This window comes from Myotis nattereri (genome assembly GCF_964212035.1).
Source record: "Myotis nattereri genome assembly, chromosome: 3".
In the NCBI taxonomy this organism is placed as follows: Eukaryota; Metazoa; Chordata; class Mammalia; order Chiroptera; family Vespertilionidae; genus Myotis; species Myotis nattereri.
The window spans coordinates 52808646-52879587 of NC_138077.1; the positions used below are offsets into that span (position 1 = coordinate 52808646).

Genomic DNA, 70942 nt, shown 5'->3' on the forward strand with positions numbered 1-70942 from the left:
CCACCATGGCTTTGTCTGAAGGGATGTCTGGCCTAATTAGCATATTACTGTTTCATTAGTATAGATCAGTGGTTCTCAACCTTCTGGCCCTTTAAATACAGTTCCTCATGTTGTGACAAAACCATAAAATTATTTTCGTTGCTACTTCATAACTGTAATGTTGCTACTGTTATGAATCGTAATGTAAATATCTGATATGCAGGATGGTCTTAGGCGACCCCTGTGAAAAGGTTGTTGGACCGCCAAAGGGGTCGTGACCCACAGGTTGAGAACCACTGGTATAGATGGTTACTGAGCAGTGCATTCTGGGGAACATGGGAAGCGGCCCTATGACTCAGAGACCAGGGACTCGACAGGAAGCTGGGAGGTCTGGTTTCACTCAGCAGAGGATGGGCCTTGGATCATGGGTGAGGCCTGGACTGTGTTTAGATCTGAGGAGCCTCCCTCCTCCAGGCACCACTTGCTCAGTGGCCTCCCACACACACTCCCACCCAGGTTCAAACCCGCAACCTTTCAATGTACAGGATGAAGCTCCAACTAATGAGCCACCCGGCCAGGGCAGTTATTCTTGGCTTTTCTTTTCTTTTTTCTTTTGCTTTTTTATTTTCTTTTATTTTTTACTCTTTTAATTAAATCTTCATTGCTGAATGGTTTACATAGGTCCCCTTTCCCCCCATTAACCTTTTCCAGCCTACTACCCCCTCCCCCCAGGCCCTCACCACCCCATTGTCTATGTCCAGGGGTGATGCATATATGCACATAAGGCCATTGGTTGATCTCTTCCCACCCACCCTCCCTCCCCCGCCTTCCCTCTGAGGTTCCACAGACTGTTCATGTGTCTGTGTCTCTGGGTCTATTTTTGTTCATCAGTGTATTTGGCTCATTAGGTGTTAAAAGTGCTCTGCTTGTGATCACTTGGGTTTTCTAAAGATGAAGTTATAACACGTACAAATCTTTTTTCTTTTTCCAAGTGTACTTGTGGACACATTGGGAATATAGATACCAGAAGTAGAAGTCTGCGAATAAGTTGGGAATAGGATGCTTTTTCTTTCGTGACGTTGTGTACCTGATCCTGTGCTCCTGCTGTGTTAAGAACACCAGGTACTGTGGCTGCAGGGAGGCTCTCATTGGCAACTCATCCACACAGAGCCATGGCCTCCCTCTCCATCAGCCGCAGCTCCCAGGACAGATGCATGCACCCCTCAGCAGAGGTGGGGGCACTTGGCCACTCCCGCAGGCTTGCCCCCTGTCATCACCTGGTGAGGCCCACCTTCCGCATATCACCCTCTTGTTCCTCCTCCCAAGACTTTCCATGCACTTCCTCTCACTCAGCCCCTTCCCTCCTCCCGTCATGTCCGGAGTCCCAGGTGCTGTCCCTGTGAGGTGTGTGACACTCCCTACTGGATCGTTTTATCTTATTCTTCCATGGCGTCCAGGGTTTCTCCTGCCTCGTTTAACTTGGTTTGAATCTGAGTGGAAATGGCTCCATCTTCTATTCCTTTTGTGTCCTTTCCACCCCTAAGTTAATGCCGTGTCCTTGGTATGTGGCTATGAGATGTCTCTGTGACTGAGCTGGGAAACCTTTCGCATTTCTCTTTCCTTTCCGTTCATCTCAGCATAACTGAGCTCCGCGGTTTGTGTGGGGCCAAGTGCCCTGAGAATACAATGCTGAGCCCTCTGAACTCATTTTATTCTTTATTGTATTATTTGATTCCTGGGGTTGAATTAAACATGAAAACAGAAGAAAATATACCCTTAGATATAGAATCTGAGTTATTACCCGGAGATTTCCGTGGGAGTTGACACTGAGGCATGAGACACATGTGTTTATTGGTCAGTTTCCTCAACTATGGAACGAAGGTTGAACCTGCCCCTCGGATCCTTTGGAGGTTGGATAGGATGCATCCAGAGGGATTAACTGGCGGCTCAGAGAGTAAGATTGGAAGTCAACAGACACTTGTTTCCTTTACCCCGACACAGTTAGAAAAAGACAACTCCTTTTATCTTAACACCATGAAAGGCTATGCCTGTGGGCGGAGGTGCAGGGACCAGGGCTGGCCCCTTGCTCCTGCCCCGCCCGCCCTCCCTCCATCCCTGCATCCCTCCATCCCTGCATCCCTGCATCCCTGCATCCCTGCATCCCTGCACTGGCTCAGCTGCCTGGCTCGGCCCCTCCCCCATCGAGGAACCACTCAACTCAGGCTCTGGCCCCGCTCATCCTGCAGGGAGGAGCATGCGCAGTTTCTTGCAGACGTGGAAGCTGTGGAGTAGGGAGGTGGCGGGTTTTCCCAAGGAGGGTGTTTGTGCTTTAAAGCTGATGCGCTCTGTCCACCTCCAAGCAGTGACGGCTGAGGGCCGCTGCAGGCGCTGAAGTCCTTGTTGAAGTCTCTGTTCCGGAGCCTCTCACAGCGGAGAGTCCGTGTCCCGGGAGGCTGCGCAGTGGAGGCGCCATGTTCCCTTCAGAAGAAACTGAGGATCGATTGGAGCCTGCTGGCTGGGGGAGCAACCAGGAGGTCTGCCTTGTGCCCGCTCACCAGTCCCCAGTCCCACTCCGCTGCCACCCAGCCCAGTTCCCCTTGGTTTCCCGTTGATCATCCAGCAATGGGAGCCTGGGGGCAGGGCGGGGGTGGGGGGGTGGGGGGGGGGAGGGAACTAGAGGTGCTTCATGCACTTCCTGTGTTCGGTCGTCCGTTTGGTCATTTTGGACATTACGGACCCTAGCTTTTTATAGAGTAGACTAGAGGCCCGGTGCATGAAATTCATGTGTGTGTGGGGGGGTGTCCCTCAGCCCAGCCTGCACCCGCTCCAATCTGGGACCCTGTGGGATTGGGCCTAAACGGGCAGTCGGACATCCCTCTCACAATCCAGGGCTGCTGGCTCCCAACCGCTTGTCTACCTGCCGGAATGCCCCTAACCACTTCTGCCTGCCAGCTTGATCACCCCCTAACCACTCCCCTGCCAGCCTGATCGATGCCTAACTGCTCCCCTGCCAGCCCAATCGCCCCCTAACTGCCATCCCCTGCTGGCCTGGTTGCCCCCAACTGCCCTCCCCTGTAGGCCTGGGTCCCCCCCAACTGCCATCCCCTGCAGGCTTGGGTCCCCCCAACTGCCCTCCCCTGCCAGCCATCTTGTGGTGACCATCCTGTGTCCACATGGGGCAGTCATCTTGTGTGTTGGAGTGATGGACAATTTGTATATTACCTCTTTATTATATAGTATATTAAATGTAAATAGTTTACACACTCTGACTAAAATGCAAAGGTTGTCAGACTGTATTTTAGAAGTAAGAACTATTTTCTATTAAAAAAAATAAACCAAAAAAACAGCTTCAAATATAGATGGACATAGATGGATTAAAACTAAAAGGATAAGAAAAGATATCACACTAACAATAATCAGAACATTCAACATCATTTAGATATCAGTTCTCTCCAAATTACTCTATACATTCAACATAATCTCAATAAAAATCTCAACAGATTTGCCCTGGCTTGGTGGCCCAGTTAAAGGAATGGGAAATATTTAAATTGGAAGAGAGAGGACTCCACGGGCATATGACCACAACTTGCAAATATCTCAAGTCTGGCAGGAAACAGACATGATCCATGTGAACCCCAATAAGAAAGTAGGATAGAAGCTGAGAGGAACTCACCCTTAAACAGAATAAGACATCTTTTAATTTTTTTTGGGGGGGGAGGGCACATAAAGCATGAACTGTAAAAGAGAAATTACCAATTGGGTTTCTTCATGTTTAAAAATATTTGCTCTTCAAAAGACATTGTTAAAAAAATGAAAAGACAAGCGACAGACTGGGAGGAAAATGTTTGCAAATATATCTGATGAAAGTCTTATAGTCTAAATACATAAAAGACTCTTACAATTTAGTAATAGGAAGACAAGTCAATTAAAGAAATGCATAAAAGGTTTGAATAGACACTTCACCAATGATATATGAATGGCGAATAAGCACATAAAAAAGTGCTCAACATCATCAGTCATCATTAAAACAACAATGAGATATCATTCCATACCCACTAGAATGGTTATAATGTAAAGGACTGACCACACCAAGTGTTAGTAAGGATGTGTGACAACAGCATTTCTCAGGCATTGCTGCTGGGAATACTAACTAGTACAGCCACTTTAGGAAGCAGTTTGACAACTTCTTATGGAGTTAAACACACACATACCCTATGACCCAGCAATTCCGCTCCCAGGTGTTTACCCAAGAGAAGAACATACGTCCATATCAAGGTACTTAATTTTTGTGTATATTACCATTTCTCAACTAAACATGTAACCATTATATATAATAAGACATCTTTTAAAAAATCTCTAGTTCCTTAAAATTGCAAACAATGTGTACATTTTATATCATTCATATTAAAATAAAAAAAATTAACAAGTAATAGAATGGTGGCAAATTTAAATTAGGATTTCTCCGCCCCCAAACCTATAAAGTCTAGGTAATCCAAGTCTTGATTTAAAGGTATACTGAATGGCATATGTGAAAATTATATTTTTGTTTTAACACATTAAATAAAATGAATTTTAAAAACCATATGTCCACATAAAGACCAGCTATGTATGGACATATGGTTTTTCCCGACAATATTGCAAGGAACACTGTTGAACATAACTCCTGGAGCCAGTGTGGCAGTTTCTCTAGGGCCATCGCTGTGGCTGTGAAGGCTGAGTCACTGAGTGTGTGCTTCTCCTTTACTAGACACCCCACATTTACTTTTATGCCTCCTGATCACGCTAAGCCTGTGGTCAACTGACTTTATCATATAAATGCCTATCAAGCAAGGTCTCCCTCAACATGTTCTACTTTTAAAAAGCCAAAATTATACTCCTTGAATGTCTCCTATAAGCAAGACACTGTGCTAGGCACTATGGACATACAGAAAAATAGTAGGTCCTTCACCTTCAAGGAACTTAAGATAAACTAAGGTAAATCGAGAGCCGGGCTGGGTCTGTAGATGGAGCCTCCTCATTGATGCGCCTAATAACTTATGCAAACCCATTGAGGAGGTGCAGGCCCTGCTACTTGGGAAGGGAGCAGAGAGCCTCTGTTCCTCCTGTTGGTCAGATAGCCACTCTTCCTGAGCAGTGCCAGCCACAACCCTTAGACACGGTGGTGAAGGTCGGAGTGAACACATTTGGCCTCACTGGGCGCCTGGTCACCAGGGCTGCTTTAACTCTGGCAAAGTGGATATTGCCGCCATCAGTGACTCCTTTATTGACTTCAACTACATGATCTACATGTTTCAGTAGGACTCCACTCATGGCAAGTTCAAAAGTACAGTCAAGGCTGAGAACGGGAAGCTTGTCATCAATGGAAAGTCCATCTCCATCTTCCAGGAGCGAGATCCTGCCAACATCAAATGGGGTAATGCTGGTGCTGAGTATGTTGTGGAGTCCACCGGTGTCTTCACTACCATGGAGAAGGCTGGGGCTCATTTGAAGGGCAGAGCCAAGAGGGTCATCATCTCTGCCCCTTCTACAGATGCCCCAATGTTTGCGATGGGTGTGCACCATGACAAGTATGACAAGTCCCTCAGGATTGTCAGCAATGCCTCCCGCACCACCAACTGCTTGGCCCCCCTGGCCAAGGCCATCCATGACAACTTTGGCATCGTGGAGGGACTCATGACCACAGTCCATGCCATCCCTGCCACCCAGAAGACTGTGGATATCCCCTCTGGGTAGCTGTGACGTGATGGTCAAGGGGCTGCCTGAACATCATTCCTGCTTCTACTGGCGCTGCCAAGGCTGTGGGCAAGGGCATCCTGAGTTAACTGGAAAGCTCACTGGCATGGTCTTCCGTGTCCCCACCCACAGTGTGTTGGTTGCAGATCTGACCTGCTGCCTGGAAAAAGCTGCCAAATATGATGATGTGAAGAATGTAGTGAAACAGGCATCAGAGGGCCCCCTCAAGGGCATCCTGGGCTATACTGAGGACCACGCTGTCTCCTGCAACTTTAACAGTGACACCCACTCCACCTTTCATGCTGGGACTGGCATTGCCCTCAATGGCCACTTTGTCAAGCTCATTTCCTGGTATGACAATGACTTTGGCTATAGCAACAGGATGTTGGACCTTATGGTCCACAAGGCCTCCAAGGAGTAAGAGCCCCCTGGACCACCAGCCCCAGCGAGAGGAAAAGAGGCCCTCAGCTGCTGCAGAGTCCTTGCCCCAAGTCAATCCCCAATGCACTGAGAATCTCCTGACCACCGTTTCCATCCCAGACCCCCTGGAGAAGGGGAGGGGCTTAGGGAGTCCTACCTTGTTGTGCATCATCAATAAAGGTCACTGTACCCAGCCAAAACAGAAACAAAACTTCCCTGGGAGGCCAAGAGGGCACCTGCCATCGTCCCATCAGAGAGAAGAAGGAGCTGAGGCACAAAGGGGGAAGTGAATTGTATCACATTATAAGGCCAGAAATGGCAGAGCCCAAGCTAGAACTTAGGTCGCCTGACTCCAAATCAGTGTCTTTCCCCAAATATCACTGACTCCCCACAGCTAGAAAAATGGGGAGGCTTCTCAATCTGTCCTCATGTCAGACTGAAAGATAGACACATTATCAACAAAAGTTCACAATATTAAGTCTGGGCTCCTAACTTCCATGGCTGGCAAAATGCCCCTGATAACCAGGCCACAAACTCTCTTAGGCTCGGGTACTCACAATACCCATCTGTGGTTTGGAAGTATCTATTTTCTAGAAAGCACAGCCATAACTACGTTTATAAAACTAGGGTACAGACAGCTGAAACTACTCACGGATCCTCAAAATGTGTCTCCCCTTTCCCACTCTCAAACCTTCGCTCAGTTTCCTCTCTTGAGCTCTCACCTCCATTCCTGCCTATCAAATCTTACCCAGACCTGAGCAGCCAGCACAATAATGAAGAAGAACAAAGTCAGAGGATGGACACTGTCCAACTTCAGGACTTACCACATAGCTGCAATAATCAAGACAGTGTGGTATTGGTGAAAGAACAGACACATAGATAAATGGAACAGAGTGTGGAACCCAGAAGTATTCTCACACTTAAGTCTGTAGTCCATTTCAAGTTGAATTTTGTGTACGGTTTAAGATTAGGGTGCCGATTTCATTGTTTTGCATGTGCTTATCCAGTTTTTCCAACACCATTTATTGAAAAGACTGCTCTTACTCCATTGTGTATTCTTGGTGTCCTTGTCAAAGATTAGTGGAATACATGCGCATGGGCTTATTGCTGGGCTTCCTGTTCTGTTTCCTTTGTCTATGTGCCTATTTTTATGCCAATACCATATTGTTTTGTTTACTAAACCTTTGTCATATAGTTTGAGTTCACTACCAACAAAGAAAATACATTAAAAATTCAGGAATATTTTGTCTTATTCCCTTTCCCTGACACTTTAAAGATGATCTTCGAGATCAATATGAGCTGAGTAATAGCCTATTCTCATGGCACAATCTAGCTTTTCAATGGTGGTGAAACATACCAATGAAGTCATTCTCTTGGGAGGAAAATGTTGGTTTTTGAGAGAAAAACAAAGGAGAAATGTGGCAACAACTTGTACTCATGGAAGATCCTTTTTTCAGAGGTTCATTGAAACACACAAAAAAACCCAGATGCCTTTAAATGGTTATTGTGCTTCAAAATGTTGGCTTGTTACATCCAAGGACCCTCCCTGTGTTCCCGTAAAACAATTTCTCCCAAGAGAGGTAGCCGAGTCTTAATGAGGTGAGCAAGAAGACTGTTTGATTAGACCAGTACTTCCTAAAACACCCATCATATGCCTTATGTTCAGTTCACGGGGGCACATGCACTTAGGGTGGGTCGCCATGTTGTTTTGTCCTCGAGATGCTCATACTCAAGCCGTAGAGAGAGCTAGTGCTTAGCTGGGTTATTAAAAGCAACATTTTCATTAAACACTTCAGTCTGCCATTACACAGATCTTCACACTGTGTGACAGCATCAGCATGTATCCCCCAAGAATGCCCAGCTAGGACAGTATGTCCAGGGAGGACCTCTAGGTCATTTTACAGTCAAGCAATGGATTGTGCGGAATATTCCTCCCAGTGGGGAGAGGGAGGGCTGCGACGTGCCGTATTTGTGGACCCGTGGGCCACCTTGGGCTTTATGTGGAACCATTCATCTCCGTTCTCCAGCTGAAGACACTGAGGGCTGCACGTTACTGGGGACACATGCAGCACCGGTACTGCATACCCAGCCCCGGCTGAGGGCTGCCATCTGGTCTGGGTGAAGAAAAACCTGAGGTGCTTAGAGACAAGCAGTTGACCTGTCTGCCCATCCCAAAGGCCCAGTCAGAGAGCTCATGGATGTTGGTTTGGCACTGTATCAGTGGCAGAGGAACTGCTTCCCCGGCTCACAGGTAATGCTCACTTCTGGGTCTTTTTGTGTTGCTTTGAGGCCCTGGCCTCGTTGAAACATTTCAGCCCAGGCACAGCTTTCTTTCTTTTTCTTTTTTTAAAAAATCTTTATTGTTCAGATTATTACAGTTGTTCTCTTTTCCCCCATAACTCCCCTCCACCTGGTTCCCACTCCACCCTCTGCCCTTACCCGCCCCCCACTGTCCTCATCCATAGGTGTACGATTTTTGTCCAGTCTCTTCCCGCTCCCCCCACACCCTTTTCCCCCTGAGAATTGTCAGTCCACTCCCTTTTTATGCCTCTGATTCTATTATATTCACCAGTTTATTCTGTTCATCAGATTTTTTATTCACTTGATTTTTAGATTCACTTGTTGATAGATGTGTATTTGTTGTTCATAATTTGTATCTTTACCTTTCTTCTTCTTCCTCTTCTTAAAGGATACCTTTCAGCATTTCCTATAATACTGGTTTGGTGGTGATGAACTCCTTTAGCTTTTTCTTATCTGTGAAGCTCTTTATCTGACCTTCAATTCTGAATGATAGCTTTGCTGGGTAAAGTAATCTTGGTTGTAGGTTCTTGCTATTCATCACTTTGAATATTTCTTGCCACTCCCTTCTGGCCTGCAAAGTCTCTGTTGAGAAATCAGCTGACAGTCGTATGGGCATTCCCTTGTAGGTAACTGACTGTTTTTCTCTTGCTACTTGTAAGATTCTCTCTTTGTCTTTTCAGGCACAGCTTTCTTTTTAACTCCATGTCTTTTGCTGAGGAAGACGCTCTCCATTGAGAAGAGGCAGCCAGATGCAGTGTGGGAGCAGAAACTTGGGGGTGAGAAGGCTCAGGGTTCTAGTCGCATCTCAGCAAGGTAGTGAACCTCCTTAAACCTCAGTGTCCTCACCTGCATGCAGAACAAACCTTTCTCTCTTCCAGCTGAAAACAGGTTGTGACTAGAAAACTAAAGATTATAGAATTGTCTTTTGGAAGCCACTCTAAAAATCAGGCCTCCACCCCCTAGCTGGTTTGGCTCAGTGGATAGAGCATTGGCCCGCGAACTAAAGAGTCCTAGGTTCAATTCTGGCCAAGGGCATGTACCTCAGTTGCAGGTTCCCCGGCCTTAGTCTGGGGGTGTGCAGGAGGCAACCAATTTATGTGTCTCTCTCACATCGATGTTTCTCTGTCTCTCCCTCTCCCTTCCACTCTCTCTAAAAATCATCCTCAGCTGAGGATTAATAAAAAATTTTAAAAATAAATCAGACCTTTATGAGAAAACATGAAGAAGAACACCAGGGAGAGAGAACCAGGCAAGCCAGACTGGGGGCTTTCCTGTGAGCCCCGGCCCAAGATGGCTCTTATGGGACACCTGGGCCTTCCTTACAGAATGTCCATATCTGCAGAGATTAATACGCTGAATAACAATGGTTGTGGGTGGCACTTTACAATTCACACACCCTCCTGTGCTCCCCAGACTGCACAGGCTTTAGTTGCTCCCGGAAGCGTCATCTCTTGTGGAAAGAATTTATACCCAGCCTTGCCACCCAGCAGCTCCTCAGATCCCAAGGTACTTGACTCCCCTTAAGAGCACAGCGCTGGAAGGTCCTCCCCTCACCCACTCACACCTCACCGCCCTGCTGCCTCTGCTCAGGGGCCTGGTGGGCCCAGCTTCCTTGCCTGTCGGGAGCAGCACCTTCAAGAGGGCCAGCCCGGGGCTGCCACTTCTGCTCAGAGCCGGTTGGCCCGCCGGTCACAATGCCTTTTAAGCAGAAGTTAAAGCCTTTCCTTCCGTGGCACCTTGCCTGACGTTGGAGAAGAGCGCCCTCTAGTGTGGGTTTTTGGTAGAGACGAAACAGCTTCCTCCAGCCTGAGTGAGGCTCTGGGAGGATCTGAACCGCTGGGAGGGGAGGAGGAGCCAGGAGCAGAGTAACTGGGTGTAGCAGAGAAGTGGGGAGGACGGACTGGGGACTCTTGAGCTCCAGGAAGTCCCTCCATACACACTTAGCCTCTCAGGCCTGCTCATGGCGGAACACATTTGTCCCAGACCCTCCTCTCTTGTAACACCCAAACTTCAGCCTACCCCTGACACCTGGCCACAACAAGCTCACCTGCCTCTGTGACTGAAGAAGGGAAAGGTGGAAAAGGCATCGAGCAGTGTGTCTGAGTAGGAACACGGCCGCCCAGTTGTCCGTTAATAGCACCAATCCTTGGGTGGCCTCCTTCTGTGCCTTCGTGGTCCTGCAATGACCATCAGATCAGTCCTGTTTTCTGCAGGCTGGGGGCGGGGAGAGTTTAGCAGTGTGTGAGTAGATAGATGTTGGGTGACATGCCCTACGAGGGTGTCAGGCAGCAGGACTGCCTGGTAACTATGCTTTGTAGAGCCACACAATCTTCATCTATACCACCCCATTTTTTGAGCGGGACAATCCACATTTTAAAAAATCTTCAGTAAGGTGTTACACAATTCAGATTAAAGCCCCCCTCCTTCTTTCCCTTTTAAACAGATGGCCTTGCTAAGCCCCTCCCATAAGGGATTTTATAGCTGCCGCCAGCCACAGAACAGGATGTCCTGGCACTTAGGGAAATGAAGTCGTAGAGGCTGTACCATCAGTACTGTACCCGTTAATTCCCAGACTTGCAAATACATTCAGAATCTCTTTTGTTGCTGTTGTTTCCTATGAATTATATCCTATCTTCAGCTCTATGTGACTTTATTGAGTTTAATCAGACCCTAAGCTGCTGCACCTACATGGTCAAATTGAATGTTATCCTATATAAAAAAAGGCTAATATGCAAATTATCCCTTCAAGAGTTCAACCAACCGGGAGTTCAACCGCCCACTATGATGTGCACTGACCACCAGTTGGGCGGCGCAGAATGAAGAAAGACCCCAGTCAGCAGCTGGCAGCCAACAGCTGGGGGAAGGAAGGCCCTGGTCATCCCTGATCACCAGCCAGGCCTAGGACCCTACCCATGCATGAATTTCGTACACCAGGCCTCTAGATTGTATGTAATTTTCACCAAGTCTATTTCCAGTTACAGGCAGGGTGACCACCCATCCGGGTTCACCGGGTTCAAGCATGCACCCAGTTTACATCTGTCACGCTGGCATAATTATTAATGGTGGTCCTTTTACTCTGAAAAGGGTCCCATTTAGACAATCAATTACACTGTCACCCTAATCACAGATGATTTATGTAAGAAAAGATTTAGGTGTAAGGATTTGTAGGAAGTGAGAGATAACATTACAGGAATTTGAAATTTAAATGGTTATTATATTCTTGGCCTAAATAGCTCTAAGCTTCCTGGCCACTGGAACAGAAGGAAAACATGAAGGTTAAGAAGTTCATTTTATCTTGTAAAATGATGTATATGCTATCATCTGGAGGAACATATTTGTCAGAAACTAAATCGGAGGAGGAATTTTTCACATAAACTGTTGTATAAGGGACTGTATGTGATGTCCTCCGTGATAGTTTTAGCAGAATTTCCTATGTGGTCATTTAAAATAAAAATTGGTTCTCAAAAATGATAGTGCTTTTCCAATTCTCTTTCAGTCTCTGTGGAAAAAAAAAATGGGTAGGGAATAAAAATTAACTCACAAGGATAAACTCAGATATGTGTGCAAAGTGCCAAGTAAACTATAAATATCAAAACATTGTCATTTTTACTCTTATTATCTTATTATCCCAAACTGTCCTTTTATTGATGGGGAAACCTAGGCGGGGGGAGAGAGAGAGAGAGAGAGCGAGCGAGCACGCACTAGTTTTTGGCAAAACTGGGGTTAAGACTCCTGTTTAACCTTAAATGCCAATAAAATCTCACATGGCTATTCATCAAGACACTTTGAGAGTCTGTCAGGCCACTTGTGGGGTTGGGGCTGAGGCGGGCAGGGAGATGATGCAGAAAGGAATTCAGGGACCTTGGACAGTAATGAGTGTGGCAGCCCAGATGCAGAGGCTAGAAATGCTGTTTTAAGTCATTATCCTAAAAAATATTATGAACATAACTTTCTTTTAGCAAAATAAAAGTTCCATGGTGTTTGCATGAGTCACTCCCAGGTGAAAACAATAAGGCATCTGTTTTTTGTAAGTTAAGAAGAAGGCTTTCTCAGTCTGGTTTCAGGGACATAGCCCTTTGGGTTCGTCCTAGCAGGGGGTTTTCCAGCCTTATAGCACAACCTTCTTCAGGACAGTGGGTCTCAAAGTGTGGTCCCAGACCAGCAGCAGCAGCAGCAGCACCCAGAAACTTGTTAGACATGCAAATTCCCAGGCCCCACTCCAGACCCACTGAGTCAGGAACTGGGGGTGATTCTGTTGCACACTGTGGCTTGAGAACCACGGCTCCAGGCTGACTTCAAGGAGAAGAGAGAAGCAAAGTCATGGCAGTTCTCCCCTGGCTGCTCTCCCCCACCCACCAGGCAGGTTGTCCTTCCCGACTCCTCATAACCATTCCTTTCTCAGGCGTGGCCGATGCGACTTGCTCAAAGCTGAAGAAGTGCTTAGTCTTTGTTTGAGGGTTTGCCTCACCCGTACCACCTTTGGGGGTAATAAAACGACCTTTACCGAGCACTTCATATGTGCCAGGTTCAAGAGCACTACAATCTGATGATGGCCCAGGTCAGTTTAGTTTTAAGGAAAAAACATGTATTTCTTCAGCCTCTGATATATTTGGCTGATTTCCAGCTGGAATAAACTAAGAAGGATCCCATTTAATTTTTGAAGGGTAATCAGGAAAGGGAACACCATGACAGTCCAGAATGCAGAATTCTGTAGAAACCGCTGTTCCCTTCTACAACGAGCTTTTCACATTCACAAATGGGTCTCGGCAGAAATAGTTCATCTGAGCCTGAAAGAATATTGATTCGCTTTCAAGGCAGAGTGAGTCTAACGGTTTTGCCTGCTATTTTTACCCTGTCATTTCAACAGACCAGTGTTGTGGGTTCAGACTTATCAAAGGGGAAAGAACTCTTAACCCTCTCCTCTTTGGAGGGCTGTTCTTGACGGGTTGTAAACTAAAAAGGAAATGAGAAGGATTTTCTGGCTGTGTGGACCTGGGATTGCCCTGCTCTGCATCTTTCTTCCCAGTGGAGCTTTCTGGATACTCAAGGCACTGCTCCCCAAGCTTTATTCTGTATGCAACATGCTGCCAAAGGACCGGAATTCACTCAGCGAGGTGGAGGGGAGGCTGAAACCTGGGAGGGTGGATCTGAGTTCCTGTGATGCTGGGCAGGAGGGTATGCCCTGGAGAGCTGACTTCTACCCCACGACCAGACCAGTCAGCACAACCCATCTGAGCTCTGGGTGCAAGCTGCCTTGGCCAATAGTGAGCGGGGAAAGACTCTTAAGAACAGGGGGCCCGGCCGGCATGGCTCAGTGGTTGAGTGTGGACCTATGAACCAGGTCTCCACTCGATTCCTGGTCAGGGCACATGCCTGGGGTTTCAGGCTAGATCCCCAGTGTGGGGAGTGCAGGAGGCAGCCAATGGGTTATTTTCTCTTATCATCTCTCTCGCTCTCTCCCTTCCTCTCTGAAGTCAATTTAAAAAATATATTTAAAAAAAGAATAGGGGGGAGAGTAGCAGATGGAGACAAGTGAAGAGAGTCAAGAACAGAAGTGTCCTTTCCTCTAGAACACTGGCTCTCAGCCTTGCCCTGCACATTACAATCCTGTGGGGAGCTTAAAATTTTCTGACCACCAGGCCATACCCCGGACCAACTGAATCAGAACCTTTGGGTGTGGTACCCAGGCATCAGCACTTTTAAAATCTCCCTGGGTGGTTCCCATGTGCAGCCAGGGTTGAGAACCACCTTTTCAGCATTTACTTCCTCCAGCAACTGTTGCTTTCTTGCCTCCTATCCGGAGGACCATGTGTCAGAACCCCTTCACGTTTGTCTCAGCTTGTATTTTCTTCATTTGTCTGGCCTTTGAGGACTGTGTGTAGAATCAGGGGCATCTTATCTAAGTGAAAATTAGCTGGACTTCTTTTGTTCAGGACTCCTTATTTCTCTTTGAATCTTACATCTTTATCAAACACTGAGATGGAGTCCCAGAAGAAATAATTGGTTTTATTATCCTATATAATAAAACCCTAATATGCAAATTGACCAAACAGCAGAATGACCTGTCGCTATGACTTGCACTGGCCACCACGGGGCAGATGCTCAATGCAGGAGCTGCCCCCTGGTGGTCAGTGCGCTCCCACAGGGGGAGCGCTGCTCAGCCAGAAGCTGGGCTTATGGCTGGCGAGTGCAATGGCGATGACGGGAGCCTCTCCCGCCTCTGCTGCAGGCAGGCGGTAAGGAGCGAGGGATCCTGGACTGTGAGATCCCTGGACTATGAGAGGGCACAGGCTGGGCTGAGGGACCCCCCCTCCCAGTGCACTAATTTTGTGCACAGGACCTCTAGTATAATTTTAATATATAGAGTCAGGTCCGTCATGTCTGAAATGTTCAGACGGACAACTGAACACCAGGCTAGGGTCACAGCCAGCACGGCGGAAGTCAGTCCTGGGTCCCAGCGGTGCAGTGGGAGGGAGCTGTGGGGACAGAGCCAAGCCGCCATTGGACTGGCCTCTGGGTCCCTCCCCCCTGGCCCGCAGGCCCAGGGCTGGACCCTACCCGAGGGGTCCAGGATTGGAGATGGTACAGACTGGGCTGAGAGATGCCCCCCCCCACCCCCCGAGTGCATGAATTTTTGTGAACTGGGCCTCTGGTAATAAAATATAAAGACAGATCTATCATTTGATTTTGCACTTCCTGGTCACTTCTGGTTGAGTCTGATGAACATTTGAGCCTCTCTACAGTAGGACAGTGCTTCCTGGCAGTAATTAAAGAAAAGAGGAGTCTCAAGAATAGGACATACTCCCAATGTTTCACTGGACAAACATGATGCCCCCTATCAAATGTGCATCACTATGACCCCTCTAAACAGCCATAGAGTCTGTTAACTTATGACCACAGGGATCTACCTTCCTCTACCTACTGGGCAGTATGACGTCTTTTCTTATTTACAAGCTCCCTCCTTTCCTGACTACAAACCCATTCTTGGGAGGGGTCTTGGGTTGAACTTGTACATAAAAGAAAGCCTATGATTTTGGAGTCTTAAGGAACTTTGGTGTGATGTTCACCAACTTTTGCCACACTCTCCTCCCTCTTTCTTGCAATGCAGCTCTTCTAAACATTAAAAGCCTTTTAAAAATTCTGAAACAGTTTATCCTGCTCCCTCCCTCAAGCCCCATCCCCCTCACATACTTTAGTTCGTCATACTTTTGGCAGGATATGGAGCATCATGCACCTTGAGAAAAGCAGAAATATATTACAGGCCGAGTACCAAATAAGCATATGGTACACTCTCATCCTCCTTTACTCCTCTCTGCTGCTTGGGCCACCTCAGCTAAGCACCCTCCCCAAGCTGTTTTCAATGAAAATGTGCTGTTTCATTTCAGTGAGGGACTCGACACTGGACCCTGGGTACCCAATGGGGATTGGTACCAGAACCCCCAGTGGGTACCATTATCCAAGGATGCTAAAGTTCCTTATATACAATGGCGAAGTATTTGCACATAGTCTCCACTGGCATGCAGACTACAGCGGGATATGCCTACACATCACTTCATTCACATGAGTTCAATGTGGTGCGCAGTGTGGGGCAAATTCATGTTTTGCTTTTGGGAACTTTCTAGGATTTGAAAAATATATCTTCCATCTGTAGTTAGTTGAACCCATGGATGTAAAACCTGAGAACACGGAGGGAAAACTGTATTTTGAACCTGTTAAATGTCTATTTATTTAACCTTGGTGTTACTCTTCTAAAACTTTAATATCTTTCCATAAAAGTTGGGTTTTCCTATTCCTATTTCCTATTTCCTACAGTAGAGGGACTTACGCCTCAGTCCCAGGGCAGGAAGAAAGCCTCTCCTTCTCTCACAACAGGTTACACAGTTTAGATCCCTGCCTCAGCCCCATTCCCCAGAAAACAGAGCCTGAGGCAAAGCTCCTGTACTAGATCTTTACTGCCAGGAGGGGTTGAGTTCCAGGAAAATGTGAATGAGGGGGAAGAGGGAAGTGAGGAAGCAAAGCAAATAAATCCAAGTTACCTCATTACCAAACAGGCCATTGCTTCTTAAGAAAACACAGCTGGTTACTCAGGGAATGGGAGTTGATCCAGGGGACTGGGGTCTGAGACTGGCTAAGTCAGATCTAACTCCCTGCCTGGATGCCAGGAGATGAGGCAAACTCTAGGGTAGCTCCTGGAAGCCTGGAAAAGTGATACAGCCAGTGCTGAGAGCTGGGGTGGAAATGCCTGAGTTGCTCTGGCAGATGGAAGTGAAGGAATATGTAGAATATAAGGCCAGAAGATCCACCAGGGGAGTAAGTTCCACTGGGGGAGGAGGGGGAGGGGTATGGCGTTAGAGCAAGAGGGTGAGAGGATATGAAGTGTTTATCTTATTTGAGTAGTAATCTTTATTTTCTAAAATGTCTAGATTAGAATAAGCTGCCAGTATTACAGTGAGCAAGTCATCAAGAGTTTCCTGGGTGCAGAGTGCAGATTCTACAAGAAGATGGACCACCTTCAGAGTGTCCCAAGCCCTAAGGAATGAAGAGCAGGAACAGTCAGCTCTTTGCAGGAGTGTGAGGTGGTAGGGGGAGAGGACATGCCCTAGTGTCAATTCAGGGAACATTTGCGCAGCATCGCCTATGCACTATGCCAGGCACGGGGGGTACAGAAATCAATCCATTCTGGTCCCTGAGGTCCAGGAGCTCCCAGGCCAGTGATCAGGAACTAGCCCTGGAGGACTCTGTGCCTGGGTGGAGAGCATCTCTTTGGGCCTCTCTCAGAATTGGGGATGTTGGTATTTACTCACTGCTGGAGCAGGGCTGGCTTTGAGTTGTTTTCCTAGTAGCAGAAAAATCCTCTGATCCACTGCCCACATGGGTGAGGCTAGGCAAGGTCAGGGTCCAAGCTCTCCCAGAGCCTGCAGGGCTTGCACCGCCAACTGTGTGTGAGCCAGCAGTTAGAGGGGCTCCCACTGCCCAGGCTGGCAGTCTTCTAGGGAAGTCCCTGCAGAAAACACACAACAGTGTGTGATATATTTTCTCCTGGGTTTCTGTAGGGTCCCTCTAACCTTGGGAATGAAGGAGAAAACCCAGCAGCAACTGGCTGAGCACTATTCCAGCAAGGAATAGTGCTGGAAAGGAAACTCTAGGGTGCATGGCTGTGTTGGCCATGGCCTCGTACACTGCCTGCACCTGACAGCTTCCTGTTGCTGTCATTGATTGAAGCTGGGTTGTTATTGGCTGCCTCTAAGAACTTTTACTCAGTGCCTTTTTGTTATTGTTTTAATTATGAAAGTACTACATGCTCTGACAACAAATTCTAACTGACAGAGGTGTAAAGTAAAAGCTGCCTCCAGCAACCCCTGCTCTTACTAACCAGAGGTTAATAGCTTCTTATACTTCCTCATGAAAGATTTCTTAGCAAACATAAGCATAACACACAGTAAGTCATACTATACATAAGATCCTTAACTTGTTTTTTCACTATATCTATATCTATATCTATCTATCTATCTATCTATCTATCTATCTATCTATCTATCTATAGTGCAGAAGTCTGAGGATGTGAGAATTCTAAATTTGAAACTGGACTTTCAGGGTGCGATATATTTAAGGTAAAAGAAAAGAACATATTTTATTTAACAGTTTGCTTGATTTATGACCTTTAAATATTTAATTATTTAACATTTTCTGCTTTCAAATTTATCCATTATTTTCCTTCTTTTCTCTACTTTCTTCTCTTTCTCTCTTTTAATGGATGTTGTTTACATGCTATTTATATGTTTTTCTAAAACCTATTATATTCACTATATAATATATATATCTGTCACACCAGCCTATCCTGTTTAATGGCAGCAATAAATATTTCATTCAATTAGTGTACCATAGTTTAGTTTCCCATTCACTGTTTGATATTTAGATTGTTTGCAGCTTTTTAAAAAATGTTTTTATTAATGTTTTTAGAGAGAGAGGGAGAGGGATAGAGAGATAGAAACATGTATGAGAAGTATCATTGACTAGAGTCCCGGTGCACGGGATTTGTGCACTGGTGGGGGGTGTGGCCTGCAGGGATTGGCCTCTGTGGGAGTGCCGTTCATTCTAGTCAGCTGAGCGGCTGAGAACCCGCCCTCTGAGCGGCTGCTCCCGCTGCGGGAGCGCACTGACCACCAGAGAGCAGCTCCTGCATTGAACATCTGCCCTCTGGTAGTCAGTGTGTGTCATAGTGACTGGTCAACCAGTCATTCTGGTCATTCTGCCATTCGGTCACTGGGCTTTTATTATATAGGATTGGTTGCCTCCAGTATACCCCCTACTGGGAATTGAGCCTGCAACTAGGGCATGTGCCCTGATTTGTAGTGTTATAGTAAACATACCATCAGGCACTTCTACAGTAAATCTAGATGATATATTACTAGAAGTTGAACTTCCAGGTTGAATTTTGAAAAATATTGCCAAATTGCTTCCCCTCAAAATTTATTTGAAACAACTAGTGTATGAACCTGCCTATTTCCCCATGTCTAGTACTTCCCTGGGACCAGGGCCAGAGGGGCCCCTGCCATGGGTCCCAAGCTGTAGGAAGCTCCATTCTGGCTCACCTCTGGGTATGTCCTTCCCACAGAGCATGGGCTCTATGAGGTCAAGGGGATATGTCCACCTAGAGCCTGCATCCTTCCCCTTCTTGACCATGCCCTGGGGTTCTGGAATCCCAGAATTTCCTTCCCAGAGAACCCTAGAACTACTTCTAGGGTCTGCATAGGCCTCTTCCCAGATGTATCTTCCAGAATATGTATGGCTGGTACTCTCATCCCTATGCCCTAAGGTGGCCAAGAGGTGACTATGCATGGAAAGTAGATAGGGCTTGGATGTGTGGGCTGGGGTGTATACACACACACATACACACACACACACACACAGGCATAAGGCTCCTCACAGTGGGGTATGGACCTGGGTGGGAAAAGAAGGGGTAGGCTATGGACTAGGGCCTGGGAGCCTTTAGCCAGTTGGTACCACAGTTGGGGAGGGGGAAGGGTGTCGGGCTCTTTTCTGGCTCTCCACCATGGCTTCTGGGTGTATGTCCTGATCACAGCTCTGCGGAACTTGAAAGGGCAGTTCCGAAAGTGGAGGAGTCAGGAGGGCATCGTGCTGGATAAAAATGATGGGACATCAGAACTGCAGGCAACCTTCAGTGTCACCCCAACCTGCCTGTCCTGGGCACGCAGAGTTGGAGGCTCCAGGAGGAGAGGTGTCAAGATCACACAGCGGGACAGGGGCAGAACTAGGGGCCAGTTTTTTGACTCAGAAGTATTCAGATCTGCAGAACTGCTAATTTCTAATTAGACTAGGAGTACTTCACAGCTTCGTCATTTTGACGCAGGCTGCAATTGAAGAGCTGGCCCTTCAGAGAACCGTGAGCTGAGAATTTCTCCAGTTTCAAAGTCAGCAGCCAGACCGTGGGAAGGAGGAGAAGGGTTTAAGGCGGGGCTGAGATGGCTTTGTCAGACTCTGAACTAGTCCAGTCCTTCAGCTGGCCCTCTCTCCTGGGAGTCTCTGATGCATCCTTCCTCTGAGAGCTTATTAGTAATGCCCTGGAGGGCAGGGCAGCTGGGAAAGAAAAGGAGCAAAATCTCAAACCAAACAAATGAATTCCTCCTCAGCAGCTTGGGAAAGATCTGGTGAGAACAAGGCCTGGCAGATGGACTGAGATGCTTCTTTGGAATTCAGGAGATATGCTTCCTAGCCCCTACCCCCACCCATTCTTCAGCCTCATCTTTTCAGACTCTCTTCGTTTCTACAAGCTCCTCCTTCTAGTTTGGGCACTGGCTTGGGCCACAGCTTGCCTCCTGTCCACAGCCTGCACCCCCATTCTGAGTCACGGCCTATTGAAGTGATCTGCCTCTGGGCATGTCCCAAGGTCCCCAACTGAAGCTGCCCTAGAGGGCAGTCCTGGCAGCTAGTACCTGGTGGCCTGGTTCTTGCCTGCCTCCTCCCGCTCCTCTGCAGCACCCACCAGAGAGGGCTGGCCAGGCAGGTATGTGAGGGGTGAAGGGAAGGGCATCTGGGGGAATCTCAGGTTTTTGGCTTGGGAGTCTGGGAAGGAGAGGAAAGTGGGGGGGGAGGGGGAAGGAAACATCTCTGAGGAAAATGGATAATGACAGAGCTGGTAGACAGTAGTGAAAGAAGAGAAATGACTCTAAAAGTGATTATGCTCCCATTTACTTAATTGAGATTTTCTCTTTTTCCAATAATATATTGTGTTCTGGGAGATGCTTGGGAAGGAAAGCCCTGTTGTTCAAAATATCTCTTCAAGAGGCCTGCAACTATACCATTTGAGACTCCTTTCTTTGGGTCTTGAAGGCTTTTTGGTCTTTGAGGCTCTTTTATGATTTTGTAAAAAGCTAATATGCCTCCAGAGACTGATTTCCCAGGGACCTCTGAACAAAGGCCAATGAACATGGACCGAATTTCCTGGCCACTCTCCTCTCCTGCCACTTACCCTTCTCCCTCTACTTACCTTCTCCCGCCCCCCTGTCCCCTGCCCACAGACTCCAGGCCACAGTGCAGCTCCCTGGAACCACAGCTATTTCCAGTCATGCTGGGCTTTTTCACATCCAAGGGATATAATATTTGCTGTTCCCTATGTCTGGTGTACCCTTCCTCATCTCAGCCTGTCCTAATTGTACTTAAACATCACCTATGTAGTATTCCTACCAAAAATGTTTAATCTGGATCCAATCATGAGGAAACAATCAGACAAATCCAGACTATATCTCCTATATCTCTATCTATCTATCTATCTATCTATCTATCTATCTATCTATCAGAGAGGAAGGGAGAACTAGAGAGGGATAAAAACATCAATGATGAGAGAATCATTGATTGGCTGCCTCCTTCACACCCCCACTGGGGATCGAGCCTGCAACCCAAGCATGTGCCCTTGACGGGAATGGAACCCAGGACCCTTCAGTCTGCAGGCCAATGCTCTATCCACTGAGCCAAACCAGCTAGGGCCAAATCCAGATCTTTAAACATTGTACAAAACAAGTAGCCTGAACTCATCAAATTGTCAATACCATGAGAGATAGTACCAAGGGCAGGGTACTGTTCTAGATTAAAAGAATGTGAAGAGACATGATAACTAAATGCCAGTCATGATCCTTGATTGGAATCTTAATACAGAGGAAAAACTATAAAGGATGCTGTTGGGACAATTGAAGGAACTTGAATATAGATTAATTAGATCATATTATTGTTATCAATATTAAATTTCTTGAATGTGACAATCATATTATGGGTATGTAGGAGAATTGCCTTGTTCTTTTGAGTATCTGTTGAAATATTTGGGCGTGATGTGTCATGATGTCTGCAACATACTTTCAAATGACTCAGCAAAGTGTATGTACTATATGTGTATGTGTATAAATATAGAGAAAAAACAAATGTGACAAACTGTTAGCAATTCACGAATCTGGATTATGACTGTATGGGTGTCATTATACTCTTCCTTCATCTTTTCTGTAAGTTTAAACTTTTTCAAAGTAAAAATTTGGAGGAAAAATATTCTCTCTATTGTTGACTTTGAGATGCAAAGTAGTCACCTCCTCCTTGTAGCCTGCTCCTTGGCCCCAACCTGAAGGGATATCTCCTTCTTCCAACCTCCCAGAACCTCATGGTTTTGCCTGTTACATCATCTGGCCCCAGATGCCCTGGAGTTGAATAAGCTGCAGTGGTGTCTGTCCGCCTCCCAGGGCTGTGAGCACCTGGAGGGCAGTGGGCACAGAGATCTCTGGAGATGGAGACGTTGAGAAGCAAGGCTTGCCATATCCCAGCTTGGCCTGCGACCAACCCTCCTGCCTCTGAACTGTGCTCTAGGCCCCTGAGTAAGGGCCCTTTCTGCTGCTATTGGGTCCTGCAGCAGGAGGATCAATTTCAGAGCAGAAGGATCTATTTCAGTGTTGTTTCGGAATCTAATCAGGGTTGCAGACCACACTGGGTGGGTATTTTTGTCAGGGTTCTCCTAAGGAACAGAACCAACAGGATGTGTATGGATAAAGAGGGGGAGAGGGAGAGGAGGGAAGAGAGGGGGGGAGGGGAGAGAGAAAGAGAGAGAGAGAGAGAAGAGAAAGAGAAAGAGAAAGAGAGAAAGAGGAAGAGAAAGAGAAAGAGAAAGAGAAAGGGGGGGGTGGGGGTGGGGGAGATTTTAAGGAATTGGCTGACATGATTGTAGAGCTTTTACAAATGCAAAATCTGCAGGCCAGCGAGTAGAGACCCAGGGAAGAGTTGCAGTTTAAGGCCAAAAGTGGTCTGCTGGCAGAGTTCCCTCTCCTTCTGGGGAGGTCAGCCTGTTTCAATTAAAACCTTCAATTGGTTGGAAGAGGCCCACTCACATTATGGTGGTAATCTGCTTTCCTCAAAGTCCACCAATTTCAATGTTAACTGCTTTCAAAAACACCTTCACATGAACATTCAGAATAATGTTTAATTGAATATCTGGGCACTGTGGCCTAACCAAGCTGACTTACAAACTTAACCATCACAGTCTACTCCTTGTCAGCTTGGCACCATACACATCAACTTAATCAAACTTAATCTCCAAATAAAGACAATAAATAATAAGGGCATAATTCCAGCTAAAATGATACAACTATCCCGTATACAACGGAAAATGGAGAAACCCTTTCCCCAGAAGAGACGGTAAAGTCCTTGTGGTGTTTACTCTTCTCCTTAATATCCCATAATTTAAATACTATGATGTAAAGTCAACAATACTATGATATACTAGTATATGATATAGTCAAAACATCTCATGTTACATAATAAGGTGATAAGAGAAGAAAGAAAACGAAGATATCACACACCCTCCTCCCCCCAAAATAAGGAAGGAATCCTCATGACATTACAGTCGTTGTTTCTGTAACTGGTCACATGATTGTAGCTGGTATTTATAATTGCTTTTTCCAAATGCCCATTCCATTGTCCCTTTGTCATCAGCTAGTCATGGTTCTTAACCTGGTAGGGTGACCCAAACCTTCATTCATGAAAGGTCTAGGCCAGGGGTGGGCAACCCCTGGCACACGTGCCAAACATGGCATGCCAGTAACTTTTGCTGGCACACGAAACCCTCTCAGAAAAAGAAAAGATTATTCAGGGCATTAAAGACTTGTCTGTGAGCAGGAAAACAGTTAAGGATAGGATACTTAAGTTGGCGAGTAATACTGCTGAACAATTAACAAAAGATTTGTCTTCATGTCAATTTTTTTTCTATTTGTATTGATGAAAGTACAGACATTACATCGTCATCTAGGCTGGCCATTTTTTCTTGACTTTGTAAAAGTGATGAAATATGTGAAGAGATGGTTGCCCTTCTAACTCTACCTGAGTGTACTACCAGGGCTGAAATATGTAAAGCAGTTATGAATGAATTCTCTTCTCGACAAATTGACATTTCAAAAGTAGTGTCCATCACCACTGATGGTGCTCCTTGCATGACTGGTGAGAAGGCAGGTTTTGTAAATCTGTTTGCGAAAGAAGTTGGTCATACACTGATAGGTTTTCATTGCATCATACATGAGGAGGCTTTATGTGCAAAAGCTGGCCTGAAGGAACTGCAGGAAGTGATACAAACAGTTACCAAAGTTGTTAATTACATTTCTGCTCGGACTTTAAATAAAAGACAATTTCAAGTTTTACTGAATGAGGTAGAATCTGTATATAAAGGACTGAAAATGTACAACAATGTTCGATGGCTTAGCCGAGGTTTGGTTCTGAAACGATTCGTTGAATGCTTAAATGAGATAACGCTCTTCTTGAATAACCAACATGTTTCTTACCAAGAATTGTCTGACGCCACGTAGGTTTCTAAACTGATGTTCTTTGCAGATTTTTGTGAACATTTGAATGACGTAAATGTTAAATTACAAGGAACTGGCAAGACACTTGATGTTATGTTTGGTTACATAAATGCTTTTGAAAAGAAACTGGAAGTCTTTAAGAGGGATGTGGATGGTGAGAGATTTAGATATTTCCCAAACCTCAAGAGGCACATCAAAGACCTCCCAAAAGATGACAGAACAGACTATCAAAGCCTTCAAAAGCTGTTTTTAAACATCATTGAGTCAACTATTGAGCAGTTCTTCTCAAGATTTGCGAAATTCAGAAAACTGGAAGAGACAGCAAAATTCATGGTTTCCAGACAGCATGAAACTGGAGGAACTAAACTTACAAATGTTTTCATGGATAGACATGGCTGACTTTGAAATGCAGTTGATTGAATTTCAGAGTAGCTCAATTTGGAAGCAGAAATTTATTGACCTTAGAGTTGACTTGGAAAACATTGAAAAAAAGCGATTAAAGACAGGAGTACCAGAGAGAAGTGTTGAAAACAAACTATTAAGGACTTGAAATGCGATTCCGGAATTTTTTTTCTGTTTAAAAAACTTTGCAACAGCATTACTCTCCATGTTTTCATCCACATACACTTGTGAATCTTTGTTCTCAGTGATGAATTTTGTTAAGTCTTGTAATAGGAGTAGCCTGACGGATGAAAGTAGTAGCTTGTGCATATCTCTCAAGGTCACGAAATATAAACCTGATGTAAAATCTCTGTCATCAGTGATGCAGCAGCAAAAGTCCCACTGATATCAAACAGAGTCATAAAGTTTTCTGTCGGACTATCAGTGTACATGTATACATTAAAAAATAAATGTATTTTTCATCATCATATACTGTGTTTTTGTCGCTCAAATGAATTTTATTATTTCTTCAAGGTTCTTCACATACGTACACCTTAAGAGATATCAAGTAGGTGCAACATGTTCTCAAAAAATTAGGGTTGGCACGCAGAAGAATTTTGAGTCAGATTTTGCTGGTTTTGGCACGCACTCACAAAAAGGTTGCCCACCCCTGGTCTAGGCCATTAGCTGTCCTGCCAGAATTTGGTTGTTGTAAATTTCCACTGACTTTAATAACAGGGTATAGTAATATTAAAAGATGCCCTAAGGGAGCTGTATTCCAGATATACTTCCCCTTACCGCCACTGTGACGTTCAAGGGGCATGTTTTGGCCCCATCTTCTTGCAGCTGAGCCTGTCCAAAGTCGCTGGCCATTTTGAAATTTTTCTCAGGTCCTGATTCTGCATTATGTTTGACTGAATATCTGGGCCCTGTGGCCTAACCAAGGGACTAATCCTTTCCCCAGAAGGGGAGACAAAGTCCTTGTGGTGGTTACTTTTCTCCTTGATATCCCATAATTTAAATGCTGTGATGGGAAGTCAGGATACTCTCATTCTGTTCAGGTCAGTTCCTGTGCTCGTTTATGCCCACACATATCTGGCAGGGAGAGCTCCAGATGGAATTGGCTGGAGCTGCCCTTTGGCATCATTTTTTCTTATGTGTCCCCAAGTAGTGGCACCCGCCTTTGACCCTCTGCTTGTCAGAGGGCCAAATTCATAGACATTTTAAACTTAAAACAAATAGTTACAAAGCTGAACTTTGCCTCAGTGACAAACACACAAACATTCAGAGCTCCAAATATTGTATTGTATCATTAGTTGGCTTTGGTTAGCATGAGTGTGAGAATTTCCCTTCCCAGCTAAAGACAAGCATTGAAATAATACACACAAAGCCTGGGGGAGGTCTCTTGGGGTGTCTTTTTTCCGCCTGTTAATTGAGAATTAAGAAGATTCCAGGTGTATCTGGCTTGCAACTTGCCTGAGAGGATCCTGCGTGCTGAGCGAGCTGAGGGAGCCTTGCTACAGCCCGCCAAGGTAAGAGAATGCTGAATGTGAGAACTCTTAGCAGTAGTCTTGGGAAGAGCCTGGTGTGAGAGGACAGGGTTGGTGAGGAGCAAATGGCCCTTTGGGAAGAGGTGCTGGCAACCCAAAACAAGAGGCAGCAGCTTTGCAATTCAATTTCCCTTTTGAAACAGCAGGCTCTGTTCCTGGTAGAATAATCAGAAAATATAAATAATATACATTCATTGGGAAAATATTGAAAATATATTAGATAAGCATATAGCTTTGTATCCTGGTTTTTAAAAGTTTATTATAACATATTCCATATTCTTTGAAATAAACAGAATTTGATGTTGAGAATATGAAATCAGATTTAAGGGTTAAGAATCTTGTCCTGTACTTTTGTCTTTCAAAGTTTGTCTGACCTATTAGAACCTATAATTACTTTTTCTATTGAGGGCATCAGATCATGGCACCTGTATTGTCCTTATTGAAAGAAGTTTCCGTGTAATTTCTAAGTAATTCCAACCTCTGTTGGATCACTCACAGAAACAAAGTCTAACTGGTTACCAAAATTCTGTATTCCAAATAGCCTTGTAAATGTGGACCGTCATGCTTGTCTTTCAAAGCAAGAACCATAGGACAATTGGTGGTGTGCTTGAAAACGTCTTAGTAGTGGGACAGACTTGGATTGACCTGTCTCTACCACGTCCCAGCTGTGTTGCTATGGGCTACTTATTCAAGCCCTCAAAGCCTCAATGTCCTCAGCTGCAAAATGGAGGTAGTCTTGGGCTGCTTTTAGGACTGTTGCAGAGATTAAGTGAAATAATGCACACTAGGCACCTGGCCTAGTGTCAGGTGCACAGCAGCCAGTCACTAACTGCCAGGTTGTGTTACTGAAGACAGGAACCTGTACTGGGATAGCATGGCTTTCCAGAACAAAGCCCAATGCCTGGCATAGAATAAAGGCTCAATCCGTGTCCACTGAAGGAAGGACGGACGTCTTATGGGTTGCTGTAGTTTGGGGTGGTATGAACAGTGATGGGGACGCAGTTGTGTGTGTTTTTTGTTTTTTTTTGCCTCCCTATATTCTCCCCTCTTTAAAGATCCCAATTACCTCAAAAGAACTTTGCTTAAATTTCTAGTCTAGGACCCCCAACTTTGTGGCTTAAACATTTTAAGTAAATCCATAAGTCAAGAGACAGAAAGGCGGTGGGGATGCAGATGCTGATATAGCTCCTCTTTTTCCCTTAAGGTCCCAACACTGGTTTTCCTTACTCATTCACTTCAGGGAAAACATTGGGCCTCCAGTTCTCATATTGGTAGAATTCAGTATTAGTGTCATGGAAGATCATGGGCTCTTTTCAGCACACTCGATTCTGAGCACCACAGCTGTTTTAGAATAATGCATTGGGCCTTTTCTTTCCTTCACTGTCAATTATAGAAAAAGCCATTTGATACTTCTAAAATTCTGCAGGTTAAGGGTAAGATTTCTTGCCCCCTCCCTTCCATTTTTTTTTTTTTTTAAAGAAAACTCAATTGCATCAAGAAAAGCAGAAAACCTGTGGGTTTGGTATAGAAGTAGATGGTGTTATTATTCTCTATTCCTCAGCAGAACTCAGCATTGCACAGTTGGGGTGGGCTCCTGGAGGGCTTCGAGGTGGCTGGCTCTCGGCAGGATTCCCCTGTTCCATCTGGCATTCAATGCTTAACACTGAGTGGGGAGAAGACCAGGGACATTCAGAAATGGGGCAGGGCCAGATCTAGCATGGGAGACATGGGACCTAGGAAGACAAGGCAAAGACTAGCTTGAGCTGGGACTCAAGAAGGAGGTGTGTTAGGAGGCAATTAGGAGCTGATACAGGGACAGAAGCAAACAATGTGGCTCTCTGGGCAGGGGGATCTTCTGAAGGCACTACATTCCAACTGAGTGTTTTGGGATGCTACCACTTTACAAAGCCTGTCCTGAACCCCTGTCTAAACCCCCTTTTTTATAAGACTTACAAGAGACTTCTAACAATTCATTAGCTTATGTACATACCCATTTCCCTCTTTGAAGGCAGGGAGTGAGGGCTCTTTCTCTACCAAACCTAGCTTGGCAAAAATTCAACACCACCTTCTTAGTGTTGAAATGAGATGAAAATGTGCTAAGTACCTAAGACCCTGGCCTGAGACCTCTTATCCAGGCAGAGAAATTGCTTTTATGGTGCAATGGGGAAGGGGGGAAGGAAAGGGCTAAGAAGGAGACAAAATCTTGGCATGGGCCATGTTGGGAGGAATCTGGGTCCCACACTATTTCTGCTTCCACGTTTAATCCCAGAACTGTTTTCCCATTTTCAAAGTGAGCAGCCAGGACCTTGAAAGGGGTGGAGAGGTTTAAGGTGGGGCTGGCCCTCTCTCCTGGGAGAATATGATGCTGATACAGGAATGGGAGCAAACACTGTGACCCTTTGGGTAGGGAGATCTCCAAAGGGGATTTTGCCTGTCTCAGAGAGCTTATTAGTGATGCTCTGGAGGGCAGGGCAACTGAGAAAGAAAAGGAGCAAAAGCTCAAACTGAACAAATAAATTCCTTGTTAGCAGAATTGATTTGGTGAGAATGAGGCCTGGAAGGTGGACTGAGATGCCTCTTTTAACTAATGGCTTAATCTGGGTTCCCCCAAACAGAGCCTGAACAAGGACTTGTATACAGGTAGGAGAATGAATCCCAAGGAACAGGAGTGATGGACTCTGAAGAGTCAAACAAGCAAAGAGGGAAAGAGAAAAGCAATCCAAGGGTGCATTATTGAGTTGATCGAGATGGGCACTACCATGGGCAACTGGGGCTCCATCACCTTAGGAGCTATATGGAATGTATCTTGGAATCGCCCACTAGAACGGAAGGATGGAGTATTTCTCCTCCAGCCCCTGCCTGCCTTGGTCAAAGTTGGTCCCATGAGGGGTTTGTTCTTTGCAGGGGTCCCAGGCTGCAGTGACAGAGAAGCCCTGAGGCAAAGAAGATAGGGGGTGCAGCTGAGACAAGGTGCTCTTGGGTTACACCTGTTTGCAGCTGGTTACCTCAGCAAAGCTGGAGTACAAAGATAGGTCAGCCACAGGAGGAGTCTGATATAACCACAGGCAGTTCAATCATTCTCTTCCTGTCTTCCATGAATAGAACTGTATTTCCATTTACTTCTCAGTCCAAAGTCAGGACCTACGGTTTTCCTACGTGCAATATTAATTCTCCTGTAATTAACTGCTCTTCCAGCAATGCATAATCCTAAAAGTATAACCTGGTGACTCAGTGTAGCTCTTCGTTATTATTGATGGCCAGGACATAGAGTAACTCCTTTGAAACACTGCACTGAGCAGGTATTCTGGCTTGAGTCTGTCTGTGAAATGGGTACAGAGAACCAAGTGCATTCTCCCTCCATGATCGCCCCAGTAGTTTTCCAGGCTGTATGGGTCAGGAGTTGGGGATGAAGAAGACACAACCTTGAAGAAACTCATGGTTTGGAGCTACAGCCCGGATAATTTCCTTTTCTCCTCAGCCTGTTTCTTATTCTGGAGACTTGGCGGGGGTGGGACAGCCTGTCCTCTGACGCTGTCCTGTTGACACTCTGGGAAGCTGTGCTATTCAACTATTTTTAAACACCCTTCGGAGCAAATCTTTATAAAAAAAAATTCATCTGATCAAAAGACAAATTTAAAAACCAACCACCCCTGGTGAGCTCTAAAGACAGCAAGCACGCCCCGGACCTGGAAGGAGCCTCCTCCTCACCAGGGTGTCCTCACTTCCTGAAGCAGCACCTTCTCTGGCCTGGGCGGGTTCCTGGAGGGCGACGGCGGTGAGATCTGCGCCCGGCTTAGGGCCGAGCCGGACTGGCTGCCGGGGGCGCCTAACAGGCAGCTGGGCGTTTAAGGGCTGGGGGGACGCTCTACCGGAGCTGCCAGGCCAGACACCCCAGCGCTTAGAGACGTGGCGCGGCAGCACTCCCCGCCCCGGCGACTCCCGCGGTCGGGACCCGCCTGCGCAGCTGGAACGCGGGCGCCCTAGGTGTCTAGGCGCATCCGGGTTGCAGAGGCCGCCGGAGTGCGAGCGGGTAGACGGCTTTTGAGAAGGAAACGGCGGCAGCGCCCCCAGTCGGTCTGCCAAGCCAGGAGCGCGGGTACCTGTGAAGCGCCGGATTAAGGCGAGTGCCTCAGCCGAACCTTCCACAGGCGGGGTCCCTCCCCATTGGGTGTGGGGTCAGAGGAAGGGCCCGCATCTGTTCCGCCGGAGTGGGGTGCGCCCGCGCCCTCAGCCCGGTTTGTCCTTGTGCGGCCCTTTAGCCGGGTCTCCAGTTTGCGGGTGGGGAAGGGGGCATGCAGCCCTGCAGGCCGGCCCTGTGGCCGCGGCGGAGTAAAGGTAGGAAGATGGACTGATCCCGCTCAGACCCGTCTCAGCCTCTGATGGTCCCTACCCGCCGAACTCCGGGCCTTCTGTCTGCCGTGCGGGAGCCTCGCCCGGTGTTATTAGGAATGAGGTGCCCTGCAGGAGGCCGCACAGGTTGAACTAGCGGCCCCAAGGCTCCCAGACAAAAACCCTCGCGACTCATCGTCCCCTGCTGCCGCATTTTACATTAGGGAACCCCGGGCCCAAGAAGGAAAGGAACCCGGCCAAGGTCACATTGTAGTCCTGCTTCCAGCCCGGGCTCTGGGCACCGCGCCCTTCTCCGCCGTCCTTCTGTTCTGCCCAGCACCCCTCCTCTTCCGCGCCTTCCAGGAGGCTCTGTGGTCGCGGCGCGGGGAGCGCGCCCTCCCTTCCCGCTGCGCCCTTGGGAAGGATGCTAGACTGCGGTCTGGCCGCCGGTCCAGCTGCCTTGAGCACTAGCCAAGCCGGCCGTTGCTGGAGTACAGGACGGACCACAGGACCGGGGCAGTAGGAGGGCAGAGGAAGGTGAGGGCGACGCGGTAGTAAGCTGGGGATGCTGGGGGGTAAGGGGGGGATGGGGACGGAAGCCTCGGGGTGCGTGGCCGCAGTACAGTGGGGCTTTGTTTGGGCGGTGCCGCTTCAGCCAATGGGAACGCGGCTCCGGCCGAGCCTCCTGGTCGCCCCCTGGCTCCGGTCTCTTGCCGGCGGGAAGGGAAGGTGGCCCCGAGATTGGCTGCGCCGCACCGCGTGGGGTGGCGGCGCCTGCGCGCCTCCGGCGGCGCGCGCTTTGCTGCGCTCGGGCGAGAGGGGGCCTGGGGTGCGCGTCCCTGTCGGGGGAGGGGCTGACGCTGCGCGCGTCGTGGAGCTCTGCACGTTTTTTTCCAGCGGGTCGGCCAAAATCTGAACACAGTCAGCTGACGCGCAGTCACCGTCTAACCCTGCGAGGGCACCGGCGGGAGGGCCGCCTTTAATCCTCCGCTGCCGGGATCCTTTATGACGTAGCGAATGTACTTCCCGCCCAAGCGTTTGACCCCGCCCCTGCATAAGGCGTGTACCCCTGGCTGTTGCGGGGGAAGCGGACCTTTGAAATGTGCGTGGCTTTCATATTCTCTCTCAACACACTTCTATAGAGCGCCTGCTTCCTGTCAAGCACCAGAGTAGATATTCTGTAGGACCAGAAATCAATGATAGAACACGTGAGTCCTATCTGTGGGGGCATTCTTGGTCCCCTGGGGCCTAGTGGTTAGATGGGGGCTGTGGATGGTTGTAAACAGAAATGTATTACGTATTACCCTCCCTAGGTAAGTGCTGTTACAGAGGCACAGAAGGGGAGAGATTTTTATTTTTTTTATTTAGGAGATCAGGAAAGGCATTTTGAAGTAGGCGTCAATTTGAATCAGTTAGGACTTGGTCAGATGAAGAAGTCAGATTTGGTATGGGATGATCAAGGACTGGAAATTGGAAAGTGCTTGGTGAGGGTGTAGCAAAGGGTATAATGAGTAGGTGAGAAAAGTCTAGTTGAAGACAGAATTTGGAGGGGCCAGTGAGGATCAGAATTCCCAGCTTGTATACTCAGATTTGAAACGTGGTAAGCACTTATGAATTGAGTGGCCCCTTCATCTGTCAGTTGGACTAATGTCACTTGGACTCATCTGCACCAAAATCTTGAAAATATCTTTGATTCTTTCTTCTTTCACATCCTGCATTTAATTTGCCAGCAAGTCATAGTAGGCTCTACTTTTAGACTCTGACCATTCATTACGTCCTCATTATAATATTAAACTCTCCTGCCCCGGGCGGAGATTTTCCACCAGTCTTTCATATGTAATGTATGTATAGGCATGTTTTCCAACTGCGCATGCGCAGGAATGTTCCCACCTGTACACGGAATTTTATTCATGATTTCCCTGAATAAAGATGAATCTGATCCCTTATCTGGGGACATGCCACTTTGGGAAGTGAACCCCTGGTGTGTCCTTGCTTGCTGGCTTGCAATAAAGTTTATTCCTTTTCATCAAATCATCCTCGAGTTGTCTTTTGGCTGACAACTATTGAGTAACTGGATCCGGTTCCCTTGGGTAACAAATCAAGAAGTACAGAGGGGAAGGCCCATGTTCCTGTTGTCATTATAAGATCTACATCGTGGCATTCTCAGAATATGGAGCAAATTTAAAAATTAATAATAATAATGATCCGAGAAAGAACCTGCTTTCAGTGTGTTTTAGCCAATATTGTTTCGGCTGCAAGTAACAGAAACTTTAAGCTGCTTAACCAGCATGTACAGAGCTGGAGGGCAGGAGTGCAGCAGGGCTTCATAGGCAGATCTGTCTGTCAACCGCTGGTTGGCGTCAATTCAACACCAAGTTTGGGGTGGGGTGAAGAAAGAAACTTTATTCAGTGCAAGCAGCTCGATTGTGATATCGCTCAATTATGAAGTAGTACAGCTATTAGGAGGCCCTGGAGTGAGGCAGCCCTGGGGCCAGCCCCTCTCTGGTGTGGCAGCTCTACTGTGTTCTGGCTAAACATGTCAGTGTTTCAGCCTCAGTTGAGGAGAGGCAGTCTTTTTGACTTCAGTGGAAAGGGAGAGTATGCTTCCAGAACCAAGGGGGAGCTGACTTATATAGACAGAAGTCCCCATTCCCGGTCCCTGATTGGTCTGACCTAATGCAAATGAGGACTCCAAATTCTCTGGTTGATTGGTCCAAGAGTCCCTGATTGGTCAGAATGGAGCAGCTCTGATTGGTTGGTGAAGATGCTAATAGGGCTAATACTGAGCAGCTCCAGTTGGACAGGGAAAGCCTCAGTCCTATTGGTTGAAATAGGATTCCAGAAACTCCTTTGTAAGGGCTGGCTCAGAGGCAGGTAGTTCAGTTCAGGCTTCTCCCTACCCTGCAGTTTGGATGAGAGGCCCCTGTGTAGAAATGGCTGCTAGGCTCTGTTTTTGGTTTTTTTTGTGTGTTTTTTTAAATTGAGCCCAGTTAGCCTCCGGGAGCCCTTCTTAGTTAGGTATTTTCTTTCTCAGGATCCACCTGCTGAAGGAAGCTCTATTCTCATTCTCATTCTCATTCTCTCTCTCTCTCTCTCTCTCTCTCTCTCTCTCTCTCTCTCTCTCCATGGACCCCTGTGCCTGGCTCTTCTCTCTTTCTCTGCAGATTGGCTTTTTCCATCTCTGTATCTCTGTGGCATAACTGCCCCCTTCTCCACTCCAGCAGCCAGATCACATATCCTGCCCTTCAGAGGCTGATTTGCATTCTGTCACAGTTCCAGGGGACAGAGTGATGGGTTCATCTTGGGTCGGTGTCTCTCCCCGACCCAGTACCTAATACCTGGGAGGAGGTCTCACTGTCCAACTATAGCTGCATGTGGGTGAAAGGCAGGTCTAAGAGCCCAGGGATCAGGTGAGCAGGAGAGACCACTGCAGAGAGTGTTTGTGAAGTGGTCTCTGGGGAGAACTGGCCATCACCTACTGGTAAGTCTAATCTGGTGACCAGAGTGTCTCTCAGACTAATCCAAGTGTCTGTGTTAGGTTTGCCTAGCTAGGCTCTCTGTTAAACACAGGTACATAAGAGTCACCAGAGTATTAATGGTAAAATGGTAGTGAGAACAATGTCCACTATGTCATTTGATGTTCCTAGAATACTTTTAGACTTTTGTTCCACAATAGTTATTTTTCTAAGGATTAACAGGCATCTTTTTTGAACAAGGGCTTTAAAACTTGTCAGGTGGCCTTGATGGGGAATATAAGACATTTTTTTTGGGGGGGGGGGAAGAGGGGGAGGCTAGCAATCTGAATCTGTACCAGTAACCTGCCTTCTAAGACACACTCTTGCTAGCGGATAATTAACTCCATTGATACCTGTCCTGTCTGGCAGAACCTGTTTCCCAGAAATCTCCCATTTTACAAAGGGGCCATAAACAAAGAATGTAACAGCTTAGCTAGTGGGTGTGTGTGTGTGTGGGGGGGGGGTCACTGGCACCCCCCAGACCAGGCATTTAGGTATAATCTAACTTCCCCATTCCAACTGACTCGGGAGGGGCTGTGGAAGCCCACCACAAAAGCCTGGTAGTTAGGAAACAGATAGAAAACAAAGAAACCAAAGGGTATAAAATGAAAGCTTCCTCCATATTCACTCACTCAGGATTTGGAGAACTGACCCCCTGAGTCACTGTACTAGTACATGTGAAAATAAATGGGCTTATCCTGGATCTCCGAGTACTCCCTGTGTATTTTTCAGTTGCCAGGAAAATTCTGTAACAGCCTCAAGGAAGCCCCATTAATTGTGCAGTTAGCATGCATAGCTGAGTTGAGCTGGAACTTTTAGGCAAGATTATAATAAGCAATCAGAAGGAAAATAGCCAAAGGATAATATACATCTATCTAGTGAGGGACCTCAAACTCAAATGCCCACAGTGTCCAGGCAGTTAACAAAGGCAATCTGGGTAGGCTTAAGATAGTAAGTGAAGCCCTGACCAGTTTGGCTCAGTGGCTAGAGCGTCGGCCTGCAGACTGAAGGGTCCCAGGTTCGATTCTGGTCAAGGGCATGTACCTTGGTTGCAGGCCCATCCCCAGTTGGGGGTGTGTAGGAGGCAGCTGATCGATGTTGATCTCTCATCGATGTTTCTAACTCTCTATCCCTCTCCCTTCCTCTCTGTAAAAAATCAATAAAGTATATATATTTTTTAAAAGATAGTAAGTGAAAACTATTTGTTCAAGCATCATGTAGTTGCCTAGTTACATTGCCTTTTAAGACACTAGACTGGCAAACAAAACAGCCAAGTAGAAGAGAGGCTGCCTTTGCCAGACATGGGAGTCTCACACAGCTTGCTCGTCTGATGGTCCTTAGGGTGGGGTCCCTACATAGGATAGTTCCCTGCCTAAACCCAGCTTGCCCCTCCAGTGGGACAGTGCCTTCCCTTCCCACTTGTTAGTGCCAAGCCGCATATAGACTTCATGTCCAGAACCAAGTGACTTCTATGTCCTGCCCAAGGCCTGCTGCCTGCCATGTTCCTGTTTCTTGATGTTGTCCCACCTCTTCTGAGGATGTCAGTACTGGGAATGTCTGTCCCTTGCAGGGACCCCTTGACCCTGTCAGAGCTCAACAAGGGAGCCAGCATCAGGACAAGGATGCATGCTGGATCCTCATGCTTTCCACAGGTTACCCATGGGCTATGCATTGCAAATGGAAAGGAGGTGCCCTTGAGAGCAGACCCAAATGTTCTTAGTGTTAGATATGTTTCACCCAGATTATAGATTGATATGTGAGCATTTTGATTTTGTAATAATATCTTATAAACTTGGTTGCTGGGAGTCAAGCCCCCTGTGCCAAGTCTCCCTGGGGTAGCTAATTGAGTTCAAGGCTAAGGAGACTATCTCCCAACCCCAACAGCTGCTCTGCCATTCTTCAGCAACTACCTCCCATAACCATTTCTGATTCTAAACCAAAAGGCAAGTGAGTGTTATTTCAAGTTTGAGAACTTAATATTTACAGAGAATAAAGCCCAGCACAAGGCATTAAGACAGTGGTTCTCAACCTTCCTAATGCTGCGCCCCTTTAATACAGTTCCTCATGTTGTGGTGACCCCCAACCATAAAATTATTTTTGTTGATACTTCATAACTGTAATTTTGCTACTGTTATGAATCGTAATGTAAATATCTGATATGCAGGATGTGTTTTCATTGTTACAAATTGAACATAATTAAAGCATAGTGATTAATCACAAAAACAATACGTAATTATATATGTGTTTTCCGATGGTCTTAGGCAACCCCTTGAAAGGGTCGTTCGATCCCCAAAGGGGTTGTGGCCCACAGGTTGAGAACCGCTGCATTAAGATGACAAAGAACCCCATAGAGTATGTGGGAATCCCATTGCCTCCAGTATTGTGTTTGGAGTGAAAATAGCAACACGTTTAAGAAACGTAAGAAAAGAAGAAGAAGATCTACAAGCCTGCCATTCTGCATGTAAGACACAATATGTGAACAGTACATTTTCCAAGGTGGGGAGCTTTTGTGCACTTTAAAATATTTTGATTCTCGCAGCACTTTTAGATATTGCTGACTCTAAGGAAAATGAAATTCAAAGCCACAAGTATTGAGCCTGAGGGATGGAAAGGGCTTTAATTATAGACAATTGGATTTGAGATCACCCAGTGGCGGTGACCTCAGACTCCAGTTCTGGTAAGAGGAGGTGTGTGCTCGGCCAGCTGGGTCACCCCGTTAAAGGATCGGAGTCTGGCTTGGGCATCATGGGCATGGGCCTTCCATGGATGGAGGAGAGTGGGGTCTGTGAGCACACAGCTTGTCCCCGCTCAGCAGAGATTCACTGAGGGCCTCCTTGGTGTCAGGTTTCTTGTAGACATTTTGGGGGTTGGGGGTTCAGTGGAGAACAAGATGGACAAGGTGCCTGGACTCACCAAGCTTATGACCTAAAAGGGGAAGAGAAAGTAGTGAAACAAGGTACTTTTGGATTGAAGAGTGATCTTAGAGAGAGAACCTCTGTGTGTTGCATGGGGGATTAGGGGACATCCTCTGTGAAGTCTGAAGGGTCAGAAGGACTCGGCCATCTGGACTGAGGAAGAACAATTGCCAGGGCCCTGAGGCAGGACAGAGCTGGGCATACGCCAGAAACTTCCAGAAGGTCAGTGTGGTTACAGTGCAGAGCACAGCGGAGGGCAGTACCAGACAAGGTTAGGAAGGGAAGCAGAGGGTGTTTCAGCAGGCACGGGAAGGAGACTGTTAGGTGAGGAAGTCACATAATTTGACTGCAGTGCTGGCAATGGGGTGTGGTGAGTAGGAGCGGGAGGGGAGGCCGAGCCTAGAGATCCCTGTTTGTTTTTCTTCCCTGAGGATTAAACAGATTAAACCTCCACCTGTTTCCTGCAGTGAACTTGCAGTGGTTGGCTAGTTAGTGAACTTATTACAGACCTGTTGGCCCAGTTAAGTTTGGGTGACAGCAAAGGGCAGGGGAGGAGCTGCCTTCCAGGCAAAAGCTCGTACTGGTAAGAACAGGATATAACCAACCCCAGGCAGGTGTGCAAAGGAGAAGCTGGGACAGCTCACCCGGAAAAGAGCAACGTCTCTCCACTGTGGTTGCTTCGCTTCACTCCCTCCCATCCTCCCCTTCCTTCCCTGAGGCCAGGAGGAATTATTATCACAACTGACCGGAACAGGAAGGCAAACAATCTCCACCCTCATCCACACTTAATAATCCACAAATAGTCACGTGCTGAGGAGCCTTAAGGAGATACTAAATCTGGGCCCTGTTGCAATCAGGTTGATTTAACCTTGAAAGGGGGTGGTAGGGTGGTGGGAGAGACTTCGGCGCGCGCTCGTGTGTGTGTGTGTGTGTGTGTGTGTGTGTGTGTGTGTGTGTTAATTTAGGTTGATTAAAGTGTGTCTCATTTAATAACTCCAGTCCCCATGCTATAATGAGTTACTGATGATTTAGCCTCAGAGCCAGTTCCTGTGTGGTTGGAAAAGCTACCTAGGAGGCATGTGGGCCACTTGAGATAGAAGGTTGTCTTGGGTCACACAGATGGATGATTTGCTGGAAATGGGGAACATGGACGGAGAATGAGGCTCATGGAGTGGGAACTTCTGAGAGGATAGTTCCTTGGATCCCCCAATAGTGTCTGCACAGCCTGGTTTGAGGATGACAGTTCTGGTCCACCTTCCTTGGGACTGGTCCAGGCTTGGTGGTGCAGCCAGAACAGGACCCAGGTTTCTAGACGTCCCCTCCTCCTCACTTACTATCACGTGAGGCTACAGCTTGAGAGGAAGGTGCAGGAGAGGTCTGCCTAGGTGCAGGGCTCAGTTTGGCTTTCACAACCTGGAAGAAAAGTGTCCACTCCTGCCTAAACCTCTGCAGACAACAAGGCAATGCTGAGGGTGTGTTTTGTGTTTCAGAACTCGCCAGGAGGAGGCCCGCCATTCTACCTCTTGTGGCCACAATGCTGACCGCCCGCCTCTCCAGGCCCCTGTCAAAGCTCCCCGGGAAAACCCTGAGTTTCTCTAACAGAGAAAATGGAACAAGGTAAGAGACTGAAGGGTAGAGGTGGCCTTGAGTGCCACACTCTCTGGGCAAAGCAGAGGGAGTTCTTCACACATGGATGATGCAGGTGGTCCTAAGGCCTGACTCTCAAAGTGACACTCAGCACCCACCTTCGACCAGCAAAGGAAACTCAAAGGTGTCCTCAGAAGACAGAGACCTTCCCAGGGCACACAGGGAACAGAAGAATATCTTCCATCAGATTTTTCACTCTCTTATTTGGAAATAACTGATACAAAAGTTGCCCAAGTAGTACAAAGGGCTTCTCTATCCTCTTCACCTAACTTCCCTGAATGTTAACATCTTACAAAACCATAGTGCAATCATGAAAACCAGGAAATTACCACTGATACGTGTTAACAGACCTACACACCGGATTCAAGTTTTGTCAGATGGCCCAGGCATGGACCTTTCCTGGTCCAGGCTACAAACCAGGGCCCGCAGTGCCTTCGGTTGTCATGTCTCCTTCCTCTCTTCTCATCAGGGGCAGTTCCTGAGTCTTTGTCATTCTTGACCTTGACACTTTGGAAGAATGTCTCTCAGTTGGGGTTTGTGTGATGTCCTCGTGTTTGGATTCAGGTGTTCATGTTTGGAAGGTGCCACCCAGGTGAGGTGCGTCTTCTCAGTGCATCGCATCGGGAGTTGCACGGCATGATGTGTCTTACTGATCACCTGGGTGACTCCTCTTTTCAAACCTTACACATGAAGCAGCTAACTAAACTGTCCTGAGACTTCACTGAACTGCTGTGTGTTTAGAGAAGCTACGTGCAGATGAAACAAGCAGCTCTTCGTTGAGAGCTCTGGGATTGCCCTTCCCAAGGGGACCCAATGCACTTTGCTACTTCATTTTCCTCTGTGGCAGCCAGAGCCAGGAAACATAATACCTTTTGTCTTTATATTTAAGAGGAATGAAAGTAAGTGTTAGGTTAAATTCAAAGTTCCAGCAGCTGGAATATGGGTGGGTATTTTTTATGCCAATAAATGTTTGGAAGAACTGCATTTAGGCTTATAGCAGCATTTGCTTAAAAGCATTTCCCCGGGAGACAGCAGCTTGGTTGGAGATGGGGATTCAGCTACCAGAGGACACCTTAAAAGTAGAGTTAAAATGGCCCTTCCAGCAGAGGTGACAGCTCACTGAAGAGGGAAGGCGCCTGGCTCCCTGCAACTATTTTTTTCAGTAAGTCATTGATTTCTATGGCAAAAATCTGTCTCAAGCGTGCTTTTAAAGATATCTGGGGGTTTTTATAGAGGAGGAAATAATCCCAAAGGAAGTTAAATATTTTTACAAAGGTTTTGTCCTCAAATGAAAGGGAAGTGAAGTATTAGTCAAGCTTCTGGCTCATTTGAGGGGAAAGAAGGGCTGTCATGGGGAGATTCTGGATCTTCTGGAAGGATTGTAGAAATAACTGGTTAGGCAAGGGACTGGGGGCAGGGTGGTCTGGGGTAGAGCTGAGTCAGAGGGCATTAGCTGTCCTCAGGGCAAAGGTGTCAGCAGAGGTCCGGGAGGGAGACCCAGTTGTGTGAGGAGGATGGAAGGGATCATTGCCTGGATCAGACCGGAGGCCTTTGGGTGGGGAAAATCTTGGTCCTCATCATTTTGCTTGAATAGCAGTTGGCCTCATAATCCTGTCCCCACCTGTGGGTGGATCCTGTGATAAAACCTTAACAGGTGACTTTACAGCCTTATACCTCCAGCCATGGGGCAGTCCGTACCTCTCACAGCAGGCCTGTTCCTAAGTCTGCCCGCTCTATTCATACTGGCCAAGTTAGTATATTATCCCTAGGGGCACCATGCCACCCTAATACCTGCTCTCCCCCACACTGACTTCTTATTCCATCTACATGTTTTTTCCTTGCTCATCTCCCCACTCAGCACCCAGGTCTCCCACCTGTATGATGTCCATCTAACCTGAACTCCCTGTTGAGATGCCTGAACAGACCAGCACCCATCCCTTCCCATGTGTATCTTCCCATGTGCCTCAGAGCAGCAGTCACCCAGTACACACCATCTGTCTAGGTCAGTGATGGCGAACCTATGACATGGGTGTCAGAGGTGACACGCGAACTCATTTTTTGGTTGATTTTTCTTTGTTAAATGGCATTTAAATATATAAAATAAATATTAAAAATATAAATCTTTGTTTTACTATGGTTGCAAATATCAAAAAATTTCTATATGTGATACGGCACCAGAGTTAAGTTAGGGTTTTTCAAAATGCTGACACGCCGAGCTCAAAGGTTTGCCATCACTGGTCTAGGTGAAATCCTCCCCAGGAGTGTTTGCATGTTGTCCTTCCCCCTTCCCCTGACACCTGACAGCCTGCTCTTCTTTTAAAAATGTTTTTGTTGATTTTAGAGAGTGAGGAAGGGAGAAGGATAGATAGAAACATTAATGAGAAATCAGTCATCTTCCCCCTGCATGTCCCTGGGGATCGAGCCCACAACCTGGGCAGTTGCCTTGACACAGAAATCAAACCATTGACCTCTTGGTGCATGGGATGACACTCAACCAACTGAGCCACACTGTCCAGGGCCCAGTCTGCTCTTATTACTGGCTTTTCACAGCCCTTAGACTTTGGATACAACCAAGCAACATAAAGAAACAAGTTATTGATAAATGCAACAATCTCAATGAATCTCCATGTTGACAATGAGTGAAAAAAGCAATGCCAAGAACATATTTGCTAATACATCCAGTAAGGGGCTAATATCCAAAATTTATAAAGAAGTTATAAAACTCAGCATCAAAAAACCCCCAAGCAATCCAATTAAAAAATGGGCAAAGGTCTGCCTGGGTAGCTCAGTTGGTTAGAGTGTTGTCCCAATATACCAAGGTTGTGGATTTGATTCCCAGTCAGGGCACATACAAGAATCAACCAATGTATGCATAAATAAGTTGAAAAACAAATAAATGTTTCTCTCTCTCTTCTTTCCTCTCTCTTAAATCAATAAATAAAAATAAAATAAAGAAGTGGACAGAGAACCTGAATAGACATTTCTCCAAAGAGGACATACAGAAGGCCAATAGACATATGAAAAGATGCTCAATGACACTAATCATCAGAGAAATGCAAATTAAAACCACAATGAGATAACTCCTTATTGTGGTGATATGGTGGTCAGAAAGGCTATCATCAATAATTCAACAAAGTATTGGTGAGGATGTGGAGAAAAAGGGAACCCCCATGCACTGTTGGTGGGAATGCAGATTGGTGCAGCCACTGTGGAAAACAGTATGGAGTTACCTCAAAATAATTAAAAATGGAACTGCCTTATGACCCAGCAATTTCACTTCTGGGAATATATCTGAAGAAACCTGAAACACTAATTTAAAAGAATATATGCACCCCTATGTTCATTGCAGCGTTATCTACAATAGCCAAGATTTGGAAGCAGCCCAAGTGCCCATCAGTGGATGAAAAAGCTGTGGTACATTTACACAATGGAATGCTATTCAGCTGTAGAAAAGAAGGAAATCTTACCTTTGAGACAGAATAGATGGATCTGGAGAGTATTAAGCTAAGTGAAATAAGCCAGTCAAATAAAGACAAATACCATGTGCTTTCACTTATGTGAAATCTGATGAAAAAAATAAAAAACAAAATAGAAACAGACTCATAGATATAGAGAACAGACTGACAGCTGTCAGAGGAGAGTGGGGAGGAGGAATGGGTGAAAAAGTTAAGGGATTAAGCAAACAAAAAGCTTCATAGACAACAGTGTGGTGATTGCCAGAGGGAAAGGGGGAGGTAGGAGAGTAAAGAGATGATAAATGGTGATGGAAGGAAACTTGACTTGGGGTGGTGAACACATAATACAATATACAGGTGATATGTTATAGAATTGTACACCCGAAACCTATATAATTCTTTATTGATTTAGAGAGAGAGAGAGAGAGAGAGAGAGGGAGAGAGAGAGAGAGAGAGAGAGAGAGAGAGAGAGAGAGGAACACCAGTGTGGGAGGAAAACATCGATTGCCCGCCTTCTGCACACCCCGCACTGGCAATCTAGCCTGAAACCTGGGCGTGTGCCTGACAGGGAACCGAACTGCTAATCCTTCAGTGCAGGGGTGATACCCAACCAACTGAATCACACCGGCCAGGGCTGAAACCCATAGAACGTTATTAACCAATGTCACCCCAATAAATTAAATAAAAAATAAAAAGTAAATAGAAAAGCAACCCCAGAAGGTCAAATAGAGTAAAATTCCACTTATATCATTCTTGATATGACAAAATTATAGAGTTGGAGAGCAGAGTAGTGGTTAAAGAGGATGTGGGGTGGGAGGGAAGTGGATGTGGCTATAACAGGGTACCAGGAGAGATCCTTGTGTGATGGAAATGTTTTGTATTTTCACCGCATCACTGTAAATATCCTGGTTGTGATATTGTACTGTGGTTTTGCAAGTTTCATTAGGGGCAATTGGGTGAAAGGTACAGGGCATTTTTGTCTATTTTTTTTAACTGCATGTGAATCTATAATTATTTCAAAATAAAAAGTTAAGTTCTGTAGATGAATGGATTAGAAAACTGTGGTACATCTACACGATGGAATACTATGCTGCTGTAAAAAAGAAGGAACTCTTACCATTTGCAACGGCATGGATGGAACTGGAGAGCATTATGCTAAGTGAAATAAGCCAGTCAATGAAGGAAAAATACCACATGATCTCACTCATTTCTGGATAATAAAGACCATTATAAACTTATGAACAAAAATAGATACAGAGGCAGAGCTGCCTCGAACAGACTGTCAAACTACAGCAGGAAGGCCGGGGAGGGTGGGAGGGCAGGAGGGGAGGGTAAGAGATCAACCGAAGGACTTGTATGCATGCATATAAGCATAACCAATGGACACAAGACACTGGGGGGTAGGGGAGGCCAGGTGATTGTCAAGGGCGGGGGGGGGGGGAGGAGACATATGTAATACTCTTTGTAATACTTTAAGCAATAAAAAGAAAAACTCAATGGGGGAAAAGGAAACATCTGTAATACTTTAAACAATAAAGAATTTTTAAAAAGACTATCAGGAAGCAGCATAAAACCCAAGGGCTAAGGGGTGGAATTTGCAGAAGGCTTTGTTAGCAAAGCCGTATCACCTGAAAGTTCTTCCTACACAGTGGCAGAAATGGTCACTGCAACTGATGGCCACTTCCTACCAGCCTAGCAACCCCGGAGGAGAGAGGACCTCTTTCTCAGTGGTACCAGCAGGCTGTCCCCAGGGGCTCCGGGTGGGGGCACAGTCAGTGCTGCTCACTGGTGGCTGTGGGTACTCGGAGTTGCTTCTGCCCCAGGAACAAGGTCTGGGTGTGTCCACAGCCTGTGCTCATGGCTTCCTCTTCTCTTGCAGGCGCACACTGCTGTTTTACCCTGCCTCCTTCGTCCCTGTAGGTCGTCGCACCTACGCTGATGCAGTGAACCCGGTGAGTGGCAGCCCAGTTACCTGGGAACCAGCCAGGTGGTCACAGCCCTTCCCTCTGGGCCCCCTGGGCCCTGAGCTACCTTCCGAGTACCAGGCTTCAGAGCTTCTAGGACACTCAGAGCCACTTGCTCACATTCTTAACCTGCTCTCCGCCCCCCGCCCCCCAAACCTCCCTTCAAATGAGCTTTAGAGGTTAAGAGTTTAGAATCCAACAGGCCTGATTTCAATTCCATTTCTATCACTTAGTATGTTGGGCATTTAAAAAATACCTGTTTCCTCATTCGTAGCATGATATAATAATCATGATTACTATATGCAATTATTATGAGAATTAAGAGAGAAAAATATCAATTGGCTGCCTTCTGTACCAATTCTAATAATAACTCCATGTAGTAATCATGCATGCACATGCTTGCACGTGGTAAGTAATGACGAAGATGATATGATGATTGTGATAATGGTGATTGCAGGTGAAAAACCGAGGTCCAGAAAGGGGACCTCAAGCAACATTATTAGCTGGTGGCAGAGTCTGGGTTAGAACCTGGTCCCCTGATTCTGAGTCCAAGCTTTGCCCACTAGACTATGGTGCTTCTCCTGACGGAAAACAGCAGGCAGGGAGGCCTAGGCACGGTCCACTCCGGAAGCACTTTTTGTTACTGCCCAGAGGAGGACGGGTCACTCTGCACTCAGGATCCTGGTTCCTAACGTGCGGTCTAAACTTCTAAAATAGGTTGGCAGCAAAGCCGTCCTGGTCACAGGCTGCGACTCTGGATTTGGGTTCTCCTTGGCCAAGCATCTGCATTCAAAAGGCTTCCTTGTGTTTGCTGGCTGCTTGTTGAAGGTAAGAGATGGGTCATCATTGTCACCATTGTCCTTCACACAAAGTCATTGTTTTGTACATTGTTATTTTTAATTGCAGTAAAATACACATAACATAAAATTTACCATCTTCACCATTTTAAGTGTACTGTCCAGTGATCTTACATATATTCACATCGTCTAAGTACCTCATATAAGTAGAATCATACAGTATTTGTCTTTTTGTAACTGGCTTATTTCACTTAGCGTAAAGTCTTCAAGGTTTGTCCATGTTGTAACATCTTACAGAATTTCTTTTTTAAGGCTGAATACTATTGCATTGTATGTATATATTACGTTTTACTTTTCCATTCATCTGCTGATGGACACTTGGGTTGCTCCCACATTTTAGCTACTGTGAATAATGCTACTGTGAACATGGGTGTGCAAATATCTCTTCAAGATACTGTTTTCAATTCTTTTGGGCCTATATCCAGATGTAGAATTACTCAAATCATGTGATAATTCTATTTTTAATTTTTTGAGGCATTGTCAAACTGTTTTCCACAGCAGCTGTACTGTTTTACCTCCCGTCAACAGTGCACAAGGGTTCTGATTTCTCCATATCTTTGCCAGTACTTGTTTTCTGTTTTTAGATAGTAGCTATCCTAACATGTGTGAGGTGATGTTTCACTGTAGTTTTGATTTGCATTTCCCTAATGATCAGTGATGTTGAGCATCTTTTCATGTGCTCATTTGTCATTCATACTATCCCCTTTGGAGAAATGTCTATTCAAGCCCTTTGCCCATTTTAGAATTGGGTTGTTTGTTGTTGTTGTTGTTGTTGTTGTTGAGTTTTAAGAGTTCTCTATATATTCTGGTTATTAATTCCTTATCAGTTACATGATTTGCAAACATTTTCTCCCATTCTGGGTATTGTCTTTTTACGCTGAGGGTAGTGTCTTTTGATGTACAAAATTTAAAAAATTTTATTAAGTCCAGTTTGCCTATTTTCTTTTGTTGCCTGTGCTTTTGGTGTCATACCCATGAAGTCATTGCCAAATCCAATGTCATGAAGCTTTTGTGCTATGTTTTCTTCTAAGAGTTTTATGTCTTACATTTAGGTCCTTGATCCATTTTGAGTTAATTTCTGTATATGGTGTTAGGTAAAGGTCCAACTTTATTCTTTTGCATGTGGATATCCAGTTTCCCCAGCACCATTTCTGAAAAGACTGTCCTTTCCTGCATTGAATGGTCCTTGTAAAAAAAATCATGTGAGGGTTTATTTCTGGGCTCATCCTCTGATACAAAATCTTATATTCCTCTCCTGACGCCCCCCGCCCCTGCCACTCTCACCTCACACTCCTCTTCCTTACTTAGGAGGCTGCAGCCACAGAGACCTCCTGCTGTAGCCACCAGGTATACACCCTCCTCGGCTTTGGCATGGCTGCCTCCCCTTCTTCAGATTTCTTCAAGACTTGCTCCCTCACTTCCTTCCAATGTCACCTTCCTGGTGAGGTCTTCCTTCCCTCTTTAAAACTGAACACACCCTTTACCACATTCACCCCCATCTTCTTTTCCTGCCTCTCTCTGGGATCATAAGGAAGGCTCGACAAGCCAAGTTGGCATCTCATCGCCATCTGGAAGGATAAACAGGAGTTCCCTGTGATGGATGGAGGTGACATAGCCAGACACTGCCAGTCATCTGACGTGGCTGAAGCCCAGTGCCCTCTTGGAACTTGTGGAAGAAGAGGAGATGAGCTGGGAAAGGAGGGCAGGACTGGAGCAGGAGGGGCCCTGAATGCCTCTGATGCGGCTTTTGTCAAGGATGCCAGATCCATCGGCCGCTTCTCAGACCAGGCCATTCTCAACCCATCAGCAGACTTGACCATACGACTCTTGTTTGTAACACTTTGTTTCTTGACTTCGTAGACACCTTTCTCTCTATCTTCTCTGCTAGCTCCTTCTGCTGCTTCTCCTGTAAATAGTACAGCGCCCTAGGCTTGCTTCTCTCGTCACAGTGTTTCTCAGACATGTGACAAGATGCTCACAGGTAACAAGTGCTGAGTGTCCTTACAGCGGCCTTGAGGTGCTAGAGCACTAACAACAAATGCTGGGAGGCTGTGAAACCTTTCTGCCAGGATTAGCCCATCAGCTGTCTCACGCTGTAATACATTGAGGTGGAGGAGGTGGAGGGGTTGGACAGAGTTGATAGTGTGCTGTGGTATTTTCCATCTGGTCTCAAGTAAAATGAAGTTGGTTTCAAGAGAACTCCTTGGAGAGCTTACCATTTGTGCCCTGGCATCTGAGGCCACAGAATGGCCTGTTCATGTTTGCAAGGCCCAAAAAGGGGCCAGAGTGGCTCGTCTGGAAGCAGTGCAGGAGAGCTCCCTAGGGGAAGGGCTGCCCTTCTGCCTGGGCAGGACACTGTTGCCTGAACCTGATGTGGATAATGGGAGAGCCCCTGGAATCATCTTAAGGGCACCTGCCCAGTGAAACTCCGAGAGGGTCATGCGACCTGACCAGAGGGGTGGCTCCCGGCAGCCCTGGCTGAGGGAGAAGATGCACAGTAGGAGGAAGGAAGGGCACAGGAGTCTCCAGGGCAGGGATCTTCTCGGAACCCACAAAAGTGCCCCAGGGAGGGAGGGCCATCCAGGGCACCACCCTCACAAGACTCGACTAGAGTCTTGCTCCCTCACTTGTCAGCCTCTGCATCCAACCCTGGGAGGATCTGAGATTACGGAATAAGAGAGGAGCAGCAGCTAGAACACAGTGAGAAAGACAACCTCTGCCCCTGCTGCCTGGCGTCCCACACGGGCTTCCCACACTCATCAGGCCTGCGGCAGGGCCGGCTCTAAACTGGATACAAGTTTGAGGGAAGGTTTGGGCTTTCAACCCAGGCTGGGCTGGAGTTACTTGATGAGCAGACCGAACTGGACTCTTTGTGCCAAAATAAAGAGTCTCTCTATTATCTGAGACTGAGTGGAAACACTGTAAGACTTGCCTGGAATTTCATCCAGGTGTGGAAAACATAGCTCACAGATGAAGTTTAAAGGGATAGTGACAGAAGGCATTGCCCCTTTACAAAGGGACCAACGCAGCAGTACCGAAAGCTCCTCTCTGAGCAGCAGACAGATGTGGAGCCAGGGATGCGGTGTGGCCCAGGCAGTGCGGCCTTGGCCTGAGGATGGGGACGGGCCACCTCGTCTGCAGCCTGCAGACCGAGGGCCGTTGGGAAAGATTCCTTTGAACAGCTGGGGCAAAACAACAGTCCCCTTCCCCATGGAGGTGGCTGTCAGGAGCAGGGTGTGCAGGCTGCTTAGAGATGAGTGCGGACTCCTGAGGAGGTCTGTCAGGTGGAGGTAGGAAGGTGGGGCTTCCCTCCTGGGGGCCTGAATGCTAAGCCTGAAGCTGTGGGCTATGAGATGACCTCCAGCTTCCTTTGAGAGAAAGCTCTTAGCTGCCAAGCTGCCAACCTAAGTTCACGTGGACCCCCTGACCGAGGTGAGGGGGTTCCCCAAGGACACGGGAGCATTGGCTCCATGCTGGCCAGAGGCACGGGGAGAGACCAGGGGTGTGGGGTCCAGGAGTTACTGAAAGATCCCGGGAAGAGGAAAGGACACTCAGGTTTCTCTCGTGCATCCTCAGCTGAAATCTATCCTGTTGGAAGTTGATGTCAGCTCCCCCTCAGAGACACGGAGTGCTTGGGCTCAGCTCGAGGGGCATCTGAGGGCCTCGATATGAAAACTGCATGAAAACAAGTCATGTTTTCCTGGTGCCTGTGTGCTGTTTGTGGAAAAGAGAGGTGTCTGTGGCAGCAGCCCCTCCAGCCTCTGGACTCGAAGGTGGCGTCCCCGGGGAATTCTTTTCTGGAACCCTCTGTGGAAACGGCAGCAGAAACTGCAGGCTTGGCTGCCCCTCTGTACAGGTAGATGGAGCACCTGCCGTGTCATTTGGGAAGATGGCACATGGGGGCGGGGGGCATTCAGAGCCAAGCCTTGCGTGAATCGAGCCTCACACCTGGCTGCTCTGTGCAGACATGATTCTGGGTGTAGCTGCCATTCCTGGTGCCAGGTTGGGCAGAGACTCAAGCATGTTGCTTTTTCAGTAGAGACACTGGGCGGGGTGGTGGTGGGGTATCCCTGGAGAGGATGGCAGTTTAGGGTGGAAGAGATCTTCGAGGAGGGGTTTTCTCTGCACCATGTTCCCCATCCTGTCCCAACCGCACCTCCACCATCATTGTCTGAATACCGCTAGGCCAGTGATGGCGAACCTTTTGAGCTCGGCATGTCAGCATTTTGAAAAACCCTAACTTAACTCTGGTGCCGTGTCACATATAGAAACCTTTTGATATTTGCAACCATAGTAAAACAAAGACTTATATTTTTGATATTTATTTTATATATTTAAATGCCATTTAACAAAGAAAAATCAACCAAAGAAATGAGTTTGCGTGTCACCTCTGACACGCGTGTCATAGGTTCGCCTTCACTGCACTAGGCAGCCCGTGCCATCCCCGGACTCTGAAAGTTACTCCTCATTTTGAACCAGATTTGCCTTCTTGGCCCTGGTTCTGTTTTCTGGGCTGCGTAGGACAAGTCGGCTCCCATTTGACACGGCCCTTCACCATTCTCTCCTGAGTCCCTCTGACAGGACATCCCTCTGACACTGAACTGCAGTCCTGGGGTTCGAGTCCTCCTTGTTCGAACCACTTAACGAGACTCAGAGGACCCCATAGAGAACCCTCCACAGACATGCTGACCCTCCTTGTGCTTCTGCTCTGCCACTTGTTCAGTACCAGCTGTCTGCGCCCCGGGCAAGCCTGGGCTGAGAGTCGGCATTCCTCTTATCGCTTCATCCTCCGGCAGCTGTTCCTGTCCCCTGTGAGATGCGTCACTGCACCACTGAGAAGATCGCTTGCCAATTAAATGATGACTGACTGTTTAATTTTCACCTCGTTTGTAGCTCATGCCTATTGTGAAAATATGTGGCATAGACAGATGAATGTGGTAATGCCGCCTGCCTCTGAGGTGAGGGCTAACAGAGTGAATGCATGTCAAGTGCCCAGCACCATGGGAAGCATAGCAAATGCCCAAAAAACGACATCTGCTTTTATTCAAACCCCCGAGCAGCTGCCCACTGCCCACACAGGCCCCTGCCCACCTCTCAGCCTCTTGTCCACAACGTCCTCAGGCCTCTGCTGCCCCTGCCATGGCTTCTGGCAGCACCCTCTCACTTCTGCCGGAAGCGCCCCATCCACAGGGGCCCCTCCAGCCGTGTCTCCTGCCGCCAGTGCCTTTGAAAAGCCTCCCCTGCCCGCCCCACCTTCTGTGCAGCCCCCCACCCCCCACGAGGCTTCCTGCAGCAAATACTCCCTGTAGTGTGTGCTTACTCACCTGCCTCCTTCCCTAACGTGGCTTTCTGAGAACAGGGGCTGTGTTATTTGTTTTTGTGTCTCCAGTACTTAGCACAGAGGCCCACGACATGTTTGCTGAGTGAGCGATACTTTTCTCGTGTGTAATAACACCTGAATTTGCATAGCGCTTTATCATTTCATGGGCTTTTAAAAAAAACAATTTCCTCGTTCCATTAACCTGAGCAGGTCCGGACAGGTGGCGATGTCCCTATGACTAACTGTAGCTGGAAAAACCGGGCACCTGTTGAGGGATGCACCTGAGTGCACAGAGCCTGGTTAGTGGCCAAACTGGCAGCAGAGCCTGGCCCTGGCCACTTACCAACTTGCAGGTTTCAGGGCCTTGGCGTAGAACAGAGGTGGCAAACGGGCAGCCTGCTGGTCACAGGGGGCGGGTGGATATGCTTTGGCCCACATATTTTTTTTGTTTTTTTAGAAAACCCAAATAAGTTGCCAACACTTAAAAAGTTAGGAGCTTTTGCACAGAAATCCCAATTACAAGTATAAAAATCTAAGCATCTGGCAACCCTGGGCTCACATTCACATGTGGACAACAGCTGGGGGCGGCGGGGGGGGGGGGGGGTGAGAGGTGAGACTTGTGCTCCACTCCTGAGAGTCCCCTTCTTATCATGTGACACCCACATGCCTGGCCCCAGCATTGAGTGTGTAAGTTCTGCTTAGAGAATGACCCTGCCAGTGAGGATTTAGGGGCTCATGGCTGTGTCTATGGCACATAGTTTGGTGCTTGGTACATCATCAGTGCCCAGGGATTAGGCCCAGGTGGGCCTGCCGTTGTTAGTAGTCCCAGGCTTAGGCAGGGACAGGGCCAGCCCCCGGCCTTGGCCCTGGTCCTCGTCCTAGAGGCAGGGGGTGAAGCAGCTCCTCTCTCCTCCCAGGACAAAGGGGATGCTGGAGCCAAGGAACTGGACAGCTTGAAGAGTGATCGATTGAGAACTGTTCAGCTCAACGTCTGCAAAGGCGAGGAGGTGGAGAAAGCAGTAGAGGTCATCCGCTCGAGCCTGGAGGACCCTGAGAAAGGTAGGGGGCCCCTTGGGGCAGTGGGGTACTACACGGGCGCCTTTCTAAGCACCACCCTCCATTTGCTGGTATCCTGCCAAAAGACTGCTTTCTTTATGTTCAAGCTCTTCCTTCTGCACAGGAGGAGGAAGTGGGTTGAATTAAACACACAGTGCAATCAGGGAATGGGAAATAAAGCCAGAGGTGGTTTCAGAATCTACAGGAGTGATTGAATGGATGTGCTCTGGTTCAGGCCAGTTCAGCCAATGCCCACTGAATGCCTACTCGGAGCCAGGTGGTGGGCCGAAGTATTGGGAGCACAAAGGTGGCCAAGACACAGTTCCTGTACTCGAGGACCTCACAGTTTATTGGGGAGGTGGGGGGGTGGGGGCTGACTCAGGTGATTTCTATGTCCTTTCTTGGGGTGAGGTGAGGAAGGGGTCAGTTAGGGCAGACTGTGGCAGAGCGCTGGGAAGGGCATTCCAGGAGGAGGGGAGAGCGTGAATAGTGGTGGGAAGCACACAGGTATGCAGGGGAGGACAAGTCAGGAGTCAGGTCTGGTGGAAGTGGCAGCAGCAAATGAGGTTAGAAGGGAGCGCGTCCAGGGCCTGGGTGCCAGGCAAAGGAGGTGGCCACTCTCTTGAGGGCCGTAGGAGCTACTGAAGGGGATTTCCTTGAGGGGAATGACCTGGTCATACTCATGAAAGCTTTCTCTGGGGGCTGTGGTGACAGCATGGGAATAAGAGTCCCGAACTAGGGCCGTGAGTATTGGGAAAGAGGAGGATCAGTTTCAAGTATTGAGAAGACACAGCTGGCTGGAGTTGGTGACATGCATGTGAAGATGAGGGAGAGACAAAAGGCCTCTATCCTGGACACCTGGTACACCTCATGGAGGAGCAAGTTGAGGGGTGTGGAGATGCTGAAGTGCCCAAGGGACACCCTGGGGGAGTATCTGGGCTGGAGCTCAGGTGTCTAGGGTTGGAGGTGACACTAGGAGTGGGAGCGATGCAAGGAGGGCCTGCTGGGGAACATGAGCAATTGGGCGCCAGAGGAGGGGAAGACACGACTGTCAGAGAGGTTGAGTACAGTGCCCCCGAAGCTAAAGGGACAGAAAGTTTGGGGGACAATAGCCAATAGGGGCACATGATGCTGAAAGTTTCTGTAACATAAGGACTCAAGTGTCCTCCCAGTTCAGCCCACGAGGGCCTTGATGGGAGGGGCTCTGTGGTACCACAGCGGGGAGGGGACGCCATTCACGTAGAACCCAGTGTGATGGTGCTGCCGGGGGAAGCCAGTTCAGTCTCCTCACTTCATCTGTAACATTCACCTTTGAGCTTCCCAACAGCCCAGGCAGAAAGGCTGTGCCTCAGCTCTCTGCTTCCCCACAGAATGGCCTGGGGACAGCTCTCCTGAGCAGTGACTTCAGTTGCTGGTAGGGGGGACGGAGAGTGGGGTGACCAGGGCCAGTGCCGGGCACTCTGCTGAGCATCATCCGTCAGGGGACATGCTGCCGCCCCAGTGGCATCTCAGAAGCCCCCGTGCTGTGAGGAGCTGTTGCTCTGGCTCCCAGCCTGTCACTGACTCGTCACCGTGTCAGCCCAGTGCCACCCCCACCCCACAGCAGGCCATTCCCAGGCCCCCCTGCTCTCTGAGGAGAGGCCTGTGAGTTCCGGAACACCTGTTTAGTAGTTAACAGGCAGACCAGGGCTTCTGTCCCATTAAGAAAAGACAGGAGGGATACATTAGGACCATGGTTCTCAACCTTCTGGCCCTTTAAATACAGTTCCTCATGTCGTGAGCCAACCATAAAATTATTTTCGTTGCTACTTCATAACTGTAATGTTGCTACTGTTATGAATCGTAATGTAAATATCTGATATGCAGGATGGTCTTAGGCGACCCCTATGAAAGGGTCGTTCGACCCCCAAAGGGGTGGCGACCCACAGGTTGAGAACTGCTGCACTAGGATGATTACCAGTCCAAAGGTGCAGCCAGCTCCCCCTCCCCACCCTCCCCCGTGGCAAATCCTCCCCTCCGCCTTCCCTGGCAGCTGGGATGTTGAGGAGGGAAACAGCTGCAGTCAGCACCATAAAGCCACTCATTATGGCCTGTGGGTTTGCAGTGATTTAAATGCCCGTGTAAAGGAATCGTCCCTGTAGACCTGAGCATGGAATGAAGCTGCACCAGGTCTTGGGGCTGCTCAAGGCCCTGGTCCTTGTCCGCTTCCACTCCCTGGGCACTTAGCCTTACCTACAAGGCGGAGTGAATCCAGAGCCACAAGGGGGAGGTGCTCAAACCCCAGCACCACCCCTGAGACATGGACCTTTTCCTGATGACCCATTTCAGTGAGGGCTGATAAACTCCTCAACGTGACCTCACTGAACCCAAACTGCTTTGGGGGGGAGGGGAGAATATTTGAAGGTTTTTAGGTCTGAAAAGAAAATAAATCTGTTAGATACATAGTTGTGCAGGTCTTCCCCTCCCCCCTTCCTCGCCTCCCCTCCCGCTCCCCTTCTCCTACTCCCTCCTTCCCTGCGATCTCCTGCCTCCCTCCCTCCAGGTGCTGTCCTCCTGGTAGGTAGAACAGCTCAAATTCGCCCCTTTCCTCCGCAATGCTGTCTCTGAACTCCAGGTGGCGCCCTCCCAGAGCTTTCAGACTAGCTTGTGGTTCCTAAAGAGGTGGTGCTTCTGACTCTCCCTCTGCCCAGCCAGGCAGGAAGCTCCCAGGAGGCGAGTGGAGGGCACATTTTGATGTGAGTTTGGTGCCCTTCACCCTGGCTCTATGGAACAGTTGCTGCCAAAGCCAGGGGAGCCAGCCTGCGGGGGGTGGGTAAGATGAAGGGGATTGTCTGATTAGAGCTTCGAGCCATCTGCCACCAGCCCCTCGGCACCCCAGCAGGACTCTGAGGGACTGGGCATCTGGAGCCTGTGACTCCCCTCCCCAGGGAAAGGCCGAGGGGATGGGCCAGTGGCAGGCTGTGGGCATGTCTGATCTCGAAACCACTTACCTCACCGTCAGTAAACATGTACTGTGTGAACACTCGGTGTGTAGTTGGTAGTGTACTGAGCACCAGGAAGGGTTCAGCCTGGCAGGAGGAGTGTGTGGTTGGTGGCCAGCCCAGTGGACGCTGGTGAGGAATGGTTATAGCACTGGAGACATTACGCCACGAGCAGGGAAAGCCCTAGTATCTGGGACACCCTGGGTCTGGGAGTGAGAAGACTGGGTTTACTTGGAGCTTCACCTCTTACTAGAAGTAAGAGGGTTGCATATTCACCTGTGTGGGCCTCACCTTGCCCATCTGTGAAGTGGGAAAAGTGCTTTGGGAGCCATCCAGTGCTCATACCTAGATCTGGCTGCTGCAGGAGCATGGGTAGCATTTCAACAAAAAGCAGCTCTCAGACTGAGGGGTGGCGGGTGCAGGGCTCACAGAGCCAGGAAGCAGCCGAGGTGGGAGGGGCCCTGATGTCAGAGGAGTGGCAGGCTGTTCAGAGAAGGCAGAATACTTGAAAGGGAGCAGAAGTGGGTGAGAGAAGCCTGGAAAATGCTTCACATACCCCACTAGGGAAGGGAACCTTCGGAGTAGGACGTGACTGAGAGAGGAGACTCGGGCTGAGGCGGTTGGATCGGGATGGAGGTGGAGGAGAGAGACGAAGACAGGCAGACCTGGGAGAAGCTTCCCAGTAATACAGGACCCAAACTACGCCGTGGAAACGGGATAGCAGACGCAGATTCTAGTGACATGAGAGGAAGCCAGTAACAGCACAGGATTAAGCATGAGGGCTGTGTCCTCACACAGACTGGGTCCAGATTCCATCCTGTCCACTCGTTATCTGGGTGACATTGAGCAGATGCTTCACCTCTCTGAGCCTCAGTTGCCTCACTCAGATACGGGACAATTTAATATCTACCTTATAGGTCGGTTGTGAGGGTCAGGTGAATTAGTAGATGCAAAATGTTTAGGTCAGGGCCTGGCAGCTGTCCTTTTGATCTTTATCAGTAATGTTAACAGTAGTCATCAGAGGGGGGAGAAATGAAGAAGCCAGAGGAGTCAGCCATTAAAGTGAAACTATTAACAAGGAGGAGGGGCAGGGCTGGGCAGCTGGGAACTTGATATGTCGGTGTGGTTGGGGCAAGTGCCTGTCAGGAGGAGGGGACTGGGGTTAGGAGAGAGCCTTGACCGCCGAGGGGTGCATGGGACCCTCCAAATGGAGGTGTGATGGGGCTGCTGTGATGGGGCTGCCGCAGGAACACAGCTGTCACCAGACCAGCAGGAATGTCATGAGGCCTCCAGAGAGCTCCTGGGTCCACACACTGTCTGTTATCACCCAGGCACAGTGTGCTTTCACAGGCCAACTTCCAGTAAACCTTTTTGGGTATCAGTGTCAGATGTCATTGATGTTAGATGGAAGAAATACTACGTTAGGTTGTGTGATACTGCCCCATATGAATCGAACACAAAGCAGCTGGAAAATTCCATGAACATAAAGAAAATGAGGCTGCCTAAGCACTGAGTGTAGTTTTTAAAAACATGAATTTTTTTATTGATTACAGAGAAGAAGGGAGAGAGAGATAGAAACATCAATGATGAAAGAGAATCATTGATCAGCTGCCTCCTACATGACCCCCACTGGGGATCAAGCCTGCAACCTGGGCATGTGCCTTGACCGGGAATCAAATCGGGACCTCCTGGTTCATAGGTCAATGCTCAGCCACAGACACGCTGGCCGGGCAGCAGTGTGTATAGTGTGAGGAAAAGTGGTCTAGGACAGGACTTTGGGGACACGTGTATGTTAGTGGGGCAGGTAGAAGAAAGGTGGCAGGGAGGAGGGAGGAGACGCTTGGATATTATTAACGACGAGGGAGGAGTGAGTGTCAGGCACCATCAGTAGCACTCATATGGTGGCGAAGCTGAGAGTGAAGACAAGGGGCATCATTAGCATGTGGCATCCTTGATAACCAGAGCAGCCAGTAGTAGGGCTGGGACCCAGAATGGCAGGGAAATGGGAAACTGGGAGGGTAGCTTGTGTTCTCAGAAGACTGGCCTCGGAGGGGAGGGGAGCAGAGAATAGCACGAGGGAGTAGCATGGTAAAGAGAAGGTACTTGAGGGTATGGAGACATGGTATTTGTATTCACCTCTCCAACATTTATTAAGTACCTAATGTGTACGACGTTGAAGGGAAGGAGACAGGGACCATGGAAGAGTGGAAGTTGCAAAAATGAGAGAGCATTGATGGCTTACCATTAGGAAGGTGGAGAGTGAAGCATCAGCCAGCCTTGGCAAGGGCCGAGAGAGGCCTCCTGGGAAGAGGAGGGGAGGGGATGGCGGAATCTGCAGGGCTGGGGGAGGGGAGGGGAGGAGAGGGGACAGCAGCTGTGGGGGGTTGTCCTGGCTGAGTCATTGCAAGGTCCTTGGTAAGACCTGAGAGCCAGGCTTTAGCTTTCGGCGAGTGGGAGTGAGAACTTCATGAGGACTTTGTTAACCAGCAATTTCCTTTCCCTAATAAATGTCCTTAATTTCCCATAATTGAAGGAGAAGGCACCAGAGGTCAGTTGATGAAGCATTAATTTGGGTAGCACGGAAGGGAGCAGCCAGAGACCAATTACTCTGTCATTTACACAAATTCCATAATGAACTCAGAAAGCAGGCGGGCCAGAGTTCCCACAGGCAAGGGGCGGGACTGAGGCACTTCCCTGAGACTGAACTCTGAGCGTTTACACCACAAAGAGGCAGGGCCTGAGATCATGTGGTATTTTTCCTTCATTTATGGATAATAAAGACCATTATAAACTTATGAACAAAAATAGATACAGAGGCAGAGCAGCCTCAAACAGACTGTCAAACTACAACGGGAAGGCCGGGGAGGGTTGGGGGGGCAGGAGTGGGGTGGGTAAGAGATCAACCGAAGGACTTGTATGCATGCATATAAGCATAACCAATGGACACAAGACACTGGGGGGTAGGGGAGGCCAGGGGATTGTCAAGGGCGGGGGGAAAAAAAGGAGACATATGTAATACTCTTTGTAATACTTTAAGCAATAAAATAATTTTTAAAAATAAATAAAAAATAAAAATAAATTTAAAAAAAGAGGCAGGGCCTGTTCTGTCTTGAGGCTCCAGCGCATCCAGTCCTTGCACCCCAAAAAACAGAACTCAGAGAGGGTGTTTAAAACGCGACTGCCTCCTCACTGCCACCTCCCAGTTAGGCTCTGCCTCTAACGTACCGGGCACACTGCAGCCAGTCCTTTCCCCAGGGGTCCGTATCCCTGTTTCTGAAATAAGATATCAGACGACGTGACCTCCAAGGAGCCACCTAGCACCAGCGTTCTGTGCCTAGAAAAGCCAGCTGTCCCGTTGCTGGTTTTACTGGAAATAGCCAGCACACGTATCCTGGGTGAGTGTCCATTTGCTCCGACCCTGTACCTGTGGGACCACACAAGGCTGAGGGGTGTTCTCTACCTGCACAGGCCAGGTGTACACACTTGGGGTATTGAGGAACAGGTTACCGGGTGACCGTGGCTTGCCACATGATAACCAGCACCAGTGCATGGTTCAGAGAAGGGAGGTCAGAGCATGGCGTCATTGCTAGCTGGGTCTCAGGGTGAAGCAGGATGGAGGCCCAACCCGAGATCAAGGCTTGACCGAGCCTCTTACTGGCTGTGTGACATTGGACGCTGGGTCCCCTCTCTGGTCTTCCAGAGAGGCTTGGCTTGGAAGACTCTTGAGGTTCCCCTGGCTTCTGGCAAGAGGGGAAGTTCAGAGGCAGGGATGACTACACAGTGCCCCGTGCAGAGTGTGGAGTGAGACTGGCTGGAATAGAGTGGAAGTGTGTGAGGTGAAATGGGACTCCAGGCTGGGGCACTGGCAGGGCTGGGTCATGATGGGCCCAGAGACTCAGTTAAGGCAGAAGAAATATAAGGATTGGTGGTAGATCTAAGGGAGGGCTACAGCCAGCACTGTCTCCTGTTTTCTGTGGTGACTCTAGAAGGTGTCCCGAGAGCCTTGGGCACAAAGCTGGCAAGTCCTGGGGAAAAGGATGAAAGTGAGGAGGGGAACGGGCTGCAGGCTGATGGGTGATCTAGCCCATGTGGTGACCTCCGTTCTGTGCCCTCCCAACCAGGTATGTGGGGCCTGGTCAACAACGCGGGCATCTCGACATTCGGGGAGGTGGAGTTCACCAGCATGGAGACTTACAAGCAGGTGGCGGAAGTGAACCTCTGGGGCACAGTGCGGGTGACAAAATCCTTTCTCCCCCTCATCCGAAGGGCCAAAGGTGAGCTGGAAAGGGACCTTCCTCATGACCCCTGGACCTGCCCCACCTTTTCATCTTTGCTCAGAATGGGAATAGGTCTCAGCAGATCCAAGGGCTCCCAGGGGCCGTGTGGGGGCCTGTGGGTGGTGTTGAGTGGAGGTGGTGTGGCCTGGCAGGCGGAAAGGGATGTGTGGTTTTTCAGAAAATAGAGCCTTCTCTGCAGCAAATCCCACTCTGGGACCCTAATCTGGAGGAACAGCCACCCTTGTGTACAGACCACATGCCCAAACCATGTTAGGAGCCAATGTAAGTAAACCGCCTAGAAGCCACCGATTCACATGTCCTTCCTAGAAGAACAGACAATTATGGCAAAAAGGGGAAGATCCATGTGATCTACCCCGAGGGCCCAGCAACGACAGGATGAACCCAGAGAGCGCTGTGGGGTTTTAGGAGGAGACCGCAGCCCTTCAGTGACTTCCAGTTTAGAGGTTTATGAAAGGAGCCTCCCACAGTGCCCAGGATGGGGCGGTGCCTTTTCCTGGGCGCACACCCAGGGTGAGTGGGTCCCAGGTCTGCCCGGGCTGTCTGTCTGGATTGGCTCTGCCTCTTCCATGCCCCCAGGGCTGGGAGAAGCTGTGATCTGGCACACCTCGCTGGGCCTGTGGGAGAGCCTTCTGTGGTCATCACTCTCTCCTCAGGGCCCGAGACTCTGCCCACATGTCCCAGCCCTGAAGTCAGGTCCAGAACCCTGTCCCTGCCCCTGCCTCTGCTGCCCCTGCCCCTGCCCCTCCCTGCTTGCCAACAGAGCACTGACAGGTAATAGCATTTGGGGGGGGAAATACAATGGGGGAACGTGGGAGGTGAGACACAGCTTAGTTGTGTTTTGTGCGTTTTACTGTGCCCTCCTGGTATGCAGCTCTGCTTCTCACTCATTTCTCCCCCTCCATCCTGCCCAGCACAGCTGGCTGCTGGGAAAGTGTCAGGGATGTTGATACTGATGTGTGGGTGGGAGCTTGCCTTGACGATGAATGAGAAGGCCCTCAGACCTTGTGTGGTGCAGGCTGGGCCCCAGCCTGGCAGGCAGATAAAATAAGTATGAGAGGCCAGGAGGCCAGGTTCTAGCCAGGTCTCTGGAAACATGCCAGGTCCCAGGCCCTCTGCCACCATCATCCCCTCACCCCCCAGGCAATACCCCTGAGCAGTGCTTGCTGTCTTCCTCTGTAGGCCGTGTGGTCAACATCAGCAGCATGCTGGGCCGCATGGCCAACCCGGCCCGCTCCCCATACTGCATCACCAAGTTCGGGGTGGAGGCTTTCTCCGACTGCCTGCGCTACGAGATGCACCCTCTGGGTGTGAAGGTCTGTGTGGTGGAACCCGGCAACTTCATCGCTGCCACCAGCCTCTACAGCGCTGAGGGCATCCAGGCCACCGCCAATAAGATGTGGGATGAGCTGCCCGAGGTGGTGCGCAAGGACTACGGCAAGAAGTACTTTGATGAGAAGGTTGCTGCCATGGAGACCTACTGCAACAGTGGCTCCACCGACACGACCCCCGTCATCGACGCTATCACCCACGCCCTGACCGCCGCCAATCCCTACACCCGCTACCATCCCATGGACTACTACTGGTGGCTGCGAATGCAGATCATGACCCACTTGCCTGGAGCGATCTCCGACAGGATCTACATACACTGAAGAGTTTCTAGCTGGCCTCTGTCGGGAGCCCTGGTGGGTGGGAAGGAAAAGGAGGAGGGAGGGAGGAAGGAAGGAGCTTATGTAGTCACCTCTTCATTACTCACTTGTGGATTGTCCACCATCCCAGGAGGACCCACTACCAGTTTTAGTATCAACCGAAATGGGTAGCCCAGCCTGCCTCGGGTGCACAGTGAGTGGCTTGGGCCTCTTCCATTGGGTGCGGAGTGGTGGGCAGGGCCCCTAAACTTCAGGGCAAACATGGTGCCTTGTCTTTCTGGAGTTGATTTCATACAAAGATTTGGGGGAAATATCTTTGTATTAAAAATAGATTTATTATAAAACAGAATCCTAATCTTTTATATTTTAAGCCAAAACCCCATTCAAAAAATGTATCTCATTTGATCCTTAAGCCAGTCTCAGGAGTAAGGGGACAGATTCTTTTCTTTTGTACACACAGAATTTGCAGCCCAGAGAGGATACATGCATAATCCTCTTACTGCTTGTGGATGGTCCAGGTCACATGTTCCTGTCACTGCTGTAGAACTGCTTCACATTCTGTGTTCCAGGGCGCTCTGGGTCCAGCTCTGTGACCTCGCCTGAGCCTCATGTGCCCACGGTGCACCTTTCTGCATGTCCATGGTGCTGGTGTGTGTGGCCAAAGTTCAGAACTGACTGTGGAGGGGGTGGGATGTTGTGGAGATGTACATTTGAGATTTCTCCAACCTCTTTTAAGACTTAGGACAGACTAAGTGAGAGGTACTCTTTGGCTAAGAGGGCGGTTTCTGGTTTGAGTTTGATTAGTTTTGCCTGGAGTAGAACCCCTGAGGCATCCTGGGCAGGAGCTATGGTGCAAAGGCCAGGCACTGTGGCACTCTCTCCCCCAGGGTGGGGCAAGTCTCTGTCTATCTCATGTGGTGTTCACACTCACACATCCTGCACACACACACACACACACACACACACACCTATTCTGTAGGCCTCAGGGTGGCCTTCATTGATGGCTTGCCTTCCTACTGTGGCTTTATCTTTTTTTAAAGAATAATTTATTGATTTTTAGAGAGAGAGGAAGGGAGAGGGGGAGAGAGAAACATCGATGTAAGAGCGCAACATCAATTGGCTGCCTCCTGCATGCTCCCTAACAGGGACTGAGCCCACAACCCGGGCATGTGCCCTTGACCAGGAATCGAACCCAAACCTCCTGGTGCATGTGATGACTCCCAACCAACTGAGCCACACAGGCGAGGGCTGTGGCCTTATTTTTAATTAAGAAGTCAGGTCACTGATAGGCTGTCATCATTTCTTAGAGTTGGGTTTGAAGGTTTCCCTCCTTGAAATTTCCCAGGGCCTGGATGTTCAGACCTAAACCAGGCACTACCCTCCTCCAGGTGGCTGCAGGCCTCGGACAGGGTCCTGAGGGTCAAGCCTCGCCAGTCACAGCACTGCACTTCCGTCCTCCCTGGAAGGGCCATGCCAGCCACGAGAGGGCGCCCTGCACCCGCAGCCGGAACACCCTGTGCTCCTGGCTGGGAGTTTCCACTCAAGCCTGAGGTCTCTCAAAGGGTTTGTGATCCCCACTGGCACAAACACACGAGGCCCTTAGGAAACAGCTCCCGCGGCTCTGTAGCTATCTGGCTTCAATGTGGAGCTGATGCTAGGAGAAGGCAGAAGGACCTCAGCAGCTGGGACTGACCACGGGGCTCAGGCAGTGCCAAGGAAAAGCAGATCCCACAGTGAGCAAATTCACCCTGCCTGTGTCCCTTTGTCCCCTGTCTTCAGTCAGGGGTGCCCTGTCCCAGCTCCCTTCTGCAAGGTGAGGCCGAGAGGCCTGCAGGGATGACAGTGAGGGCAGGCAGATCTGAAATGCCGTAGAGCCCAGAGAGGGACATGTGATGGCCATCATGTTTACATAACAATAAGATCTTTTTGTCTCACAGAGCTTGCCTTTCAGAATTGCATTTTCACATCTTTTATTTTCATGCTTAATTTTTTAAAAATATATTTTTATTGACTTCAGGTAGGAAGGGAGAAGGAGAGATAGAAACATCAATGATGAGAGAGAATCATTGATCGGCTGCCTCCTGCACACCCCCTACTGGGGATTGAGCCTGCAACCCGTGCATGTGCCCTTCACTGGAATCGAACCCGGGACCCTTCAGTCCACAGGCCAATGTTCTATCCACTGAGCCAAACCAGCTAGGGCTCGTGCTTAATTTTATTAAAGGAAAAGGAATGCATGGATAGCTAGGATCTAGCAGGCAGGGGAGAAGGTCTCACGCTCAGAGCTGGGGTCAGCAGTAACGTGAACACTGGAGAAGCTGCATCCAAGTCTGCTGGGGTCTCCAGGAGAAAGCTAGAACTGCTGGGCTGGCCTGCTGGCTGCCTGAGTTTTAATTTTTGTCCCTGTGATTGAAAACCCCAGAGAACCTCCCCTCCAGATAACCTCAGTACTAATTAAAACCTCACATTTACCATTCACGTTCTGGCAGCTTAGTGCCTACTGAGGTGCAGAGTCTGGTTTTGATCCTCACAAGAGTCGGCTGAGGTGGGCAGAAAGGAGGTGGTGGTTCTCAACAGGGGAAGTGATTTATTTAGTGTCACCGTCCCCGGAGTGCTGCTGTCCACCATCACTGACCCTGCGGCCCCAACAGCCCTGGGAACTGGGTGGGTCAGGGTCAGCAGGCACCTGCGCCCTCACTGATTGTCTGCAGAGAGCTGCCCCTTCCTGTGCGGCTGAGGGGAGAGACGAAACCTTCCAAAGGCTGCCCCCGGCTCTCACTGTCCAGTCCTACTGTCCAGGCGCTGCCTTGGAGAGGAGCACTGTCTCCAGCATCCACCCCTTGGAAGGATTCCCTGGGTCAGTGAGGCTTGATGTTTCTCCCACTGTCTCCGGCCAGTAGGACTAGCCTGGGCCCCTTGACGGACACTCCCATCTCCCAGTCAGCAGGTCCCTGGGCCAGGGACCAAGCATTCATGATCTCATTTGATCTTCCTCAGGGCCTGTGAGACTGGAGAGCATCCAGTACCCTCTGCCGGTCCTGCTGTGCACCCCTGTGGTGTGACCTTCAGCCAGTGGCTCTCAGTCCAGGGCCTCACTTGGTGCCTCAGGCAAGAGGAGGGAAAGCAAGTAGACAAAGCCTCTAACTGTGGGAGGGGCCTCAGGTGAGGCTCAGCTTGCACCCCAGACTTTGACCAGTAGTACCTCTGTCCGTGGGTCCCATGGCCTGCTGTCAGCCTGCACTGACGTCCTGACAATGCCTTGTTACAGAGTGCATGTGCTTGACAGTCCACCCTGGGCCAAGAGGCACTGTGAGCAGGTGACAGGCTGCCTGGCCCTGCCGGCCACAAGCTGCTTGGGCTGTGCCCCTGCTGCCCACAGCAGGGGGCCTGCCAAAGATTCCCCCCTTGTGTGGCCTGCTCACTTCCTGTATTTCAAACAGGGTCCAGCTCTGCAAACCTGGTGCAGGTGCGGGCGTGAGCAAGCAGAGCCTCCCCCCCCCCCACACACACACACACACTCCCCCCAGCTCAGGAGACACCAGGCTCAGGCTGCCAGGTAACAACCAGGGACATCTGTATAGTTGAGCACATTACTCAGCCAGTTCACCCCTTCCTCTCTCCCGATTCTCACAGCAGCCCTGGGAGGTAGGTAGGGTGGAGCCAGAATCTCATTTTACACCAAAGGAAACAGACAACTCTAAGTCTCCCACCAAGTGAGGGATAGAGCTGGGCGGCCAAGCCAGATCTAACCTGCAGCCTGGAGCTAGTGATGCATGAAAACCAGGGCAGATGGTACCAGGATCTAAAATAAGAAGGGGAGAACACCTCCGTTATGTAACAGTGGGAGAAGTCGGTGAGCACGTGTGCAGGAACAACCACAGAGAGCTGCCACATGAGCCGGCTCCTGCTCCCCTCCTCTCTCAGGGCTCTGGGTGCCACTCTTTAGGAGAGAATGTGCTGGAGGCTCCCACCAGCGGCCCTCCTATAGGAGCTCTGCCTTGACTGGGCTAACACTGCCCCTGTCAGGGGCATTTCTGAGGGCGTTAGGGACCCTGAAACCCAAAGCTTGGGCAGAGAGATTCTGGAACTGCCCCCAAAGGGCTTGCGGGTTAATGAGCCCAGGGCTCAAGAATCCTCAGGTGAGGAGATGGAACAAGGAGGGATGTGGGGCTGAGTGCTCTGGTGGAGACCAAACCAACCAACCAACCCTGAGCATCATAGGCCTTCCTGGTGTTTACAGGCACCGAAGAAGGTGGTTTCTGAGTGGTGGTTTCAGAGGTATAGGGTAAGCACCAGGGACTAGGGCTGGGAGAGGCTGCCAGGACCCCTCCTCCCGCGCCCCCCCCCCCGCCCCCCCCCCCCGCCCCGTCCCCTGCCAGAACCTCAGAGAAGGAAGGAGGGAACTCAGCCTCCTGGGAGATGGCAGGCTCTGAAGCCTCCAGGAACCAAGAACTCATTACTTCCTCAGATGCCATTTCCTTGGTGGGGGGAAATTTATCCAAAGACTGAGCTGAAATCTACCACCTCTACCAACCCTTTTGGCACTTGGCTGTGACTGGGACCCACACAGAACAATTTAAATATTCTCAACGAGTCCACTGGGTATTTTGGAAATGGCCAAGTCAGGTCAAGAATCCAGGTCCCTCATGCGACAAGGTTTCCATACGCCGCACTGTCTGAACAGAAGGTTTCAGCTGTGGTCATCGCAGCCCTCGTTCTTGATGATTCACGCCAGGCCGAGTGGCCCGCTGAGTCCCCTCACGCAGCCAAGAACTTGGAGAGGTTTTAATGCACGCAGGGAGCTGCTGACGATCCTCACATGTACGTGCCCTTCGCAACTAACCGCATGTGCTTACTACTTACCTCTCATCTGATCCTCATAAACAGCTTATGAGTTAGGCAGGACCATGTTCCCATTTCACAGATGAGGAAACTAAGTCTCAGGGAGGTTAAGCACCTTGCTCAAGGTCAAAGAAAGTGGGAGAGCCAAGACAGAAGCCCAGGCCTTCCCCAGGACCCCTTCCTTTCTCCCCAGCTGACCTCAGTCTCCCTATCAGGGACCTAGAGCTGGGCTGGACTCTGCTCAGTCAGAGGCTGGCCATGTAGCCTGTGAAGTGTGGGGAGCATGGAACTCAGCTTTCTCCTGGCCCACAGTTTTGCAGAGAGCAGCACGAAGGGAGGCTGAGCCTTTCCTGTACTGCACAGCAAGTGTGTCCGCTGTGTCTGTGGGATCTTCCAGTGGCCTGGGCGCTGATGGAGGCTTGAGGTGGAGCGTGCAGGGTCAGGAAGTATTCTCAGGACTGCGGCTGCGAACCATCCTGGCCTCGGCATCGGTGGACATGTACTAGAGCTGAGAGTGTAAATGGGGAATAACCTTAGGGGGTGCTGGTCCCCAAAACACCGTGTGCTGCTCTCTCAGTGAGACTTAATTACTCTATAAAATGTGAGGCTGCTTCCACTCATCAAATTATAGATGAGCTTAATTACAGCTCCCCGAGTAACCACACTGGGCTCCTTCTGAAATAGCAGTGGGCTGGCCGCTCTTCTCAATTTCAGCTGCAGTCAACTCCCACCCCACACCCACCTCACGCCCCTTTCAGGAGGAACTGCCATCCTCTCCCCCTCTCCCCCCGCCCCCCTCCCCTCCCACCCCCTCACCCCCAACCAGTGCTACTTAAGTTGTGCTCTCAGACAGCGAGAGCTGACTTTGGGGACAGCACTGGGCACTCTCTCTCCGCTCCTGGCCACTGCCTGGCTGGGACCACGCTCAGCCAGTGAGCTTCTGCTGGGCCATGGCCGTGTGTTCTGTTATTGGGTTGTTTACTCTGCCGGGGTTTCTCTCTCTCTCTTCTTATGTTGTGTTCCGGCCAAAGGTTTTGATTCAATGTGTGAACAAAGGTATACAAAGTGGTGCGGGACCTGCCATAAGGAACAAAGAGCATGGTGCTGGATGGAAAACACACGCTTTATGGAGACTCAAGGGCACCTTCAAGGGAACTGGGTAAAGAGCAGCAGGCCACCAGGAACTGATGGAAGCTCCATGGCGCTATGACGGGCACCGTAAACTTCCCTGCGACTGGCAGGACGACAGACTTGTTCAGTGGAAGAAACTGGAGGAGGCACGCTGTGACTTCAGGGGGCTTTGACACGAACGGAGGAGCGACTGCTGATAATGCAAGTGCCCTCAGTGTCCCCACATCCTCAGTGGCAGACGAAGCCACTGTGGGTGGATGAGTAGAAGCAGCATGATCCCATCCCTGTTGTTTAGTGCTCAGGTACTTGGCTCCCAGCTGCCCAGCTGGCCTGGACAAGCCAGAGGCTTGGGGCAGACACTGCTGCAGGTCTCTGATATCCATCCTTTCCTTCTACGGGAATATATCCACCAATGTATGGCTGGGCACATGGCTGTCCACAATAAAGACTGCATTTCCCAGCTTCCCTTGCAGCTAAAGGTGACCTATGTGACTATGTTCTGGCCAACAGCATATAAGCAGACATGGTAGTACAAGAGCCTTCAGGAACTTTCCTTAAGAGATAGCTATAAGCACCCTTTGGCTCCTTTATTCCTTCATTCTACTGCCTGGAACTTGAATGCTGCCATTGTGGACCATGAGGTCAAGGTCATGTATGGGCATTACAAGATAGTGTCTGGATACCAGACACTGGGGAACTACTTTCTACTCTCGATCACCCATCTAGATTTTATGTGAGAAGAAATAAACTTCTGTCTTTTCTGTATTATCACTATTTTGGAATTATTTCTTTGCAGGCAACTAAATCCTAACTAATATAGGCCCCAGCTGGACAGAAGATGGGAAAGACATTGTATACATATAGGGGCAGGAAGCCACATTTGATACTAGTCATAGCATTTATTGAGCACTTCCTACGTGCCAGTAAGTGCATTATCCCATTTGATCTTCCCAGTAATACTATGAGGCAAGATTTATAATCCCAATTTTATAGATGATTAAACCGAGGCTTAGGTTTAATACCTTGGCTAGTCAGCCACAAAGTGATAGGATTCAGAACCAACTCTCTCTGACTGCTGAGTGCAAGCACTGACTTCCTCAGGCAATGAGCAGGGTCCCTATGAAGCTGGCCCCAGCGTCCCTGACCTCACCCAGGCCACTGGGGGCTGTGGTTCAACTTAGATGGAACGGAGAGATTCAGAGGCTGCGACTGTACTGAAATTGGCCATATTCAGGCTGAGACCCTGGGCAACCCAAAGTGTAGTCCTTATCCTCCAAAAAATATTCTTAGCCTTGAAATATTTTTCAAATCTAGTTCCTCTACCTAATGAAGATATCCCCTCAAGAACATCCCCAGGGAGATCATCTGCTGTTGATTAAATGTCCCCCAAATTCAGATGTCCAAACTCTAACCCTCAAAAATGATGGTATTTTAAAAATATATTTTTTTGGCATTTTTATTGATTTTCAGAAAGAAGAAGAGAGATGGAGAGAGGGACAGAAACATCAATGATGAGAGAGAATCATTGATTAGCTGCATCCTGCATGCCCCTTCCTGGGATCAAGCCTGCAACTCAGGCATGTGCCCTGACTGGGAATCAAACCATGGCCACCTGGTTCATAGGTCGATGCCCAATCACTGAGTCATGCCAGCCAGGCCAAAAGTTATAGTATTTTTGATGGTGCTTAAGTCATGAGGGTATAGCCCTCAGGAATGGGATTAGTGCCTCATAAAAGAGGCTCCAGAATGCTCCCCAGCCCCTTCCACCATGTGAAAGGTACCAGTTATGAACCAAAGAGAAAGTCCTCACTGGACCATACTGGCACTTTGATCTTGGACTTCCCAGCCTCCAGAACTATGAGAAATACATTTCTGTTGCTTATAAGCCACCGTGTGTGTTGTATCTTGTTACAGACCAAGATAAAGCACCAGCTCCTATTTAGTAGCTAAGAGGACTCAAGACTCCTCCTCTTCCACCTCCTCCTCCTCTCCCCTTTCCTTTCTCTCTTCCTCTCCTCACCCCCCCTCCTCTTCTGAGGATCATAGAGGTTGTGCCAGAGGCCCCTTAAATAGCATGGCCTCCCCCAAAGGGGCTTTTGTTTATCTTCAAAGATTTCCATGGAGGATCAACCTCAAAATGTCCAAGACACAAAGGATTCCACTAGGTCGTTGGGAAGCCTTGGTGTTACTCACCTTTCTGCTACCAAGTTCCCTGTCACTTGGGCAAGTCCCTTCTCCTCTCTGGGCCTCACCTTAAAGTAATAGTAATGATAACAATAACCATCCCTCAGTTTTCTACTGGGACTCAGCACAACATGTTCTAAGTGCGTTACATACTCTTACTCTTCTCATTTTGCAGATGGAGAACCTGAGACACAGAGGTTTTTAAGTGGCCCAAGGTCATGCACTACAAAGTGAAAGCGAGAACAGTAAACTTGGAAGAGGACCTCAAGCTGGTGCCCATATCAGTCTCTTGTTTAAATGACATCCTACGCAGAGTCCCAATGCAGTAAAGAGCAAAGTGGGAGTCTGGAGTGGAATGGGGGTAGCCTAAGCCTCACCCCTGGGCCTCCCCTGCACTACCCTGGAGGCCTCTCCTTACCAGTGGTTCTCAACCTTCTGGCCCTTTAATACATACAGTTCCTCATGTTGTGACCCAACCATAAAATTATTTTTGTGGCTACTTCATAACTGTAACGTTGCTACTGTTATGAATTGTAATGTAAATATCTGATATGCAGGATGGTCTTAGGCGGCCCCTGTGAAAGGGCCGTTCGACCGCCAAAGGGGTCGCGACCCACAGGTTGAGAACCGCTGCCTTAGTTCCAGAACAGTGAAAGCCACACTCCCAGGTCTCCGAGGGCCCCTCCAGGTGGAACATTCTGAGAGTCTCTCACGGCCAGGAGTGGCGGGGGCTTGGAAGGTGGGGAACAGAGAGGAGGGGTGCCCTGCCGTATGCCGGCTGAGACCCGGATTAAGGGATTGATCGGAACCTCTCTGCGAGCTCCCGGTTTTCTAGGTGAGCAAAACCCACCTGGGGAGCTGAGGCCCAGGGGCCTTTTGCTCCACCTCAGCTGCTTTCAGAAAGCAACTCTGCTTTAATCTGGTGGCAACACCTACTCCTCAGATCAGAGGAATGGGGGCAGCCCCTCTGATGATAAATGCCCCGCGGCCTCCCTTGTCTGGTCCCGGGAGCGCCTGTCCTCCGCAGGGCCCTCCGCCTGGCTCACCCCTCGGCAGCTCTAGAGGTGCCGAAGGTGGGGGCTCACCAGGCACAAGAGGCGGCACATCCCGGTGGCCGGGAGAGCCCACCCGTTGTTCCCGGAGTCTCCTCAAGATGCTTCGCAATCCAGCCTGTTCCCCGCCCCCCAGCTGAGCAGCTGGAGTGCATTCCTCCCTCCTCCGCTGGGCTGGGCCGCTTGGACAGACATCAGAGGCTGATCCCCTCCCCCAGCGCTGTCGGGGCCTTGGCCAGTCTCTAAATCTCTCGGCGATAACGCCCTGTGCCCGGGCCTTCAGTCCCTGTCCACCTTTCCCATCCTCACATAGTGCAGGGCGGAGGGTCGACTCTGCCCGCTCCCCACCCTGGGCTGTCAGCTTCCCCTGGCAGGAAGCCAACCCGAGAAGCCCACCAAAAGCCCCTCCCTGGCTCATGCCTCATGAAATGCCCTGTGACTAATGGAGGAAGACATCTGGGGCCCTTGTGCGGTCGGTCGGGCCACCAGCAAAACCTGGCTGCCAGCTCTCTGAGGAGCCATGGAGGAGGCAGAGCCAAGGCAGCTGGAAGGAATTTCTTTTGTCCGGTTTTGCTGGGCCTGCTTCTGCTTTATTTCAGCAGGGGGCTCAGCACTAGAAACCTCCTGCCGAACATTCTTGTTTTCAAAGGAGACCACAGCCCCCTGCTGCCCGGGGAGATTTGTTTATTGCAAGGGTGTCAGTGCATTGCCCCATTTATGTCCCCATGCCCCCTCTCGGAGCCCTCTTCCTCTCGGGGTGTAAATAGCCTGGAAATGAAGGAACGTTCCGTTTCTCTTTGATGCCTCACAGAGCTGGAGACACCTGTGCCAAGGGTTAGAGACCTGCACGGAAGGTGGTTTTTAAAGTTTTGTTTGCTTTAACCACTGGTTTATTGTGTGGCCTCGGTCACATTTCCGTCCTCTCTCTGAGCTTCACTCTCCCTATCTGCACAGTAAATCAGAGTGCAACCTGGAGTCCCAGCGGTTCTTCAAGTAGCTGATAAGGGGTTTGCTTTAAGATCTTATGAAGAAAGGGTTCTGTTAAAAAAACAAAAAAAAAAAAAAACAAAAAGGTGTGATTTCACACCGGTGTCAAGGAATTGTCTGTTTAGGTTTCTGACTCAAAACTTCTCTTTAGGCGTCGTCACCACAGGTCCCTGAGTCTGACATGTCTTCTCCTCTTGGGGTGGCCAAGAGCAGCATCGGGGACCGAGGGGTGTCCTAATGCAAAGGACCTGCTGCCCCGGGGACAGCCCCAAGTAGGGGCAGGAATGACACGACTCTGCAGAGCTTTCCTGCCTCCTGGGGTTGGAGCTCTTTCTATGCCCACCCCCCTCCTGGTCCAGGCCCCCTCTGTCTTCTTCTCTTACAAGATCATGATCACAGCGATGTGGTCTCGTTGGACACAGCAAACTGGTAATGGAGGGAGGGGAAGGATGATGTCCTGCCCTTTACAAATGAGAACACAGGCTCAAAGAGATGAAGGGGTGGAGCAAGAGGACAAAGCAAGTGTTTGGCAGAACGGGGCAAGAATCCTGGCA

At 48.8% G+C, this 70942-nt stretch overlaps 1 protein-coding gene and 1 pseudogene across 3 annotated transcripts; both read left to right on the forward strand.

Annotated features, from left to right (window-relative positions):
* The first annotated feature begins 5116 nt into the window (after positions 1–5116).
* On the forward strand, positions 5117–6133 carry LOC308516563 (glyceraldehyde-3-phosphate dehydrogenase-like; annotated as a pseudogene). The gene has a single exon. The product of its transcript is annotated as a glyceraldehyde-3-phosphate dehydrogenase-like (transcript).
* Positions 6134–29855: 23722 nt separating this feature from the next.
* Positions 29856–60533, forward strand: BDH1 (3-hydroxybutyrate dehydrogenase 1). Of its 2 annotated transcripts, XM_081086684.1 has the most exons (7): positions 29856–30329; positions 38459–38585; positions 43950–44022; positions 44752–44862; positions 51129–51270; positions 58370–58522; positions 59726–60532. In XM_081086684.1, the coding sequence occupies exons 2-7, from the start codon at positions 38503–38505 to the stop codon at positions 60193–60195; spliced, it is 1032 nt and encodes a 343-aa protein (XP_080942810.1). In that variant the 5' UTR covers positions 29856–30329; positions 38459–38502; the 3' UTR covers positions 60196–60532. The 2 variants fall into 2 exon arrangements, with proteins under 2 accessions (XP_080942810.1, XP_080942811.1); XM_081086685.1 differs by lacking the exon at positions 58370–58522 and having other exon boundaries at positions 29963–30329; positions 59726–60533.
* Positions 60534–70942: the final 10409 nt, after the last annotated feature.

What these genes read in the sequence shown, in the direction of transcription:
- BDH1 (XM_081086684.1), top strand. Translation starts at nt 38,503, where the DNA reads ATGCTGACCGCCCGCCTCTCCAGGCCCCTGTCAAAGCTCCCCGGGAAA. An exon ending in TTGCTGGCTGCTTGTTGAAG is followed by an intron (nt 44,863 to 51,128) that starts GTAAGAGATGGG and finishes CTCTCCTCCCAG; the next exon opens with GACAAAGGGGATGCTGGAGC. An exon ending in CCTCATCCGAAGGGCCAAAG is followed by an intron (nt 58,523 to 59,725) that starts GTGAGCTGGAAA and finishes CTTCCTCTGTAG; the next exon opens with GCCGTGTGGTCAACATCAGC.